General features: G+C 38.1%; 2 protein-coding genes and 1 long non-coding RNA gene across 6 annotated transcripts in view; 2 read left to right on the forward strand and 1 right to left on the reverse strand.

The window, feature by feature from the left end:
• The first annotated feature begins 2,422 nt into the window (after positions 1-2,422).
• On the forward strand, positions 2,423-43,106 carry TOPAZ1 (testis and ovary specific PAZ domain containing 1). Its single transcript, XM_030010549.1, has 20 exons — positions 2,423-3,912; positions 4,278-6,741; positions 11,991-12,058; positions 14,446-14,576; positions 16,560-16,621; positions 18,979-19,091; positions 21,961-22,046; positions 22,734-22,871; positions 27,257-27,320; positions 28,447-28,598; positions 28,817-28,909; positions 29,194-29,309; positions 30,759-30,825; positions 31,882-32,056; positions 33,588-33,688; positions 37,728-37,893; positions 38,756-38,920; positions 40,046-40,249; positions 41,345-41,528; positions 42,808-43,106. The coding sequence occupies exons 1-20, from the start codon at positions 2,739-2,741 to the stop codon at positions 43,019-43,021; spliced, it is 5,937 nt and encodes a 1,978-aa protein (XP_029866409.1). The 5' UTR covers positions 2,423-2,738; the 3' UTR covers positions 43,022-43,106.
• A 4,489-nt stretch (positions 43,107-47,595) lies between these two features.
• LOC121233175 lies at positions 47,596-48,518 on the reverse strand. The gene is made up of 2 exons (XR_005932050.1): positions 48,381-48,518; positions 47,596-48,080 (listed from the first exon to the last, which is right to left on the reverse strand). It is a non-coding gene; the product is annotated as an uncharacterized LOC121233175 (long non-coding RNA).
• A 146-nt stretch (positions 48,519-48,664) lies between these two features.
• TCAIM (T cell activation inhibitor, mitochondrial) overlaps positions 48,665-71,491 on the forward strand; it is a 25,031-nt gene continuing 2,204 nt past the window's right edge. Inside the window, exons 1-11 of one of the 4 annotated variants that reach the window (XM_030008299.2) lie at positions 48,665-48,780; positions 51,112-51,187; positions 54,503-54,638; positions 55,210-55,363; positions 56,556-56,802; positions 58,386-58,508; positions 61,180-61,277; positions 63,870-63,961; positions 66,117-66,349; positions 67,017-67,148; positions 70,520-71,491. The exon at positions 70,520-71,491 is cut by the window's right edge and continues 2,204 nt beyond it. In XM_030008299.2, coding sequence (XP_029864159.1) covers positions 51,159-51,187; positions 54,503-54,638; positions 55,210-55,363; positions 56,556-56,802; positions 58,386-58,508; positions 61,180-61,277; positions 63,870-63,961; positions 66,117-66,349; positions 67,017-67,148; positions 70,520-70,745 — 1,470 coding nt within the window. In that variant the 5' untranslated portion in view covers positions 48,665-48,780; positions 51,112-51,158 and the 3' untranslated portion in view covers positions 70,746-71,491. Of the gene's footprint in view, positions 48,781-49,238; positions 49,258-49,296; positions 49,321-49,660; positions 49,680-51,111; positions 51,188-54,502; positions 54,639-55,209; positions 55,364-56,555; positions 56,803-58,385; positions 58,509-61,179; positions 61,278-63,869; positions 63,962-66,116; positions 66,350-67,016; positions 67,149-70,519 lie in introns of those variants that run through there. The other 3 variants (XM_030008301.2, XM_030008300.2, XM_030008302.2) reach the window with 3 other exon arrangements.

Here is a 71,491-nt window from a genome sequence, read left to right on the forward strand (position 1 = left end):
TTTAAAATAAAGTTTAAACATTTCCTTGTAGCATTACTAATTCAAATGTTGTTGGAATGTGAAAATAACTCATTTTTCCCCCTTAAGCTGTTTATATGATTTTTTAGAGTTATTTCCACTTTAATAACCTACAGTTTTAATAAACACTTGACACAGAATTTCTTTAAATAATATGTCTGTGTATTAAAATTCTCTCTTCTTTCAAGTATTTTTAAAAGACGATTAAATTGATCCACTTTACAAGACAATGTTTATACTACCTCTTTTTAGCAGTATTGTAAACTGAATGCAATCTCTTTTTTAACATAATCCACAGCTGCTTTAAAATGTCCTTTCTGAGGCTCTAGCCCATTTTTCAAAGGACTTTCATAAAGAATGTCTTTAATTAGTATTCATTTCAAGTACATTTTTTATTTATTTCATACAAATCTGGTCTGAGCAGAGTTCTCATCATTGTAAATAACTGACTAAATACTCAAATCTTGAAAATGATACCGGAGACCAGTAAGATAATTCATATGCTGTTCTTCTAGATTTCCTTTACTACTGCTTTTTGGCATATCTTTTTCTTTCTTGTCTTGCTGTCAAACTTGAAAGACTACGTTACACACTGGAGAAGGTTATATTTGAACTGGAGAAGGTTAAATTTTGCTAGAGCTGAATGTTTTATGTAATACTAGCCTTGCAGAACACTGACGATGATAAATGCTGTGCAGTTAACTCCCTTTTATTGGGTCCTTTCTGTCCCAAGGACCTGAAGTACAATACTGAGCCAGGGGAGAAACTGCCTAAGAAATCTGTATTTTCTGCTTTGATTAGCTTTAGTTAGCTGCTCACTGACTTTTTTGTTGTACTTAAGCACGTACATGCAACCTAAGAAGATGACAAGCAAAAGAAAGTTAACGGCTTCCCAGCCTGCCTGTTCTTTCCTCATCTGTGGAGAGCTTTAGCCGAAAATCCAGTGTTCTCTGTCTTTATTTGGGCAGCAATGTATTATCTCTACCTATAGATAGAGAAACAGAGAGAAAGTGAGTAACATGAGCTAAGGTCACATAATGAGCCAACGTCAGATGGTAAAATATGCCTTTACTCTTCAACTACTCTTTTGCATCCACAGTACTGCACTTCCAGAAAATAGTGGCACAAAAAGCTTTATTTCTGTGCACGGGTCTCAAACTAGGACGCATGAAACGCGAACACCGCCAAGTACTAAGTCAGGGTGAAATGAATTTGAATAAGGCACTTCATCCCTCAGAGACCACCTGTGAACAGAAGGAGTCTGCTTGTAAGGACACAGTCATTTACCAACCACGTGTGGCTTTGCTGATCGCACTGTTGGCATTAAAGTATCACCTTATTAAGTTTAATCATTTATGATTTTCATAGCACTCGCCATTTAGATTCAATCTTTGTACAACATTGTTTTTGTAAGCTAACTTCTATCTGTTCACATTATCATGCAGTGAATGGTCCTCAAGCTTTGGTGTCCTCCATTTGGGTTGAAACTATCACCACATTTGAAGCCCAAACACCAATTTTTGCTGTTTTCTGACTATACAGTCTAACTATTTGAGCTATTTTTTCCTAACTCAGTCCTGAGAAACTGCGTTATTTGAAATACAAAGTTTACATAAGCTACAGTTATGGAACCAAGCATTATCACCCCTCAATTTTAGAGAGCTTCTGAAGTGCTGTGGCAAACGACGTAATGCTGCTTCATTCAGGTGGGTAAAACACCTGAAGAAACCGGCGAGCCGGGCACTCTGGGTTTTGTCTACCCGACTCTCAGCTCTGGGCAAGCTGAACGTTTGCCGCCATTTGGCACTTTGCAGCGTCTGGTTGTTCCACACGGGACCCCAGTACCTTGGGCCACCCCCGAGCCCGTGGCTGCGGCCGTGGCACGGCCTGGCGGCCTCTCACCCCGTGGCCGCTGCGACACGGGGCTTTAGGCGACAAGGGAGTGGCACGAAGGCTCCCCAGCCGAAACCAAGAAGCCACTGCCGGGCCGAGCTCCGCCGCCCAGAGGGGCAGCGTTTGCCACCCCCGTGCTCGGCTACGCCTCAGGAAAGGGGTTTCCGCCATGAAGGCGGCACCGTTGACCTGGCAAGGGGACGAGCAGGGCGAGGCTCCGGCGCCTCCTCTCCTCCAGCCCGTGAGTGTCGGCCGCGCACGGGCCCGCCTCGGAGCCTCCCTCACGACGCCGCCCTCGGCGCCTCCCGCCCTGCTCCTCCACTGGCCGCGCCGCCATTACCCCCCGCGGCGGGCGCCCGCCTCTCTCTGCGAGCGGCTCGTTGCGGGCAGGCGGCGCTGGCGGGGCTTAGACGAAGCGTCGAGGGACGGATCGGTGAACGACAGACGGGGCGAGGGGAGAGGGAGGGTTGCGCGGGAGGGAGGCGGCGGGCTGCGTCGCATGGGCGGCCGCGGCGCGGTCCTTGAGGCGGGGGAGGTGCGGAGCTGCTTCCTCCTGCCCCCTCCGCGGTGAGGGGCTGCTCTGGGCCGGGGGAGGGCTGTGGTGGGGGCTCGCTGGTGGCCGTGGGCTTTCCCCAGGCGGCCTGGGCTTGCTTTCTGTCATGCTGGGCTCCCCCGGGGTGACCCCTGCGGCGCTGGCCTGAGGGAGGTTGCGCTCCCCGCCTGGCCGGGCCTCTGCCTGCCTGGGGTGCCGGGCTAGCTGGGGTGCTGCTAAAGGTGCGCTGGTGAGTGGATTTTGTGGATTTTGTTGCTGTCTCTAGGCTCCTGTGATGCCGCAGTTAAGGTCAGGGAAAGTGGTAACTGCCAGCGAGGTGAAGTCAGCTGATGGGATGGTCACCAGCCCAAGCTCTCTGGGTGCAGGGGTGGGACGTGAGCCAGGGAAAAAGTTGTTAGTCAAGCAGAGTCCTCACCTGGCACCAAAGAGAAAACCTGAGCAGCCCTTATCCTCCTGTCTGCAACCTGCCATGCTCCCCAGCAATTCCTGTGAGCAGTTTGCTCCTTTTGTGCCCATGCAGAAGGAGCAAGGTGAGAGTAGCCAGAGACTCCCAGGTAAAAAAACCAAGGGGATACAGTGCAGGAGGGCTGTCAGAAGCAACAAGGCTGTAGCTCTGCCAATTTCAGACACTGCTGTATGTGAAGGTTGGCAGACAGTGACCATGGCTGCAGCAACCTGCCGAGAAGAGACTGTAAGGAGAGGGACAGGACAAGGTCAACAGCTATTTTTCTCAGGAACTACTTTGCAAAATAAACTCTCAGCAGGGATTGAAAGGAAAGAACATAGCTCAGAAGGACTGAACCTCTCAGGTTTCCAGGAGAGTTCAGGGAGCTCAGGAAAAAAAGGCAGATATTCCTTTATGGAAATAAAATTACAAATCCCATCCTCAGAAGAGGAAATTGAGAGCACAGAGAGACATGGCATTTCCTGTTTGCCAGAACCAGGGGAGCTGCAACCCAGAAAGGGCACATGTGATGAAATAAAAAGCATTGACTCCATAATGATGCTGAAGATGCAAGTCCCAGGTCTTAAGAAGAATTTGGGGATTCAGGAATCCTTGTCTGAACCAAAACCTCAGGAAGAGCTAGATACACCAGAGAAGTTGGACGGGTGTTCTTTAATTGGATCAAGAAAGCCAGGGACAGAGGAGAAAGGAAAGAGATGCTTGAGCAAGAAAGGCGGTACATCTTTGATGAAAGCAAAACTACAAGGTCCCAAAGAGAGGGGTAGATCTGCCTTGCTAGAACTGCATACACAGTATCGAGAGTCCAAGAAAGGAGCTGTGATTCTAAGGAAGAGGGACAGAAACGCACTGATGTCACAGCAGCTACAGGGCATAAGTCTCCAAGAACAACCAACAACCAGAGGAAAAATGCACAAGCGTTGCATGAAAGAAGAGCAGCAGAGCTCAAACCCTCAGAAAGGAGCAGACAGCCTGGGGGAAAGTGGTAAGCACTTGTGCCCCATTGTAGAAGTACAGGTGCAGAATTTGGGCTTCCAGGACAAGGGACTGGTGCTGTGGTAAGACCTCATTAAAAAGTGGAAAAACAAGATAATTTTTCTTCTGCAGATGTGTCTGTGTGGGACAGAGTCATGGGGGCAGGAAAGAGTGGCCTGTATCCTATCTCAAAGTGACTCTTAGTGTGGCTGGCTGCTAAGTTAACTTAAGAAGTCTAGAGATAAGAGCTAGGGTCTGCTAGCTTTACAGAAATGTTTTAGCCTTATACAGTGCCACGTTCTTCTGTAGCCTTGAATGTTTTTTGCTCTCTTTATAAAATATTGCAATAATTACTCTTCTTTGTTTTTCAATCAGCAAAGGAAAAATGGAAAGCAATTGAGTGGGACCCTGGTACACAGGCTGTGAAGAAGCTTAAGACAAATCGAAACAGATCAGAAGATTCCAAGGAAAAGGAACCTCACTACTCTAAATCTCTCATGGTTGCTACTTCAGGTGGGACTCAAAGCAAGAGCTTTGTATGCCATCCTGTAACAAAAAAGTCTGGTGTGCAGTATAAAAAAAGTAAACCCAGAGTTGATCAAATCAAGTGCTTGCAAAGTTTTAGTGTGACTACAGCTGAAGAAATGAGAAATGTGTCTGCAAAATGTGATGCTGAACGTTGCAGAAATTCCCTGAACCATTGTAATGGCTTGCTCTGTGCAACAGAAAAGAATCCATTTGTGAGATTAGAGGCCTGTAGTTACATCAATACATTTGTGAAGTTTTCAGCTAGTGGAACTACCAGCAGTTATAAATTAAGTGGATTCTTCCATGTAGCCCAGAATAAAAGAAAGCATGTTTTTCCTCATGGTACTGTAGAACAGAGTGACAGGAATTGCAGCAGTAATGGAATGCAAAATGAGAGATCGCCCATAAGACATGGTTTATTGTTCAATAAAGAAAAAATTCAAAATGGAGAAGGGTGTTTTTCATGCTGTCAGAGTGAAAACAATAAGTGTTTAAGGGGAAAAAAGTGGAATATTGGTAGAAAGCCTAGAAAAAAGATGAAAATCACGGAGAAATCTGCAGTAGAGAATATTTTCGCAGACATGGCTAATGAATGCAGCAAGTCTGAGTTACAAACAGAAGCGGCAGTTGCCATGTCAAGTTCCTTTGCAGAATTAGGACTAAATCATAAAGAAATTACTCTGTCAGCTTCATGTGATCATACATCAAATCTTCATACAGGAAGATATAGTCATGAAGCACAAACTATATCAGTCTGGAGAAAGAATAGTACCGAATTACTTGCATTTGAAGATGGCTTTAAGAAGACATCTGAGCTCTCTGTAATAGCAAAAGGAGAAAATTCAGACAGCGTGGCACATCATTCTGCTGCCTCAGGTAGCCTGAGAGTGCTAGCTGAGGTCCATGATGTTTCTAATTGTCACAGAAGCAAGACAGATGAAAAATTGAAGAAAGTTCATAAAAAAATGCAGCAGTTTACCTGTCAAAGAGCAGTACCCATGACTGGTAAAAATGTTTGGCCTTTCAAATCTTGTGCCAGGACTTCTGAAAGGGTTCGTAAAAATCATGGGTCCATATCAGAAGAAAAAAGACTTTTAAGGGCTGCCTTTGAGGAATCCTCTGATAAAAGCAGTGTTAAAGCTGTAGCAGACAGTGCCGTGACTGGGAATTTGAGACAGTTGGATTTGCATACATCATCGGTAGAAGTTAACAAAGAATCTACACATAAAATAATAGATCCAAATGCTGAATGTCTGACTTCACTTGAAACACCAGAATCCTCTTCTGTGGATATTTATGAGACACCAAGAAAGAGCAATGAAAATGCGGAATTACCACTTAATATGGATAGAAGTGCCGTGGCGCTTAACCATGATGATGTGCAAGAAGTTAAAGCAACCTTGAATTTTACAACAAAACAAAAAGATAAAGGAGCTGTAATGAAAAGAAACCTGTCTGTGACAGTCCAGAATGGTACATCTACAAGTAACAGAAACAGAATAAACTTCAGCCGTGAAGCATCAGTAGTGAACCAGACATTTTCTGATTTAAAGCTAATGAAAGTATTAAACACTGGAAACCTGACAAAATTCAAAATTCCTTTATGCAGAAACAAACCTGAATCCAGGAAATTGGAATCTGTCCGTTCATTTGAAAGAAAATCCTGTAGTCCACTAGAGCTTCTTGACAGCACTAGTGTTTCAAGGAGGCAGAAAACAGGTGAAGAGACTTTTTTGGTAAATTCCGAGCAGCAGCCTCTTCCTGTTGCAAGTGATGCTATGTCTACAGCTTCCATGAGGAAAAAAGCAGATGAGATCAACAGTAAGGACTTTCAGCATGATAGCTCTGAAAACATTTCAAATGAGATGTCTGCGCTCCCTGAACATTTTTCTTTATATCCACATCCTTTTCTTGATGGACAACTAGAGTCATCTGTGCCTGATTTCCGTGGTACTGAATGTGTACTAAAATCTCATTTTCCTGATGATTCTTGGAATGCAGTTGACCACCCTGTTGCATTAGAAATAAATGATGATAGCAAATCAAGAGGGAATCTTTCACAACACAAAAGTCAAAATTTTCCAGATATTCTTGAAGCTTACAAAGAAGATGTTCTTGTCATTGATGTGATTCAGGATGACCCTGACCTTTTTGGAACCAATAACAAAGAGGAGCTCGCACCTGCAGACTGTGAAAATTGTCCTGTGAAGGCATCCGGTACTAGCACCTGCATTAAAGATGAAAAGCAGGATCTTAAGCCTGAGTATCCTGTTACCTTAGAAAATGGAGATTCAGTAGAGGATAATTTTAGGTATGCATATCATTCTTTTTATTACAAATCCTAAGTACTTTGTTCTCATAAAAGTATACGTTGGTTGTAGTGGTCAGGCTTCCTTACCAAATTTCACTAATTTCTGGGTTGATGTTAATTGTCAGAATTTGACTGAGGTATGACAGTATGCTGAATGCAAATAAATTAATTTGTTCTTCATAAGAACTAGGATAAACTCTGAATCAAAGGAAAACATAGTCCTGAAGAACTGGTTTAGACCAAGTGAAGTAAAATACAAAAGTATCAACACGGCTAATTAAGAGTAATAGTCTTAATAAATAACTTAATATTTTTAAGTATCTGACTTGATTTGAGATAGCAGATATCTCTCTAAGGGTAGTTTTTAGTTGTAAAGTGAGCAACCTGGTCTAGTGGAAGGGGTCCCTGCCCATGGCAAGGGGGTTGGAACTAGATGATCTTTAAGGTCCCTTCCAGCCCAAACCATTCTATGATTCTGTGATAATACTTAGAAATACTTTTTGCTTTCTAGGTGTAGCTTATTCTTTTGCTGGATCTGTATGAGTAAATGGTTATCTCTACAGTAGTATTCCATTCTGCCATTCTCTTTCCCTGCTTTTCTGCTATCCCCAGACATGTGAATAGTTTTCAAATCTGTAATTTGACTAACACGTTGTAGATGTTTATGATCTTGCATCTTCATTCAGCATGTTCCTGGTGTAAATTATTAGGCATTTATGTTTTTCTGGGTTTTGAGATGATAAAAGTCACTGAAGGGGGAAGAGAAGTTTAAAGTAGAAACAAGCTTTTGTGAAAGAGGTAGTAGGCCTTCGTGGGATAGATGGAACTCATCAACTGTCTAGTCTGTTTACTCTCTAAGATTCGATACTTGTGTTCAATAAATGAGTTTTAAGATTAAACTTTTTAGCTTACGAATAAAACATAAAGCTTAGGTAGAGATAGTACAAGATTTTCCTCTGAAGATTAGGGTTTTTTATTGGGAGGAGTGTTTTAATTTTCTTCCTCTGCTCTTTCTGTGTGGCTTTATGTTATCCTTATTTTAAATAATGTTTTAATTATTTTCAACATTGGACCATCTTATAACTGCATTCTTTTTTTTTTTACTCTTCGCTCTCCTTATCCTTTCTTCTTCATTAACCAGTGTGCAAGAGGAAGGAATCTTTGCTAAGGTGCTGAACAGTTTTTTAGACATGAGAATATAAAACTTTCAGATGTTAATAGAATAAAACTTCTGCCAAAACAAGCCTCTGGAGAACAGGGCAAGTCTTTAGTAGGAGCATCCAACTTCTTAAGAAGCAGCTAGGCTGTATCATAGTAAGTTTATTAGAATGAGTATTCATTTTGTGTACAGTGTGTATTATATCTTATATACACTGTTTAACAGAGTGAGTATTCAGTGTATATTACCCCAGGGTAATAGTGGCTCTTCAGAGACAGTTTCTAGCTGACAGTCCAGACAGCTGTTGCCCAGAGTGGAAGACCAGAACTTCTGAGCCCTTTACACTTATGTGTTGGTTATGGTAGTAAAGTTTGTTATTTACATAAATACTAACTGAAAATTTTATTGGATCCTGTAAGTACTCTGTAGGGAGGACAAATATTCCCTTTAATTAGTAATGACATTGAGTTAGAGTAACATTTATCACAACCATTAGATAGATGAAAACTGAACTTGTTTGAAGTCATATTTCAACTTTCTTCCTGGTATCTACTGAATTTGCTTGCCATCAGCCAAGGAAAACAAAAATGCATGGTTCTTATTTCTTAGAATTTCCCCTTAATTTACTAAAGAAGCAAGCAAAATTGTCTGGGTTTGCTTTTTACCTTCCATAGTTTGATGCAAAAATCATTAGACGGTGACTAATCATACATGGTAACAGTCAGGAGCATACTTATGAACTGAATATGAGAATATTAAAATAAGGCAATAGACCTTACCACAGTTTTATCAGGTAGCTTATGATATCACCAGATAATACCAGATAATGGCTAGTTCATACTGTTGGTTTTTATTTTGTTAGTATTTACCAGATACAGCTGGGACTTCAACTTTGTTTGGCCAACCCAAAAAGGTGATTATGCTGGTAGAGTTACGCTCACATCATACTACGTATTTTAAAATCAAATATTGTTTCTGTTAATGTCTTTTTTTTTTCTTTAGAGATATTCTAGAGTATTGTCAATGTTCTCTTGTTTGGCTTCTTATTTTATGTATACTCAGTTTTGCTTCATTGCAGTATTAGTTTGTAATGCCACTTTAGTCTGTCCACGTAGAACAGCGAGTCAGAACTGTGCTACTGTAAACTATCTCTAACTTGTATAAATATTAATTTATATGCATGTTTTGTTTAATATTTGGTTAATGTTAGCCATTACACTCTAGATGAATGTAATCTAGGTGATTTTAGGTAGAAGAGTAATTCAAGCACTTAATGCCTGCACATGGTGGTTGTTGCTGAATGTTTTAACTGTATCAGTGTATAGCTTTTGTTATGATTTCCCTTCAGATTAGTAAGAGCAGGCAGATGATGATAGAATCTGGATCTTTGCTAAAACTATTTTAGTGCATGTATGCATGGGGATGGACTTCAGTACGTTACTTCTTGTGTACTGATATTTTAGTCTGGCATTGGAATGGAGCAGTAAGAACTGTATTTCTGCTAGCAGCAAGTTATTCTGAAAGTATAGCTGGGTTGTTAAAAAGCTTTTTAAAATGTGTTGAGTGTTACTTAAGAGTTTAATAGCATTTAAATTGTAATTGTAAAGGAAACGATTGGTGCCTTAATTTGTGGTGTTCTTCCAGCTACAAAAGTCTGAGATCTAGCAGCTTGTCAAAATGACAGTTGCTATAATGAAGTAATACTTTTTATTCAAGTTTCATTGTGAAACCAAAGCACTGAAACTGTGTGAAGGATGTACCAGGTTGACTGAGTAACTGACAAGTGTTCAGTAGCAACTCTTAGCCACTGTGGATGTGTAACTGTTAGCCACTGTGGATCCATTTTGTTTGAGCTTTGAATTTAAACACAAGATGTGTTTAGCCAATGACACTTTTCATCTTTGTTTGTGACCTTAAAAGCTGGAGGGGTATTTTTAGTTATGAAAATTCAAGGATAATAATTTTTGGCTTCCAAATTTCAGATAATGAGAGCACGTGTCCTTCAAAAGCAGAACATACAGGTCACAACAGTGATTGAGGTCCAAAATTCAAATAAGGCTTTTTTCTTTGGTTGGTTGGTTGGGTTTTTTTAAGCAAACTAACAAAGCACCCAACAACCAAAGAGGCACCTAACATTGCTACACATCTCTAACTTAAAGTTTCCTAACTACTGTAATTGTGCTTGTGCATGTGCCCAGAACTGATGTCTCTGAACAAGTAGATTTAAGTAGGACAAGCAGGTACTGTCTCTTAATCCCCAGGAAGATTCAGAAAAGGCTCTGCATGTGTATGTCCTGAATGGTTTGATTCAGTTAGCATGCTCTGACCTTTAGGATAAGTAGGACTGGTTACTCCTCTGGTGGTTGCGTTTTAAGAAGAGTGCTGGTCACTTCCAGGCATTAACTGCCAGTCATCAGGAAAGGATTCTGGCCCTGCAGCCTGAGTGGGGCAGTGAAACTCAGTTTTCACATTCACTTCTGTTTGCCATTTTCTATTGCCTACCCTTATGTGACTCCCAACAGTGCAGGTTTTTTAATCAGTCATCATTCTTTCCTCTCATGTAGGGTATCTAGACATTTATTCTTAAGTGGCATCCAGTATGTCTTTTCATCCCAACAGAATTAGTAGGTTCAGTGGATACCTTTGAAAGCGCATCAGCAGCCATTCTTGCTCTTAGGAGACTTCTGTATTTTACTGTTTTCCTTTTGAATAGAAAACCTAAACTTGAATCCATTTTTCATATCCAAAATAGCAAACTGAACACTGTGGTTTCTGTAACTTGTGCTGTAAAGAGAGATTTGTTTAAACTTAGCAGCAGCATGCAAGAGCATCCTGTGTTCTGAGATGGTCTAGTCTGTCTCCATTTCTACATCTCTAAAATGGGCTGACTTCTGGTTCGTGTCACTGCTCCTAGACTTGTCAGCTGGTGAGCAAATGCCAAGTACTGTAATAAATGTAGTTTTCTGTATGTGTTTTAGGCACCTTCTTTACAAGAACTTATAAAGTGTTTCTGTAACTATTTCACACTACACAATTAGCAGAATCTGGTAAAGATTTGGAAGTGGCTTTTGACCTGAACATGAAGATTTCAGTCTCTTCATGCTGTTAAATATTTTCAGTTTTAAGCAATGTTTATGAAGATGACAGCTTTCTGGAACTGTCTGCACTGCAGTTTTACAAAAAAAGAAGGTCAATTGTTGTTGTAGGCAAAATCACTCAAACTTTGCATTTCACATAAAATGTTGGGGAGAGCGGAAATGAGCCTACAGAGAGCCTGCCTCTAATAAAAATCCCTCTCATCTCTGCAAACTTGCTATAACTTATTAAACTCTGCTTCTTAATGTATCTCGCGTATATACATAGATACCTGTGCCTGAACGTTTGTATAATTCCAAGTTACACATGCTGGGGAACTTTAATTTCCACTAGGTTGTTGCAAATTTTCATCGTTCCATTTTACTAGGCAGCTTGCTGTCATTATATGTGGTGTCATTCACCAGGTGTGAGCTTCCAAAATCTTTGGTGATGACATTGTTGATTTATATATTCTATATATAATATTTTAATATGTATTTTTACCTTCTGAGCTTTTATAAGGAGAAATATTTATTTTTTTCCCAACTTATCTTTAAAAGAGGTGAAGTATCTTTCTATGAACAAATGTTTTTGTTACTCTCTTTTGAGATTCATTTTTATGCAAATCGTCTTGAATATAAAATTACTATAAATCACATTTTGTAGAAACTGATGAATTGGCTCATTAGCACAGTATTTCCATAATTTGCTGTACAGAGATTTTCCCTTCTCAGTATTTTAGGCAAAGGTGAATTGAGATAATGAGCATTTACTGATGAATTTTGGGATTTGAAATATCTTGGGTTTACTTATTTTGTTTAGGTCTGTATCTGTAGGGATGGACATAAGAAAGCCAAAAGAAGAATTAAGAACAGTCTTAGAACAGTGTGTTGTATGTAAGGATTCTGTCCATAGCTAAAAGTATTACTGAGAACTTTAATATTATGTAACTGGTTAGATTAATCCTGCTTTTGTGCAAGATGGAAATCTTAAATACACTTTTTATTCAAAACAGACACATTACCATACAAGAATCTGGAATGTCAAATGATACTGAAAATTCCTGTGATTGGGTGCTGAAAGGTAAGAGTCTTTGGAGATTTTTGAATGTGTGATCAAGAGAAGAAAGTAACCACAAAGATGTTCAGTGGGAAAACCTAGGCTTTCTACTTTCTACATAAAATGAGAAGTTGTCAGTTCAGTAATACTTTTTATTGTAACAGCGATTTGTTTCCTAATGCATATAAAATGGATGTCTTTTGAAATGGTACAAACTTGAGCCTTATAGGGAACATCTACTTCTCTGTTGTACTTGTCTGTTGGTAGTACTGGGGGTTTTTTTTGTTTTGGTTTTGGGTTTTTTGACATCTCTCTGATACAAGGCAAGGAATTCTGTTAGTTGATGAGGTGATAGTAAGACACCGAGTACTGTGATACTGCTTTGGAGTCTGACTCATAATGTCACTTGGTTGTTCTCTTGTGTTCATCAGCAGACAGAATTTTACAATAGTTTTTTTTCCAGGTTGTACTTCTGCTTTTTGCAGATGCTATGCCCATTGCTTTGACAAACTGTTTTGGTTTTTAAGAATGCTTATTTTTTTTTAGAGAAGGATACTTCCGACTTAATGTTTTTTTCTTCCTATTTTAAGCAGAACAGTCCCAACTAGGCAGCATCTGAATGTGATTTGTTCAGTTTTCTACAGCTTGCATACAGACCTACTATGCATGGTACGTCTGATGTGGAAGTTTCTCTTAGGTTGGAGAAACAGGATTTTGACTTTAAACAGAAGTCCATTACTGACACACTGGAGAAGGCACAGAGTGCTGAGGCTGGTTTTGAAGGTTCTTGGTGTTTCCCTTTCTGCTGTCAGTTTGTCAGCTTGCTGTTAATCTGACACTCTGCCATTATGTATTGATTTTGTTGCAGGCTTGAAAAGTGTCTGTGACAGTAGCTCTTGTGCTGTTTTTTCATATTAATATGTTGTGTTCGTGTAGAGTGAGTGGTTTGGACAGATGTAGCCTCCTGGAGAAAAAGGATTGAATAGTGACTATTTGCGGGAGAGAGTTTCAGGCTTCAGTGATTAGAAGGCAGAATAAAAGGTAATGAGGGTTTAAGAGCTCAGACACCAAGAAATAGACATAAGTTCCCTGAGGAGGAATAGGGAGTAAGTACACAGTTAGGGCTCTGGTGATGTAAAGAGCCAGAGGGGCCTGTGCCATGGCATCTGCCGTACTGAGGTGACTGCAGCCAAACCTGGGAACAAGTCCTGTACTATTTAGTAACTTCTGCATTTTCTTAGACTGTTTCTTGTTATACTTCATGTTCTAATGAAGTTTGAGGCTAAAAGTCTTTGGGTCTTTTTGTGGTGCTTAAAATAAAGAAAAAGGTTTAAGTACGTCCTTCTTCCCAGATCTGAGAAGCTTAGGATCACATCACGCTCTTAGATTAATATGCACATGGTAACTTACGTTTGATTGTATGACTTTTTAAAAAGATCTGTACAGATCAAGAAAGGTGCCTGGTTTTGGTAATTACTGACAATTTATGTATTTATTTAGAAATACGTATTACTGCTTTGGTGTCTTGTGTTATGTAGTGAGGTCATGTCTGGTCATCTCAGTGGCTTCACAGTCTAAGAAGGGCGACAAATACTACAGTTAAGGTGTTCTGGATGACATCAATCCTCTTCACCTTTCAAGTGGAAATCTTGTGTACATTGTCTTCAAGGAGATGTGTCTTGTACTGATGATGTTACGGACACCAGTGACTATAAGATAAAAGCCTTTCCAATCATAATCTGATTCTTTCTTCCTGTATCTAGACAACACAGTGCAGTTGAAAATTCATTCATGTGATCCAATGAAATAGTGAGTTTCTTTTCTATGCAGAGCTGTTCTCTTGTACATAAACAGCTGCTTCAGAAAGCTCCAGTCAGGTGTTCTGTTCATTTCCTGTGGCATCTGCAAAAGGTGTTGAAATTTCCTGACACTGCATTCTCATTGAGTTTACTGTATTATAGGAATTTGGAGTTTCTCAGAGCTATCTGTATTTAGTTCAGGGTTGCATCATGTCATTACAATCAACTTACCTCCTTCTCCAGAAAAGACTAAGTCTTTATTTGCATAGCAAATTACCATACATATCTTTGGCTCTGTTTTAATAACAAAGTTTAACTGAATTTATTTCTAGAATATTGAATTACATAAATAAACCTGTTGTACTGTTCTACGGGGACTATTACGGAACATACAGTTTGGATAGAATTTTAATTGCAGATTCAGTTTAATATTTATTTGAAATGGTTCATGCTTTAAAGGTGAAATAATTTTACATATAAATTTCACATTTAGTAAGTCCTATGAGTTCTTAAATGTCATTAGTATTAAGGCTTTGTAATATTTTGGAAATAAAAACTTTGTTGTCTTGTAGCATGGGAAACACATAAAGTAATGTGTTTATACATTTTCAGCTAAAGATATTAAAACCCACAACTCCTCCAGAGGAAGCAGTCCTTTGGGAGGTGTTACTGAAGACTTTCTTGAAGATGGGCAACTGAGAGAACTAGATGAACTTTTAAAGAGTTTTGACGTGAATGAAAAGGTACTGAGAAATCATGCTTTCTGTCACTAAATAGTTTAAGAAATTAGTCTATATAGTTGGATAATTTTAATTACTAATGCTGTTTTGTCAACAAAATTTTCAGTTTCCTGTAATAAAAAGAATATTAGCGTTTCATAGATTACTGCACTATTGACAGCCTAAGTTTTGCTTGACAGAACTTGGTTTTTTTCCCTTGCCGCTAATGTTTCATTTCATATTTGAACATGAATTAAAATATTTTTATATCAGTTCTTACAGTAACTCTGTATTTCCAACTGTATGAAAATTACTGTTCCAGTGAATACCTAAGTGTACTACTGTGCGTATGTGACATTTTTACATAACACATCTAGTTTTAAAAGTCGGTATTAAGTGCTTGTAACCACACAGTCTCAGAAGGATGGGGTGGTGTTGGAAAGTTGGGGAGCTGCACAGCCATCATGCATCCCAGGAGGATCATTCTGTGGCTCATTACTTGGGCAGAAGGGCCATTACATTAACTTACTGACTTCCTGGCAGTTCAGAGGGAACGTTAAGCCATTTTCATGCTCACTGACTTTATCTGACCTTTCTACTCTCTCTGTCCTCCTTCCTCTAGATAGTAAGTCTAGGTCTTCTAAGACTTGAAGTTTTATACTATTTACTTCTTTGATAATGGATTGAAATTTACACCTCACTGCCACTCAGACATAGCTGCTGATAGCATTTACTATTTTCCACTACTTCAAGAGTGGATAATGGTTTTAACTGGATAAGTTAAACTGTAAAATTCACATGGCTAAAAACTGGTAGGTAATTGATAAGTTAATCAAACAGTAGGGAATCAGTTTCCTTGGCAAAATCATTATTTAAAAGCAGAATAGAAACATTTCCTTTAGCAATGGAATTGGGGCTGCTAACATCTGATTTGTAAAGTGAACAGTGCCATTTTGTTCCCTGACTACTTAGAGAAGATAAAAGGGTCTCTCAAATCATATAGGTTGCTGGAGGTGTGATACTTGTTGCAATATTGCCAGGTCAATCTGAGTTGGACTACTTTGTAGTGTTGTAGCTTTATAAAATCAGTGTCCTAATGTTTGCTTTTCTTTGCTGTGTTGGACAACAGTAAATATGTATAACTAATCTCACCCAAACTTCAAACTTAACCAAACTTATACCATAAAATACATGCTACAGCCCTAAACCTATTCCTGTATGTGGATGGAAAACTAGCTGTGCAGACCTGGGGAGGGAGTGGAATGGCAGAACACATGTTGCAAGTATCTACCATTTGGGATGATTTTGGGCGTTTGGTTTTTTTGATGGCTTTTCCAACTAATAATGATGTGAGAGACCATGGAGAAATATTTGGGGAACTGGTAAAATGAAGTTTGGAAGTCTGATGAGAGCATATCCATCTCTAATTCTTTGGCTATCATAAATCTGTGATATAATGTGAAGTTCAAATTACTCACAAAGCCAGGATTCCATGACTTTGTTCTATATCAGTCCTTTAAATTCTCATCCCCAAATATGTTAGGTGCTGTCTTTTTTCTCCATATCTTTGGGGACTTTTTACGTACACACCATGGTGCACAGCTGAGCAGAAGCCTTAGATTTCTCCTCAATACAGCTTTAAATTTTCATTGAACTTGATGGAATGTCTTTTGTGGGTTTCTACGCATCTGTCAGGCGCAGTTAAAATTGGACAGTGGGTCTAAAAATTGCTGGGATTATCAGTGGGAGCAAAGAGAAGTGAAGACAATCATGTTACCTTTTTTTCCAATTAAAAATCACCGTTTTAAAGATCACAATATAATGGCAGTGTGTCCATTTAAAAAGATGGTATAAGAGTAACCCTGCCATCCAAATTACAGTTTTTACAGTCAAGACTATTATCACACCTTCCAACAACCACTAACAGTTTTAAGTCTGTAGTGTAAAGTGTAACAGGCTTAGTAGTGCTTTGCTGTATCTGAAAGTACATTTTAAATATCTTCACAGTCCAGGTTTGCAGATGGAGTGCCTGATGTTAAACAAGAAAAAAAGGGTGAAGCTGAAAAAAGGTATATATACTGTGTCCTTCATGCAACCTGTGATGTTCCCCAGTTACTGTACTAATGAAATGTGATGTCTTTACTGAAACACCATCAGCATTTTAATTCAATTTTTCTATGTTATTGTGACTATGTGATTAAGAAAATAAGTATGTGAAATAATATAATTTCACTGTGCAAGTACAAGACAAGTATAGTCATAGCCTGACAGGACAATAGAGGTTATTTTGTCCTCTGGCTGATGATGAAATATATCCACTTTATGCCTGTGTCTCACCTTGGCATCTCAATGTGAGTATAGCATAAGATACATTTCCAGCTGCAATAGCAGTTACCAGAACTTTAAAAAAAAAAAAAAAAATATCAATGAAACTTTCAGCTTTCTTTTCTGCCTCTTGGGACTTTCTAAACTGATAAAAGAAGTGAAAGATCTCATTCAAATTCAGGCTGACAAATACTTGAACAGCAGTAGAAAAAGGCACTTAAAAACGTGGCATGTGGAGCTAAGCATGTGCTTTACTGTTCTGCTAGCTTTAAGCTATGCTTACAGTGTTTATAGTACATATGACTTCAAGTGTCAGACTAAGAAACTTCCATTCAACATCAGCCCACACATGAAGCAGAATAAGACTTTGTAGAAAAAGTATACTTAACTGATGGAATACTTAAGTAATTAGAAGAGAAATAACAGATATTTCAGAGTCATTTTCGCAATAATCAGGAAACCTTAGCTGGCATAGAAGAAGGGGTTGCTTTTTTCTAGCACCAGTCACAGTTCTGTGACAGACTTCAAGTGCACCAGAAGTCCGTTAAATGGAGAATATTACATCTTTTCATTAATCAACTAGAAAGCTCCAAGCTCCTCCTTCTGGTAAAATACCCATTTAAATTTACCTTAGTAGCATAAATAGTTCTTTATGCTCTAGAATAAGTAGATTATGCTGGATAAAATATGTGCAAGTAATACTGCATTACTTCACTTCCTTAGTTGAAATGCAGCACACTCTGCAGTTAGAGAAGAGGCATTTATTCCTTCATTTGGACTCAGACTGTTTTCTCTAATTTACTCAAAAATGTTACAATTGCAAAGTTTCATATAGAAGAAAACATAGTTACTGTTCTTATTTAGCAAACTCTCCTTCTAGTGGTGCTGTTACTTAAAAAAAGAAATTTGTTGTAGAGCTATATAGTTTACAGTTTCTGGCAAAATTGTGTGTAGTTTCATGTCTAGATTAAAAAGAGAGCTGAGATTTGTTATCCTGAAGATAAGCTGCTATGAAAATCCTGTTGTGTCAGATCTGAGGCTGGCATCACAAAGCATAAAAAAATTCTACATGGTAATTTGAAAATTCTGAGTAACTAGATCTGCAGACTTTTTTTCTCTGGAGACCAATACAATACATTGACTAGAATAAAACCGAAGATTGATATTGAGGAATTTGGGTTTATTAGCTAGAAGTTATTCTTATTTGCTGTAGCATTTTTATTTCAAACTGTATTAAAAACAGCCTGCAATTTAGGAAGGATTTGAATTATCCTGGCTATGAGAAGTACTAAATAGCTAGAATGTGCCCCTCATAGGGGATAGCAAGTCTATTTCTGTCTCCAAACAGCAAGCAGGCTGAAATGTCCTTTGTACTGAACTTAGATTCTTAATTGAAGGGGGGAGGGGAGAAAGATCTCATAAAAGGGGATTATTTTTTTCTGTGGCTTTATTTACAAATAAGAAAGAGATCACTAAGTATTTTGCTAGCAATATTTGTAGCTTATTTTGTGTGATGTGTGAAAACATCACATTTTAGTAGCTTAAGTATCTGGAATGTACATATTTGGGAATAGTTAAAGGCAGAACAGTCTTTAATTGGAGTTCCCTTTGAAATCACCTGACTCTTTTGCCAAGTAGAGTCAGTTATTATGCAAGAAAACAGTTGGCTCTACAAATGTAATTTCAAAAGCTTTGAGGATTACTTCTCTGGCAGATACTACATAACAGACTACTGAAAAGTAGATGCTTTTTCAGAGGTGACAGAAATCGTCTCAGTCTACCTGTCAGCATAGTGGAAAAAAAATAGAAGTGGTTCACAGGTGGCTTTTCTACTTATTTATTGAATTTCATATAGTTACACTTTAGGACAGAATAATCTCAACTAAAATCATAATCAGATTGGACCAGGCAATGAGAGTAATGAAAGTAAAGTTGTTGGGACTGCTAGCTCTTTAAATTTACAGCAAGTTTTCAAATGTTGTGTAAATTGTTGAAACTCTCATCTTTTATACACTTTATCTCCCTTTTTAGGTGTTTAGTATATGGGAGAAGTACCTGTTTAATTTAGTTAAACAAATTTTTGTTTTTTAATACTCAACAGTGACTGTATATACAAAGATCTTGTGAACTGTGAATTGCTATCAGGATTGCCATTGCATGCCCCGAAAGTAAATGCCCTCAGTGAAGCTACAGTGATGAAACCCCGGACAAATGGTATTGTATGCTGTATTGGTGAACCCTCCAGAATTTATTTTTACGTTTGTTTTATTTACCTATAAAATCTTAAGGAATTTCTTCAATTCCTGAAGGCATTGGCTGGAATTTGTTTTAGTTTGCATACACAGAAGCAAAAATGCAAGCTCTCATGTGATAGGTTAGTGAGGGTTTTGGGGTTGGGTGGGGTTTTTTAGCAGAATCCTATTTGGTAGGGTCAAATAGCAATCATTCTATCTTGGTATTTATGGTTCTCGGATACTTCAATGGTACAACAATGCCTGCATTCTTAGTATTTTGACACATTGTGTTTAAGCCATGTTATTGGCAAGTAACTTGTTTTTCTTTATTTGTGGTCAGAGAATGTGACTGCAGATTTTCTTGGTTGGTTGTTACCTGTCGGCAAAACTTGGCTAAGGGACTTCCTACCTTGCCGAAAGTCAGAACTTTTTTGTTTATGCCAAGTCAAATGTTTGTGAGGCATTCACTAGACTGGATCAAGGAAATTATCTGGATTTAAAAAGCAGCACTTTGTTTTGACCTGGTATATGTCACACCTGGGACAGGTACCTCATAAGTGTCTCTACCACCAGCAAAATCATAATGTAATGGAACTGTAGTCAAAGTTTCCTTCTCTTTTTCTTTGCACGTAACAACTCTGACATTTAGCCTTATATAAATGCATAGGTTTTTTTGGCGTACAAGATACAGCAAAAACAGGAATTGATTACTTATGGATAGATACTGCATTCTGTTTCTTTGCAACAGCTGTTTCAGGAATTAATATTTTTACAGTTATTGGTTAATATGGATGTTTATAAGCATGGATTTCCTGAATTGAGATCAGTGGCACAGGTTCTTGCTTAGTTTCAAATTGTACTGCCAGTCTGAGCTTGCAGAATGATTTTACCACCAAGTCATTTAACAATATTTTCAGGAAGTGCAAGAAACATAGCTGCTATAAAAAGCAACTGCGAAATACGTCTCTAGACTACAGTAGTTTGAAGTTGCTCACCTCTTTGGCCTTAAAAGTGTATACACCTTCTGAAGAGTTCTTCTAAATCTATCTTCTTAAAATCATTTGAAACGGCTGCCAAAGCAAGAGTTTCTGTGCTAGGAGAGGGCAAACCAGCCTTATTTTCCTCAGAACTGTGCAGGCGGGATTGGCTATTTCATTTTAGTGCCTGCTCCCCTACAAATTTGACATACAGTCAACAGGGAGAGTACAAACTCTTGAAAAGAGCTGGTCAGAAATTCTGTGCTGTGGGGATGGCAAGAATCTGGAGGAAAGACTTCTGAGCTCAAGTTCCTAGTGGCATTTTTCTGCAGCTAGTGGTTGACCATTTTCTCAGTCTTTTTCCTGTCACAAAATTTATCCAATCCTGAATTTACCAAATTGTCCACCATCACTGCACAAAATTATGCAGCTGTGATAGTACGTAACATTTAGGTATTTAATTGTTCTACATTACATTTCTCCTTCCTATCCTGTGATAGTCCTATCTGTTTAGAAAGACATGCAGATTAAGAACCATGTACCTAGTGCAAGTCTCTAGTAGAACATTGTCGTGGTTTAACCCCAGCCAGCAGCAAAGCACCACGCAGCTGCTCACTCACTCCCCCCACTACCCAGTGGGATGGGGGAGAAAATCGGGAAAAGAAGCAAAACCCGTGGGCTGAGATAAGAACGGTTTAATAGAACAGAAAAGAAGAAACTAATAATGATAATGATAACACTAATAAAATAACAACAACAATAGAAGGATTGGAATGTACAAATGATGCGCAGTGCAATTGCTCACCACCCGCCGACCGACACCCAGCTAGTCCCCGAGCGGCGATTCCCCGCCCCCACTCCCCAGTTCCTAAACTAGATGGGACACCACATGGTATGGAATACCCCTTTGGCCAGTTTGGGTCAGGTGCCCTGGCTGTGTCCTGTGCCAGCTTCTTGTGCCCGTCCAGCTTTCTCGCTGGCTGGGCATGAGAAGCTGAAAAATCCTTGACTTTAGACTAAACACTACTTAGCAACAACTGAAAACATCGGTGTTATCAACGTTCTTTGCATACTGAACTCAAAACATAGCACTGTACCAGCTACTAGGAAGACAGTTAACTCTGTCCCAGCTGAAACTGGGACAAACCTGTGTCATTATTGGATGCTCTTCAGTAACTATAGTTTGTCAGAAACGGCTAAGCACCCTGCCTTTTGAATACCCAGTTCTTTCAAGGGGCCAGATGGAAACCCTAGAAAGCAAGGCATTCCAAAGCTCATATTTCTCTTTAGATATGGAGTTGAAAATTTTAACTTTTATCTTCCATTAACATTACTCATTTTTCAGAGAAGGAAATCTGTTATCAGTAGTAATTGAAGTTCTAAACCTAAGTTTCATGGTTAAGAAACCAGTAACTTACATTGGGCTTAAGCTTGATATTGCACTGCTTAAAACACAGAGCATCAAAGGTTTTATTTCAGTTCTGGAAAAATAGTGTAAATTCATAGCTAGTGATGTGGGAATGCAGATTACTGATAAAGTGTGTGGGGGGGGTCCGCTTGAAATTAAAACTTCTGGATATTTTTATTCCATTTCTTTTCTTATCTCTGTAAATTAGATTAGAAACCTTGGATAAAGTAGTGAAGCTTTTAATTTAAATGTGCTTACTCTTGAAGTTTGTGTGAAGTCTCAGTTTTAGGATAATTTAGAAAACTTAAATTACTGGCTTTAGATTGTATTAATCAAATTTTCATTAATCATTGCTATGACTTGAACGAACTATAAATATAAAGGGAAATAAGATAAATGAGAGTGGTTTCAGTATGATTCGTTTTATTACATGATCCATTTATTGCCCTCATTCTAATTTTTAGATTACAGATTTTCAGGAAAAAGTCCTTTACTTCCATTGCAGAATTCTGGAGGTTTTGAGCCATGGAAGATGGAAAAAAATGCAATTGTGAGTTGTTAAATCTTTAATGATTTCTGATCCTTTGGCACTAATTTTGTTAGTCAGAAATTATGAATCTATGCATATTCATGTTTCTGCTCCTCTAAAGATGTTATCACTGAGTAAATACAATTTCTGAGAACAAAATCAATGGTGAGGAGACAGCTATTACAGTGGAACTTTGTTGATTTCTATTTACAGCTTAAGCAAAATCAAATAATGCTTTTTGCTTTATTGTTTTTGTAGAACTGAAAAGCAGACATGGTTTCACATGTTTAAGACAGCATTATCCATTGTGCTGGGCACTAAAAAAGCGTAAAGGAAATTGATGCCCCAGAATTCTCAGACTGTTACCCAGAGCCGTGCAGGAGTTTGTCACCTTTCTTCCTCCTCTCTACTCATTGTCCGTCTCATTTAGCAGTTCTTGCATTCTCTCTGTGGTCTTCAAGACAGATTTTTGTTGTGTTAGACACTAATATGACATGGCAAGGGACTGATCTTGGTCTGCTTTGAAATGCTGCAAATACAGTATAGAGATGAGGGTTGTTTCAAAGGTTTAGTTGTAGATCACATATTTTTTGCTTTTGTTTATAATATGTAGATATTTTTAAATTCTCAGAAAAATGAGCCTGTTTGCTTTCAAAAAACATTACCTGTTGGTTTTTTTCTGCTTCTTTTAATTTCATTTTATTTTAGGCTTCTTATTCAGTCCAGCGGATCCTGGAGATGATTGAGTTGCCCCGTAAATATTGCAGATTTTATTTCATGACTTTGCGTGGGTGTGAAAGAGCAAAATGTTGGTTTTGGCATGTTCCTGAACAAGGGGATGAAAAGGTAAAGAGATTTATTGAACAAAGGAACAGATTGTAAGTGTGAACACTTCTTAAATGCAAAATGACATCTCTTTTATTCATATATATATGGAAAGGCAGTAAATTTCAGAGATTGATGGATCAAAAAAAAATGTTCAGAAATTCTTCCTCTAAAGGTCTTTTAAAGTTCTTTTTTAAAAAATGGTAGAATTTTGAACTAGTAGACTTTTTAAGAGAACAGACATCAGCAAAAAGAGCAATTATTAGGCTGTATGAATATAGAGTAATAGAATGGGGAGATTCTGAGACATTTTTATCCCAAGCATCAGAGACCTGTAAGCAAACCCAGACTTCATATGTATTCTTAAATTGCAATGCCATCTGTGGTATATTACTTCCTGCAAGTTTTGTGCAACAGGGGCATGTTTATTTAAAGATGCTGTAATGTCCTTAAATGGAGCAACAATTCTCATAATATTTGCAAGCAAAAATACTTTTCCAGTGGTGGGCAAAGTAGATGAGTTTTCAAACCATTTAACAAAGAAATTATGAGTCTGTAATACTTCTAAGAACTGTACAAGGCAAGCTACTTGTGCTGTCATGTAATAAGATTTTGGAATTGGCTGTATGAAAGCAAGACTTACGTGGTTCTGTAAGTCACTTGGAAGCAAACAAAAACATTAAAACAACTAAACAAAGACAAATGCCTAAACTTGTCCTCGTCGGGTCTTAAAAGATTTATTTCTTATCTACCATCTCATTGGTATGAGTACAGTTTTATTGTTGGTGTCAGTAAGTAAGAAATTACAGAATCAAAATGTAAAAAAATAACTTTTGATGAACCTGTGAGACATAAATAAAATAAAAAAAGGTAGTATCTAAAGGAGCTTATCCATCTCCTTGATATCTTAAATATACTGTGTCAGAATTTTTAAAATACATCAGTGTAATTTGATTTTATTTTTCTTAATGTTTTCTCCTTTCCTTTTTATGTCTCAAAAAAGAACAGGGTTTTTTTTCTAATGCTTTGTAACCCCTTTGAAAATTTATATGACAGCTTAAAAATACTAAGATCATTTGAGAGTAATTTTGTATGGGACATTTTCCCTTTTCCTCAGTTGTGAAATATCTTTGGCATACTGTAGTGAATATCAGTAATTTTCAGCTCATTTGCATGAATTATTATGGTTTTTAGTGCTTCATTGTATACAGACATATTAAAGAATTAAATTATTTGCCTAAAACTATTAAAAAAAATTCCATTTGATTTTACTTGAGGCGCAGCACTCCAGCACACTTACTGTTCTGTCTGCCAAACCTAGTCTAACTTTCTTGGTAGTCTGGAAGTATACTTTGGGGCTTGTTTGTTTGTGTATTTATTATTTTTTTTTTAGAACTGTCCCTTTTAAAAATGATAATAGGCCGAGCACCTCATGGTGGCACCAAAGTACATAAATGGAAGACAGGTAAAGCAGCAACAAAGTAATCTAGTCAAATACAGAGGAAGTAAATCTCTTTAGGAACTGTTATGCAGACTGGTAGTCCACTTGCTTGTACTAAGTTTTCAGTGTTGATCGTTACCAGATTTTTTGAAGAGAAATACCTTTCCCCATAATGGATATTCCTTCCTTTTCATTCATGGACATGCTTTAAGGCATAACTGACTAGGATTTAACACTCTTCACAGTTGTCATTGATCACACAACACAGCAGTAATTTAATTCATAAAAACATCATATGTTTTGAAAATCAGCATACTCTTGAGCTTAGCAAGTTCTACAAGTTACCAGTTTTTCTTTTTTTTAAAAGATGCCTTTAATTTCAAACAGTGAAATCTCTTTTGTATTAGGCAAAGTAAACAAAACTATTAAGACTGTGTTTTAAATACTCCCCAAAGTATATAAAGGGGTGGGGGGATCTTAACAATGTGTATCAGTATCTGATTGGGGGGGGCAGGGTAAGAAGATGAAGCCGGACTCTTCTTAGTGGTGCCCAGTGAAAGGACAAGAGACAGTGGGCATAAATTGAAATTACAGAAAATTCAGTTTGGCTTGAATGACACTTCAGACTGTAGCATAGATAATAACTGCACAGTTAAATAAGTGGTTTGAAAACATGTCTTTATGCAAACTGTATTTCTCTGATTTTATTTTAGCTTTCTGCACCTTACTTATTAACTTTTTTGGACTCATATCCACTAAAGAAATATTTACTTCTTGTGACTTTTTACTGTCTTTTTCCTTGGTCCTATGAACCTCTAACTGGAAACAAACAGGGTATAAAATAGGAAGGTTTCTGTCTTCATTAACGTTGTCTTGCAACTTCAGGGTCTTGGGTGTATGCTTCTGTTGTGTTTTGTTGGGTTTTTTTAAATCTGGCTTCCTAAAGAAATGAGACTTAAAGTTGCACTGTCCTTTTATTACTGTCTCTAACCACCTTTAAATAATTTTTTAACCCATTGGTCAGTTTTAGCCACATTTAATATGGAGTGTGTGTCTCAAACATGCCACAGGTTTCATAAACGGAACCTCCTGTAAAAAGGATCCTCATTTTGATCTTACTGAGCAAAGAGGTGCAGTATGGGGTTTTCCCCCTTGTTAAACATCAGAGTGCACACTGACTGGGAGATGCTGAAAGATTTCATAAATTCTGGTGCTTGTTCTTCTGATTTAAGCACCTCTGTGTAACTGTAGTACAACTGTGTTTTACTGGACAGTCGGTTGCTTGTGTAAGATACACAGCCCTTTGCTATGATTTTTATTAAACTGTCATGTTAAATGAGTTGTGGAATCCACTATTAGGTGACAGAAAAATGGGAATTGTCTCTTTCATGTACCTTCATTTGAAATCTATTACGGTTAACTCAAAATTTAGAGATTCTCACATTTTTACGTGGTCTGTACAACTAAATCAGCTGAAGCCTCCCAGAAGCTGTAAATGCGTAACACATTTAGTTTCTTTTACGAATGTAATGTAACATGTCCCATGATTAAATACTACTACAACTGGATTTTCCAAGCAATTTCACTAATAGTTGGAACAGTCAGAGCTCCAGATGCAGTCTTGGCTTTTTTTGGGAGTCAGTCCAAAGAAGGAGGAAAACAGATTCTAAAAGAAAGCAAACTGATTTACATACTGTAAGCATGTGCTAAAGTTTGTTTTGGAAATGCCCTCAGCCACCTGGGATTGTAGATTTGGATTAAATGAGTTAACCCAATGCCAAGTGACACTGCATATATATTAACGATCAAAGATTCTACATGATTTTCTGAAAGGTATATCTTAGACTATAGTTCAACAACATTATGACACTGTTTCAAAATAAAAACAATAAGCTTTATTTATGTTCAACATACATGTACAATTTTTGGTTTCTTTGACTGATGATCTGAACAGGTTAATGGTTTAAAAAAAAGAAAGATATCTTGGCCACAAGCCAGTATCTTCTGCTTTCATGATAATTCATTTGCTGTGTAACAAACTCCATGAGTGGATCTTGTCTAATTTTGAAGTTGCATGTGAAAATAAATCCAACTCAATTCTGTAATAACGTGACTGCTAATTTAGGGCATTTTCTGTTTCTTGGTTTTTTTCATTATTTCACAAAATAGTATTAAATATGACCCATTTACATTGTTGTGCAGAAAGACTGTAAATGTTCCAGAAGTGACAAAGGGTATCTGAAAGGGTGGGTGTTTTTTTTTCCTAACTTGGCATTCTAAGATTTAATCTCAGTAGTCTTTATTTCTTCATCTGCAGAGATGGAGCAAAATGTGTAAGTATCACAAAGCTGACAGCTTAAGATGTTAAGACAAGAATGTTCCAATACCAAATAACATATTACAATAACTAGGGTGTGGATTTTTTTTTTTAACCAAGTGGGTCTGGGGTGAAATGGTTCATTAAATCAAATTAGTTCTGAGTTTTTTCTTCTGTGTCCTTATGAGTGATTCCCTGTGATAATCACGGTTACCAACTTCATTTCTAGGTGTTTTTTTTTACTTCCTAGTTGGTACATGCATGTAATTTTTGTTTATCATGTTTTCACTTTCACCTTTCTGCTTCCCATTCTCTGTTTACAGTCTCCCACATTTATACTAATTCCAAAGTAACTGTATTTTCAAATTCTTTGTTTGCTATGAGTATATACACACACATGCATGCAGCAGCTCCTTTCCCAAACATTTAATCTACATTATTTTTCTACTTGATTTGCTGTCCTTTTGACAGAGCCTTTGCCTACAGACCCAATTACCTTCTTATACCATTTGTCGGTGTGTATGGGTTAAATAGAAGCAATGTAAAGCTCATTTCCTTCTAGAACTCACGTTTGTAGGTAGTTCTTTTGTTTGGCATAAACAGAGGTAACATTTTACTATGGATTTCTTTTTTTTCCTCTTTTTCTAGATTTGCATGGCAATACTTAGGGCATACATTAGTATCAAAGAATCAGGCCTTCTAAAACGTGCAGGTACGATATAGTAGTAGCTTTTGATGTATCTTTGATACTTAGCTTATTTAAAGCAAATTAAATGGGCTGTCAGGAGAGAAATGGGTGCCACTTCAACAGTGAATAAAAAGTTCTGATTTCAGAGGAATACATTCAGTCCATGTGTTTTCATGTTCTAGTTTCCCATTGAGGCTAGGTATTTACATGTGCAGTTATCTCAGGAGGTTGTTACAAATCGTACTTCCATGGAAAATGAACTTAGCCCGAATGTAACTAGACTTGAGAGTAGAAACGAGTAACTGGGGCAGGGGGGAGGTTTAACAGAACCAAAATTTTCTTAAGGCACTTTTGAACATGCTGGCCAAACATCACAAATCCAAAAATTTTAGAATTAAGCTCTTGAAATGAAGTGCTGTTACAGCACCCAAACAGCTTTAGTTTAGTCCTTTCACATTACCATATATGCAAACAATTATGATTAACACATTATAGGGACTGTAGTTGATTCAGATACAGCTGAGCTTTTGAGTTCAGTCAGAAAGGGCTAAATTTTACTCTGGGGAGTCATTCCTTTTGTACCTGTCCTGTGCACTCTTAAGTTTTTGAAAGCTTATTAGAGTGTAGCACAATGTGAACGTGGGATCCAGTTGCACCCTGTGTAGTAATGTTCCTGTGCTGAAATACTGAGCATTGTAATGCAGGTAAGACTGGGTACCAGCAGGCTACAGTATGTGTCTATCAAGGCTAGCACTAGAACAGGTTGTAAGACCACCTACCATGATAACACTGCGCTTGACTTCCTAGAGCTTTATGTCAGGCCTTACTACCTTGATGCGCTTACCAAATCTAACGTGGTTTTGTGCATTTTTCTTGTGCTGCACCAAATGAGCTAAGCTTTCTTGAAACCTACAGGGCTTATAGTGTTCAGCTCCATGACATGAGACATTTCAGAATAGTCAGTCTGGGTCTAGTAAGGTTAACACTGTCTTCAAACTGGATCCTTTCACCCATTTTTCTCGATATCCCTGTCCCATAATGTCCTGGATAATCAAGGGTTGTTACACTGCATTTAAAATTTAAGGAAATAATTTGTTTAAATAGTTAGCATCAGTTACCCCAAGTGAAATAAATTTAATTTTTTTTTCAGTCCAAATATTTGTGAAATATTACAGAGAAGTTACTCCTGGTGTGGATTTTGTTTCTCAAGTGCTGAATGATCTTCTCATTTCTTTGCTCAAGAACTGTTTATTGCAGGAAGTATTTCAGATATTGAATGTAACTGCACGAATCAATACACTGGTAGGTGACCTTGTAGTATTTTTAAAATCTTTGATCCGTAGTTTCTTAGTTTTTTGAGTACTATGCCATTTGTAGTAATATGTTCATTTTTACTCTGGTACACAAATCTTGGGGCAGGGAGGAGGGGGGAGAGCAATTCAAAAGTTCCTATATAAAAACTCTAAGCTTTCTAATTGAACAGAGTTGCAAAACTGATTGTGCTTTTTTGTCTAAATTAGCCAGCTGTAGATGTTCTTCTGAAAGTTTTTGAGCATGTGGCTGCTTTGAATATAAGAGATGCTGTGCCTACATTAATCAGTACCTTTTGTAAGGTATGAGTTTGATTGTACTACTGCTACTTGTTGGAATTTCTGAAATACCTTGCCTGTTTTAAAACTCAAACGTATCACTTTAATATTATTTCAGTACTATTTTTTAAAAGTTACATTGTAACTAGCTGAATTTGTGGTACAGGTTTCCATTTATCCCTTATTTTTTGACTGAGATTCACTCTGACATGTTTTTCCCACTGTTGATTGCCACTTGCCTCTGGAAACATGTAAGTGATCACAATTTTTTGTATGCTTACTTTTCTTCCCCCTGTTTGATATTACAGCTCATTGATGCAGGTATGTTCCTTGAGTTTGAACATTTTGACTATATTATTAAGTTCCTTCACCAATTGCAAGTTTCCAGTCAGGAAATAAATACTGTTTTGAACATAAAATCCAGGTATGTCTTTAAGGAGCTATTTTATAATTATATCTGTCTAGTTCCTTCCTCAGGTTCTATTTTTATAAATTTATTTTAAAACTTTAAAAGGCAATTAGAAAATGCGAATTTAGTGTTTTGGATGAAAATATTATCATATTGTGCCTAATGGTATTTTAAAGTGCTGTCAATCTGTTGTGCTTTAAAAATCAAGGATTGTTAAGTCAAAATTTAGATTCTGGCCACAGTTGTGATTAATTTTTTCCATATTGATCATCATTGTATAATCTGTTCCCAGCTGTGCTACAAGTTTATATAACTGTAGTGAAATTAGAAACATCATAGTTTAATAGATCTTTTAGGCCTGCATAAGCAAACAGTACTTCTGCAATGAACAACTCTTCTAGGCAATAAGAAGATTAGTTATAATCTGAAGTAGTTTTCTATTTTCATTTCTTGTGCAACTGTATAAACACTTGTGCCAACAGAACTAGGCAGGAGGGTCATTTTTTAAGTACTGCTGCATTATGCTGGACAAAATGTGAAATCACAGCCCAAATCTGTTCCAAAACTGTTGATGTCTCCTTCTCCTCATCTGCATCATACTCACACATGCAAGTTGAGAAACTAAACTTGCGATTCATAAAGCAACCTTTGATTCTTATAGGAAACCAAATATGCAGCATCTACGGTGTGAAAACAAGCCATCACTGTTTCAAGTGAAAGCACTGTAGAAATTATTTGCTGCTTTTCATACTTTTCCCATAGAGCACCTTTCAGCCATGGATCTCAGTGTTTTACCGGTGCAACTTACCACACATGTTGGAGGTAATTTTTATCACTTTCCAGATCAGGAATCTGATTCACAAAGGAATGACCCCTTCCAGGTTGCCTCAGTATGTGTGTGTTTTCAGCACAAACTGAGAAACAGTCTGTATCTATGAAGACTGAGCAGCTGTGCTACTTCAGCTACATGTGTTAGCACATTCATGTGTAGGTTATGTATCCCTACATGATAGCATCGCACTGGGTGGATGTATCCATTGTTTCAGTGGGAGCATCAGAATAAAGTATTATGCTCCTAGCTATTTGAAGATGCATAGCACTTTCTTTTATGTAATTAACTTTTTTTTTTACCTTTATGTCAGAAATACATACAATACAGTTCTGCATTTACTTAATGGATTGCAAGTCTTATTCCTACCTTTTCAGTTACATTTCTACTGAGACAAAGGAATATTTTCTGTGAAAATAGCTCTGCTCAGTTATTTGCTTAATACATGTACTGACTTCCCTTGGCATGATTGTAAATGTCTGTTTTCAGTGTCCAGTTTGCATAGTGTGTAGTAAATAGATCAAAAATCACATAATTTTTTAATTCATATATGATAATTTGTTGATCGCCTTCTGCTAGTGCATAGGTTAGTTCAATAGGATGTGTTAAGGATTAATATTTCTTTCTTACGGAAGATTTCAGGAAAGACATTTTGAAAAGAACTGGCTTTTTGACTTTAACTTGGCAGTGGCTGAAATTCAGGTACAGTACGTGCATTCTTCAAGCATGTTGGAATACTGAAACCGTGACTTCTTTTAAACCTAGAAGAAATAGCAATTTCTACATAACTTAAAATTAGTGGTTATTATTATTAACCATATCGAGATTATGATAAAATATTTTTATGCAAAGCCATGTTTGGGAAAGATTAACACGCAGGGGAAAACTATCTTTGGCTTTTCTGTAATGTCAGTATTTTAATTTACATACTTGTAGTTTTTATCTTAGTTTTGCATCTAATTCAAAGATTTTATAGGTTTAAGCAATTATTTCCTTTGCCTTACATTTGTTGTGCTTGTAATTGGTAGTGGTACATCATTCCTTGCTGAAAAATTAATTAATTATTATTTATTATATAATTATTTAAAATTATATTGTTTAGCAGATAGAATTCATATCTAGTATACAAAGGCGCAATTGTAAAATGCTGTAATTGGCAACACTAAACAGGTATTTAAAGCATAAGAAAATAGTATAAAAAATTCTTTAATTGGACACTTGCATCTTTCATATTCAAGGACAGATTACTTATTATGCACAATTATAATATAGTTTACATATTATCACACTTACTGCACAGTTCCTGAGACCAAAATTTAAGAAGGGAAGAACCAGGACTGATTTTTTACTCCTTTAACACCAAAGTCATCAAGTGATCTGGCAAGCAAAAGATTAATTCATATAGAAAATAACCATCCATTTGGCATGCATCATGCAAAAAAAAAAGATAGTAAAATAGTAGATGAATGCCAGTTCTTAAATAGGATGAATAAGTTATGAGCCTCCCCAATTGGGGTCGTGATGTAAATGGAAAAAGGATTTCAATTTCCTGAGGGACAAAAGTGATTAGCAGTCCACGCAAGTTAGGCAACATGTAACTGTGACATATTGAACATGGAGTTCTGGGCAGTAGTGTTTCATCTGCATCTTTTTTCTGCTTTAAGTCTATCCTAGGTGTATCTCTCGAATTTCAATATATTTTCTGTTTGGTGTTCTGGAAGCAGGTTCATTAATATTTATCCCTTGCCTTCTTCGCAGCATTGCAAGGAAAAAAGTGATTGGACCAAACTGGGATCTTTGTATGTTAATGCGAGAACTGGATGTGAACATTTTGATGATCTTCAGAAATTGTCTTTATGTATTGTTGAAATACTAAGCAGAGATTCAGAGACAGACAGACCAGGAGTTCCTTTTTGTGATTTTGCTGATGCAGGTAAAATTAAGATTTTTGTTCATCCCTATTCTTTGTAAAGTTTTTAAAAGAAGTAAAAAACCAAATTCGTATACTGTTTTCTGAATATTAGTTAATTTTACATGTTACAATATTCATGATTTCTTGAGGTGAAAATACAGTCAGCTAAAACACTCAATAGAAACCATTTTCTAGTAGAAGTAAAATCCATCGTGCTTGTACTTAAAGAAAGTTCTGAAGGAAGAACATTTGAGCTTTGTGAAATCAAGAAGAGAAACCAAAATTGGTGGTCTTTTAATAAGAATGTCCTATTCTCAGGACAAAGGCAAACGTATTTAAGTATTGTCATGTGAAGTGTCACACTCTTAATAGCATAAATAAACTTCAGAGCTGTAAATACAGCTATATATATACTCGTACATTTCAAAACACATTGAACAGGGTTGCATCATATATATCATTTGTACTTTTTTTTTTTTAGTAATTTGGATTTTCAGAATTATTTTATTTTCTAAAGAACCAAGAATTTCTGCAAGGACTGGGTCCACAAAACACCTTCTAGTTTTTTAATAGTTCTGGCAGGTTTTCTTACCCCTTTCCTCCCTATGCCCCTTCATTTACATATCTGTATCATTCTTCCTAGTAAGTTTGCAGAAAACTGAGGCTCAGTGAAGTGTCAGTGGGTTATTAAAGCATTTTATAATGGATGACTCAGATCTTTTTCAACCTGTATTAACTGCTAAAACATGATGAATATGTATTCCAGATATGTGACATGACCTTTCTGACCACAGACTTTCATGTTATAAAACAAGTATCACAGTTTCCAGTTGTGACAGACAGAAGACTTTGGCGGGGCTTGGAACTTTGTCTTCCGTAGAGCAGTGGTCTCCAAACTGATAGACACCTCTATCAGTAAAAAATTTCTAAGCACTTGCCCCCTATTTATTTATTTATTTATTTATTTAATACATATGCTACTGCACTAATATATTAAGTACGTTATAAAACATACACAAAAACAGAAATTAAAAAGATGAGATAAAGATTAAATAAACACTACTTTTTATAATGTTTCAATTTTTTTTTTTTTAATGGTACAAAAAATACTTTCTTCCCACACCTGAATGGATTGTTGTGCTCACACCCCACTTTGGAGACCACAGCTCTAGAATACCAACAGTGCTTCCAAAGTGGTTGCATAATATGGTTGGAAAAACTTGTAATTACTCAGTTCTGTAATTGCCAACATTTCTTCATGGTGCCAGAAAATGCAAAGCTTACTTTACAAATAACGTTGTTACTAAATTATGCCATTACATGTCCAGGCATCTTATGGATGAATTAGACTACTATGAAATAGTGTCTGAATAAACTATAGTTATTTACCCTACTTCTGGTGTTAAAACCTAGAAAGTTACTACATTTAATGGCAAATATTTCAGAAAGTATATTTAATTTTTTCACAATGACTGTGTTTTTCAAGTGTGTAATTTCTTTAAAACTGCATTTACATGTAAAATTTAAAAAAAAAATTTTTTTTTCTTTCCAGTAATAAAAAATTCACAACATAATGAAGCAGACAGAATTTTCGTTGGAAGGAGTGGGATAAGCGTAATGTATTCTTATCACAAAGCACTGCAGTGGATAAAGGTATACTGGACTATAGGAACCTGACTGGAAGAAAATGAATGAGTCATTTCTTTTCTAGATGTTAAACTGTGTTTCTCTAGTTGAATGGCTGGATGTGCCACCTGCCTCCCCACCATCTTAGTACTCCTTAATTGTCCGGCTGGATCAAAGCATTTTATTGTGCTTTTCTGAGCAGTAGTCTTCTGTGGAACCCATTGTAACTTTGTCTTGCAACCTAGAAACTTGATTGTTCAAGTTCAGCTTTTGATTTTTCTGACCTAAGGATGAATCTGGATTAGGAGACAGGTCTTCCTGAGATTCTGGGGCGAGGTGCTGATGGGATTGTTTCCCAGAAATGTCACTTTCTTCCATCTGGCAATACTGCTGTATTCTGAGACCTCCCAACTCAAGCAAACATTTACAGAAGTTCGAGTGGGCCCTTTCCTGCACTGATCCTTCTGAACCTGATGTCAAATAGAATGGATAAGGCCAGGAAGATAGAAGAGAAGCATAGCAAGGCTGCTATTGCACTTGGTGAACTGCTCATTCCCTAGAACGTCACTAGAAGTGGTTTTCTTTCATTGAGTCTAGGGTTCTAAGTTCTGTGAATCTTGCAAAGACTTGGACCTCACAAAGAAACACCCTTTACAATCCTTTCTTTGCTGTCAGATATTAAAAAGGGCCAGGGTTACGAGACTAGACGTTTCACTGGATGTTTTATGTTCTTTAGGCACGAGTGCAAGGCCTGATCATGCAGTTTTGATCATAAGTTCACTGCAGCAAGATCCATTTCAATGTTAAATTTGTCTTTTCTTCCTGGAAGGATGTAGTGTATACCAAGCTGGATCTCATATACAATGCAACATGACCAGTGACAACATAAGATAAATCACCGATGACTTTGGAGTGTATTTTTGTCAGTGATCACATTCTGAACTTACCTTTGTGTCAATGGGCCTGATCTTACAACTAAGTATGCTGTAGTGGGATGTTCCTCATCCCATGCAAGATGATTTCCAGCATGTATTTTTATGACAAAAGCAAACACTCTCCTTGTCCCCTTTTGTCTCTTGGGGTTTTTTTGAGAATTATTGTCGAGGAACCCTTTCTAGTTTGCATCAAAGGATTAAAATGTCTTTTGTACTATTGTCTCTAGGGGATAACCTTCAGGAATTCTGTTATTCAAAACCTGTGCACTGCTCAGTCTGTTTCCAAGGTCAACCCAAGACCCAGGAGATATTTGATAGAGGTGCTTAGTCTAGAGGCAATACACCCGTTTTGATGAATCATTAATTTTGCAACATCACCTTGTTGAGTTGAATGGTTTTTAGCATGTCCCTATCAAGCTGCAGCACAGTGTGGTACTGTTTAGGAATAAAGGGAAGGAGAAGAGGGTCTTTGCATTAGCACTTTTGTAGTACTGCACTAGAACTTTTCTAAGGATTTTTGATCCACAAAACTCAGCAGTTAGAACAGTTAAGATATTCCTGGCCATAGAAGAGGTAGTCTAAATTTTTGGCATTGAGGAGCAGTCAGTGCTCACATGCTCACATCAAAGAGCTTAGTTTGACTTGGGTTTTGGCTGTCTTCTTCAGCAGAGACAGCATATATTCAGTGTTTGTAGGGAAATGCCTTCATACATTTTAGCTATTTTCCAGATTCATCTTAAGGGAGATCCTGATATTTCGGTTGCAGGACCTCTGATGTTCCAAGGAGGTTCATCTTCATGTCCTAATTTCAGAGGTGCAAGGTGTCAAAAGCATGTGTAACATTTCCCTTGTATAACAAGAGTTACTAAAAGTACACAGTTCTTATGATACTATGATTTTTTTTCATGTCTAGAGCAAAAGATCATTGCTTCTTTGAGAATGTTGTGTTAGGTATCAGACCCACCTCTCAAGAGACTGCTCACCAAGATCCTCAAATAGCCTTGTAGACAACCTATGTTGACCATATGGGAGTGTGAATGAGGCTGTGCTCTGAATGATTTTTATCAGAACTGGCGGATCCCAAATTGATCTCTGCTTCAGGTATGAACTAGAATGGTCATTCCTACTTCTCTGTGACCAGCATCACTCCATTATATGTATTGGGTAAGTCCCTAATCCTGTGATTATGGGCTAATTATCTGCTTGATCCCATGTCTTATTCCTTCCAAAAAGTAGTCCAGAAAATAAAATAGTGATGGATTTGTTCTTCCTGCTGTGCCCGAAGTAATTTTGGCTTTAGGACATGCCCTGTGCCATTTTACGAATGTGTTGGACTGCCTAAAGCTCTAGATGTGCTTTTCAGATCACTTTCCCTGTGTGAACATTAAACTTCTTTAGCACATAGCTTTGATGCTTGGTGGCTCTCAGGGGTAAAATACATATGCTTCTTGGTCCTGAAGAGAATATTCTTTGTAAGAGCTAAGGAAAGTTCATAAAACAGATGTACTTTGAATAAACATGCAAATTTGAAACATGTGAATAGGTCTTCCATGAAGACAGCTCTTCAAGCAACACTAGTCTACTTTCTGGATATTTACTTGTAGAGAATCCTGCAACATTAATGCTCCTTTGGCAACTATTTAATCCACTTCCTATTTCTAATATTGCCTATCTTGAGGAACTTTGCTATGGTTTATTTTTACCCAACCTTATTTTCAGAGGATTGGTCAGAGGTTCTTGTCCAATTAAGGATCTCATTCCACAACTGCATTTTAATTGGATGCCCTTCCTTTACAGATCATGTGTGTTTATAGCTGCATGCTTTCCATCTTTCTATAAAGACCCACTTAGTAGCCCTTCCTTTTGCTAGAAGGATGGAATAGATGCAGATCCTCCTTAATTTTGTCTCTGGTTTGCACTTAGACTTAAGTATCTGTTTTGCTGTCAAAGTTTCACCTGAGTCTTTCTGGTGTGTATTTTTTCCCTTCAACCACATACATCTACAGTTGAATGGGTTCTTTACACCTTAAATGTTAACTGCAATGATGTAGTTAGTATTCTTTTATGGGTTATGCTGAGATAAACCATTGCAGATACCTGTAGGCCTTCAAGTCTCCAGTTTTGAGCATATGTCAGTCCACAGTATGTATGTGCGTATGCATAAAGCATATTCAAAAAACGAGCTTCCTAATAAGTAAGTTTCATTTTCTGTCAACTTCTCTGTTCTCCTAAACCTCCCTTTCCCCTCTACCTCCACAACCCTTGTTCCGCCACCACAATGTGTGCACACACATGACCGCAATTTTTAATAAGCCACCTCCTCATTGATGCACCCACTAAGCAAGAACTGAAACATGTCTAGTTTGGAGTTTTGTTCGTGTTGCTTCACCAGCAACATGCAGCCAGACAGGACAAGGGCTGAATCCTGCCTGTCCTTGCCTTACTGGGGGCATTAATTTGATATCTCACCTTGATGCAATCATCATCTTTTCTAGATTGGTCAGATCTTAATTATCTTTGAGACTGCTACCTTTCTTCCATCTTTGACTGAAAAGGCCAACCAAAAAGTTGTTAAGAAGAAGCTTCTGTAGGAAACCAGTCTAAATATCAACCTGGAATATGATAAAGTTGTTGGTTGTTATCCTGTTGGCCAGATAGGCCCAACTTTTTTCATCTTACTGTCCTGCTGGGTACAACTATCAGTGGGTTTTTTGGCTTATGTTGGAGTAATTATTTCAGTTTAATGATTATGCCTCTGCTGCAAAATGAAAACTCTCTCTATGATTAGAATTTTATAGGTTGTGTAGTCCTGAATGGAATCAAAAGAGTAAAAATATACTAAAGTAAGCAAATACAAATTAATTACAAAGTATCTTAAAAATACTGTATAGGAACATTATATAGTAGAAATAATGTTATGGGGAATAGTGTGCTGGGAACTTTTTGGCAATGGCTTGGTGGGGTTTTTTTGCCTACACATTTTTTTTCTCAACTTAGTTTGGATAACTAAACTGATGCCTATAAATCTGTATCACCGAATTAAATCTGCTTATTTTGTGTAAATATACTCTGTTCACTGATGTCATTGTTTTCTCTGACCTTCCCCCTTTCCCTTATCCCGCTTACGCTAGGGAAGGAAGGTTTTGGATAAATTGCATGAGTTACAGATACATTTTACAGTCTTGAAAGGACTTACAGGTGCAGAGAGGTTAGCATCAAGATGTCAAATTGTTAATAAAGCTGCAGAAATTTTTCTTAAAACTGGAAGTTTGAGTGGAGCGACATGGGTATTAAGAGGTAAGCTTGTCTTATAAAAAACTAATTTTTGACTTAAATTTGAACAGTCCCCACCTATGACAGATTTCAGATAAAAGTCACAAGCTGGTCTATGTTATTAAATGAAGTTAATGACACTGGGACAACAAAAATAAAATGTGATCCATCTTACTGGTTAGTATTATTCTTTATATGTGTAAGAAAAATTATGACTAATACTAAATTTTTTTTCAGGAAAGTTTTCACAATAGTCTGCCATCAACACCATTCTACTCAAAAGCCTACCATAAAAAGGCAGGGGTGCAGCATGGAAAGTGACCCTGCCCCATGTAGATTTCCTTTGAGCCAGGTGACATTCAGTGTCAAAAAAATTTCAGGCTTGGGTCAATGCAGTGTTTCTTTACCCCTCACAGTATCCACATTTAGTAAAATAGCTTTAGAATAGTACCATATTTCTGCAATTAAATAACACATAATTACTGGCTTTTTGGAATTCTGATCTGCTGAAACGAGAAGAAACTCGGAAGTATAAACAACAATAGAAGGCGTTCTACAAAGTAATACCGAGGATCTAAAATTTGCTATTCAAGTTCATATATGTACATAGATATATACATATTTATACATACATATGCCACTGATACTCCATTTTACTACCATGATAGTTAAATAAAAGGGGTTATTTACAATGTAAAGGTTCAGAGAATCCATCACAGAAGTATTGGTGATAAGGAATGAATTATTAATAACTAGAACTGCATTTTCTGTGAAATTCTGAAATTTGTTTTCTGCTACAGTTTGCAGTATATTCTCAATGGCCAAAAGTCTCAGCATCCAGCAGTTTCAGTTCATAGAAATAACACTGCACTGTTGTTTGCCACAGAGTCAGAGTGGACCACAAATGCACCATCGTGGCCCTGTGATAAAATGGACATCCTCAGTCGACATAATCTGTTATCCATACTAGTGCACAACTACTTGAGGAAGAGTTTATACAGGCAGGCATTTGAAGTTCTGCAGAACTTGCCAGGTTTTCAAAATCATTCTGGTAAGTAAAGAAAAAGGTACTGTGTTAAGAGCTAAAAATTTAACAGATGATTCTGTACTGTTCTTTTTGTTTGTTTTCTGGCTAAAATTTGTTGAAGAAGTAAGATGGTTTTAGACAAGCCCATTTTTTTTTTCCAGAACGTGGTGTCAGATAAAATATGTATTGTACTCTGCAGCTCTTGCCGCACACACATGCACGTACATGCATACACACAGAGCTTATACACCTATCCTCTTCTTCCAGTTGGCTCAGTTAGACAGGGCAACAGGAAAGACCCGCTAAATTTTTAAGAATCATACATACTCTATACAATAAGATAAAATGGGGATATCATTGGGGCAATTCATTTTGTCTTAACTTCAGATGAATGTGTTGTTTTCTATAACTGAGCTAGCTAACCGAGGCTTCTTTTACATACCACGTTAAGAACTGAGTGCTCTTTTCGGTTCAATTTACCTGACAAATTTTGGATGTGTATTTCCAAGATGCGATGCATAGTTACTTATGCTCCACTGAGGAGACGTCAGCTGGTTCCTGTATGTAGGTCTCAGTCCTATTACCAGTGTGTGCTTTTAGGTATGTTAGGAGAGCTTAGTTGGAAGACCATCTACTTAGAGAATTCTAAAAGGATTTAGTCCTTTGGGTCCTGAAGTAGATACAATACTGCTCAGTCCTGCCAAGCAGGGGATGGTTGAGAGGAAGTGGACAGTTCAAAGTAAGGGTAGAAGCAGAACTTGAAACACCAAGTTGATTTTGATTGGTGCAAATTTTAAGTCTGAGAGATCAGGTGAAGATTGTATTTATAGGCTTGAGCAAGTGAATATGTTTTTATCTGATCTTGTTGGTTTTGGCAGCAAATTACTACTTGGACCTTAACACTTCACTTTCACAACTAAAAGTGAAACATTAGTTTCTAGAACTAGAGTTTCACTAGAACATTAGTGAATGAACTAACTGTATGAAAAGACTTTTGATGAATAAAGCATTATCATAAGTTATCTCAACCTTGTTCCATTTTGCTAATAGAAGCAAGAGTCCTGATTTAGGTATTGATTGAGAAGTGATTCTTCAATTAGATTTGCATTTGACTTAATTTAGGAGTTAATATTCTTCATTTCATTTCAGATACTGTAGATGTTTCTCAATACAGCTGCCTTTTTAACAAGCTGATAAATGCCTGTTTTGAGAGCAAGAACCTTGGGGTCTCATCTTGTGCAGTAGACTTCATGCTTTCAAAAAACATAGCTATTGATTTTTTTTTACTCAGAGGATTAATCACAGCTTTGGGAAGAAGTTCTTTGTGGTCTAAAGCTAGGACCTATTACAAAAGTAAGTTCCTTCTTAAACAATATCCTTCCCTTGTGTTCTTTGAATAACATATGCTCATAAGAGCTCGGTATGTTGGGGAGAAATGGATAAGAGTGTACTTCGTAAAAAGAAAACAGTACTTTCTGTGCCAGTAGCGGGAATTTATTTGTAACCAAAAAGTTTATTGGGAAATAGTGACAGTTGAAAATATGAATCAGTGCATACTACCTGGCATGAAATAAATTCTGATAAAATTAATTTTTTACATTCAATTTCAGAATTTCAAAAATGTGAACCCTGAAATGGTTAAAAAGTACATCATCTTCACTTTTTCATCTAGGCAAATTAGATTTCTTTATACTTCTGTTTAGAGCCGTGGTGGTAAAATTACTAAAATTTAAGATTTCAGAGGTCTGGCTAAGAAGTTTATCCTAACTAAAAGAAAATTCCTTTCAACTAAAAGCTAACAGTCTGTGATTGTTTACAACTGCACACTTCTGAGCTAAGATAATACCAGGTGTGCCACTCTGATAGGCTCCACCAAGAGCCATTTCTCCATATTGTCACAGTATTTACTGTTTGATTCCATCTTAGAATTGTGGCGGTTAGCAAGCTACTTAAGGAGTCCACCCCTCCCGGGATGGATACTTGGCTCTGTTAACATTGAAATGATTGTTTTTCCTCACCTCTTTTTTTTTTTCTGAAATGCTATATAGGTTGAGTTTCTGGGATCACTTGGCAGAAGATGGGGGGAGCAAAGGGGGAGATGGTGTTCAAATGTCCTCTCACTGTGATCATAGTTAACAAAGTTTTTTTCTGACATGTCTTAAATTGTACTTGGCGTTATTACACATTTGGAGTCCCCAGATTTCTGACAGAGCTTTTTAATCATCATTGATAATACTCATTGATAAAAATAACATTTTACAGCAGTGCATATTATGAGTGAATACTATTTGCTGTGTTCTCAAATCAGGCCATTTCACAGGTGAAATAGTAAAATCCATTAAGAGTTTGGGGTTTTTTTTCCCACATTCTTAGCCACATACTGAAGAAAACAGATCTATGTTCAGTATTGGTAAGCCTAACTCCTTACGTTTCTGCATTTACTCTCAGGTGCTTTATCATTGGGTTGCTACCCACCACTGCAAGGAAATTTATATCACAAACTTTTGACAATTCCGTCTTACTTGTCTGAGGTTGAGATGCTGTTGGCCATTGAAATGTTCCTTGTTTCAAATGCCAGTGATATTCAAAGTCCAATGGCTACTAGTCAGACTCTTCAAATAATACTGAAAAGGTTTGTTGTCAGATATGTACCATTTTTATTGTATTATCCATGTGATCATGTAATTAATGAGAGAGATTATTTTCCATTGGCTGGGAAAGAGAATGCTTGGTTTTAAACTTGTTTTTAATCCTTGTTTCTAAACTGGTTATAGCACAGTACATGTTTGGGGGTTTTTTATTATTATTATTTTTACATGTGTGTAGCAGAAATGTAATTGTTCCAGAGTGATATTGGCCTGTGTTTCCTAACTGAACGTGTCTACCACACTAAGAGTGTACTGTGTTTTCAAAAACAGGATAGCTTGATATCTTGGTGTTTAGATTCTTGTGTTGTGGTTAGGCAGTGGAGTAGAAGGGCACAGTCAAAATGTTACTCCTTTCAAAAAGCAACTCTAACATTTCTTGGCTGTTTTTGGGGAAGTGCATGATTCTCTTTATAGGGGATATCTCAATATTAAATTTGTTTTCCCCTCTCTGTGAGACTTAACACCTTCAGATAAAAATGTGTTTTGTTGCTTTTTCCTTTTGTCCATAAACCACCAACCACTGTCACTAGATTATACCTAAAATTTATTTTTCAAGACCCCATTTTCTCTGAGATTGAGTGGCTCAGCATCAAAATATGAAACTGCATAGAAAAGCTACATTTGTTAAGAAGGATGAACAGGGGCATCTCAAACTTGAGTACTCTGTCTTCCTTCCCCTCTACCCTTCCCAAGGAATACATCTCTTAATTTTGTTCTTCCGATAAATGAGAAGTTTTTTATCTCTTGTTTTCATGTGTATGGTGTTGTACCTCTGCTTGTTTGCTCAGAGAATAAGTTCTGCTCTTGCAAAAACATAGACATGTCACTTAGTCACATCCTTATTCCAAAAGTGATTACATGCCAAAAATGAGTAATCCTTTTGGATTCAAGCATGTACAAGAATTCTTGCTATATCCAGTTCATAAAATGGTTTACATTCCTTTACTGAATTTTCCAGCCCAGAGTCGAACATTTCTTCATGAAGCGTGATGTGAATATTGCAGACCTACTTTGCACTGGCATTAAATCCTATTACTTTTCATTACCATAAAGTATGTTAAAAATACACTTTTTCTAACTTTTTAATTCTTCAGAATAATCAGCTAAAATTTGTCTAGAAATTAACATAATCTATTATAAGTGAAGTGAACACAAGGCACTATTTTAATGTTTTTGTAATCTTGTTGCCAGTATAAAGTGTCAGGCAAGCGACACAGGGCCTGTATGGTACCTAATTTTGTATTTGTGAAAATTCACTTACAGATGTGAAGATCAGACAGTTCAGAATAACAGTGTCTATCAAGCAGCAGTGGAGAGACTGATCCTGGCTGCTCGTTTATCTGATCCAAAGCTTTTTCTTAAGCATATGACAATGAATGTCAATATGGAAGAAGTTTACAGCCTGGAGCTTACATCTGCTCTAAAATGGCTTCAGGAGAATATGAAATGGGCTGGGAAGGTCTGGCTGTTTCAGTAGTCAATTGTAAAGACTTTTGGTTTTTAATGGTTAAAGCAATTATTGTTGAAAATAATACAAATTAATAAAGGCAGTTCCCACTGTGTTCAGACTGTGCCTTACTGATAACTTGAGACTTCAAACTCAAGGGTTTTTTTTCAATACTTATATTGATGATAATGCAGATAGTAGCACAGAAGGAGTAATTTTTTTCCCTAACTGTGTAGATTGTCACACTGACTTACATAGATGTTTTGTAATGGCATCATTAGATAATGAGGAAGCTGCAGCCTCAGAACCTACATTCTCCTTTTTTACAGAGTCTAGCACTGTTACTCTTCTCCCAGCAGGTGATATAAGTGCATTGACTGAGTATACCTACTGTTCTTGAGTGAGACATTTTCTACATTGCTTCATAGTCTGTAGAATTAATATGTTTCCTTTTGTCTTCCTCACAATATCTTGTGAGGGTATTGTCCCATCTGTGTGCCCCTTAAATCTTAATTTCCTTACTCCAAAAACCCAGTAAAAAGCACGGAGAATAGAATAACTTCAAAATCACTTGAGACGTGCCTGACTTAGGATACCTTCCTTTACAGAACTGAGAGGGTCTACACAAGTTGCTCACAGCTGAAGGTTTAGTTGTGTCTTGATAATAACTTGTATATGACTTCATATTTGTATATATGCATACTCCCACTGAAAAGGAGAACTTGCTTTTGCCCTTGATTGTGCTCTTGGAGGGAAGTGGTTTTGCCCCATTTTTTAGTTTCTGCCAACTGCATGATGAGCTGGAGGCTTCTAGCAAGCTGGTTCTAGCATTCCTGGTTCTTCAGGAATTCTTTTTCCCACCTGCAAATCCTGACTCAGATTTGGAGTATGAATTGCTTAAGTCACACTTCATCTACTGATCTGCAGCCTGAGTAAGAACAACCAAACATTTCATATCAGAAAACTCTCATGGCAAATCAGTGAGACCTCTTGTCAAAGCTGATACTTGCCTGAGCTCCCCACTTCTGTAGTGTTAGTTTAGATCTCCAGTACCATCACAAACATGCCAGTAATACAGCTCTTTTGCCCTGTTCTGCATCTGCTTCAGAGCTTTTTGTGCTAAAAATTCCTGCTCTCTTGGGTATAGAAGTTTATGGGTTTTTTAAGGCTGTTCCATCATAAGTGAGATCAAGATGGTGGCATTAGCCCTCAATGTTTGAAAAATCTTTCTCTCCTTTCGGGCAGCATGAGTCTCTTCCCAGTTCCAGCAGCATTATTGCAGGTGTCCTTTGTGCCTCTGAATCATGAAAGCCATCATGATCTTAGCGCTGGATGGTTGTGAAGGGTTTTGGAGGGGTGTCGGTGGTTTTTTTGTTTGGGGGGTTCCCACTCCAGTCTTGAGGTTCATGCCATTAATCTGATGTCATTAATCTGATCGACAGTTGTTACATTCCTGACCCTCTTCAGGGTCAGATTCTGACCCTTTTCAATACCACTGTTCATCCAGTCTGTCTGGGAGTTGCTACTGGAAGAGAGAGGATTGAATCTGATGACCACCACGATCACTGCCTTCCTCCTGTGCCACCTGTGCAGGAAAATGCAAGGATAGAGGCTCTTGTGTTTTCACAGGGTGTCATTCTTCTGTAGGGATCTGATCTGCTTTCCTTCTAAAAAATGGTAGATTCAGTACTAACAATCAGATGGCATTTCTTTAAAAGCCCTTTACCTCAAAATTTCTCTTAAAGAACAGTTGGGACTAGTTCAAACAGACTTCAGGTTCCACCACTGGTATTCACCAAGATAGCTCTGCCATTTGTATGGCTATCCACCTGGTCAAACCCAGTAGCTGAAAGCCTGGATAAGAAGTGATCAGGTTTCAAATGAGGGATCTAAACTGATATTCTTCCAGCCACTCCAGCATTAGTGGCAAGAGCAATTTTGGAAGGTTTCAACAAACTAAAACTGGCAGTGAGAAACTAAGTCATTTTTTCTAATTACTTCTTGTAAGATCCTTTGTAGCTTAATCTCCCTTGGAATTAGACAGAGGCTATCTGAACCTCAGCTAAATCCCACATTTCTGTAAGCGGTACCAGATGTGGCTAATACTGTGTTTGAGAGACACAGAAGGACAAAATTCTCTTAGAAATCTGTATGGCTTCAAAGCTTGCGATGTTCTAGAGACAGCATCATTTTTTCCATTATAAGCAACCTTGAATTTTCACTTAGATCATCCCCAGAAAAAAATCCAAAATGTTGCTTTATTTTGCAGACAGAGGTTAATCATTAACCTTCTAGCTTAACTTGGAACTGTGTAAAATTTGTGCAATGTTTTGGCTCCATCTCCTGAGTATCATCTTCAGCTGATAGGATGCAGTCTCACTCATGGTTTATATTAACGAGCAAAGCAAACTCCCCACATCATTGCTCAGAAGTTTTGTTACAACTGGTGCATCTGGTGTTTCCGTCAATACAGTGTTTCTCCCTATCACCATGATAAACCAGTAGGCAATTTAAACAACTTGACTGTTAAGTCCTATATTTCACATTTTTGTACTGTCTGGGTCCACTTGAAATACCACACAAATCTGGTCATTTTGATGTGTATCAAAATGCCAAAAAGGTTTCTCGAGCAACATTCTGAGTACCGTTTTGGTGACAGAAATTCCATGTGCTAAACAGGACAAAACTCCAATGTGAAATGGAAATGAGTCTGGAAAAATGAAAAAATGTTCCAAAGGATAAAGTACAACAGAGACAATGCAGTTTTGCAGAGCCAGCCACTCAGTAGACAATATCCATATTTTTGCTTTTCCCCAGGTGTAAGTTACTGTTTCTTAGTAGCTGAAAGAACTTCTGTGTTTGAGATTAAGCAACTCATTTGATATATTTAATTTTTCATATAGGAAATAAAATGTATGTTTACCTGTTTGCAGAGAGAGGCAGAAAAATGTGCAAAAAAAACTTTCCTGTGCTGCGCTGAGTAGCTAGGTCTAGACAATGCTGTGTTCCTTCAGTATGTTGTTAGATGCATGAGAAATTCCCTTTGTGAAAATCTTTCTGCAGTTTTCACTGATTACAAGGTATGCTCTTGGGAAATTACTTTTGTTAGGTATCGACAGTCTCTTGTAACTAAACCAGAATAGTGTTGTTTGGAAGACGTAGCACAATTCTACTTCAAAGCATTGAAAGTTTTGGGAGTTCCTTAACCCACATCGGGAACAGAAGTGAGAAGCTGGAAGTAGAAGCTTGATGGTTTTACAATGTTTTATAAAGAGCAATTGGGGGGATCATTTTGGAGGAGTTGTTAAGATGTTAATAAATGTTTTTTATTCTTTATATGAAGTATCCAAAGTATCTGTGAGTCATTATTGTCATTAAATGATTTAATTCTGTTCAGATCCCTGTAATTAATATTCTTAGGTATGCAGGAGGATAGGCAAATGGCAAAGTAGACACGGAGAGTTTAGTATCTCATAACTGCTACAAGAATCTAGAGCATGGTGTGCTGCATGAGGAGGTTAAGAATGTGTGGAATCAGTCAGACTATGCAGTTTTTCACCACGCCATAGCACATAATGTAGCAAATGCTTACGAATAAATTGGACTGACACTCCCAGCTGTGGACGTGGCCAGCTTCCAGTTTTAACTACAGACTCGAGTGGAGGCTACAGCTAGGCCTATGGGCTGTGCTCAATTCACTGAAGAATTGTAGTGGATGTTAGTGAGAGTTTCACATGAGGAGAAATAGTAAAATTAAATGTCCCTGGCATAGTAATCAAACTTTTAATTACCAAAATCTTAATGCCATGCTCCTCAGCTTAGTAAAATATGGCCACATTAAGAGCAATTACTAGTTCACATTTTTGTCCTTTCATTCTCCAGATGCATCTTGCATCTTTGCGGAGGTTTTTTTTTTTTGGCAAATCCCAGGTCTACATTTTTCAGTCTTAACCCCTTCTGCATAACCCTTTTCTAAAATGACTAGGATGATGAGTAGTATCAAAAATTAATGCTGACATCATTGGCCTCAGAGCTCCTCTGCCATCGAGTGTGCTGGGACTGGAGGAACTGACGCCACTTTTTGACCATCTGCAGACCAAGGACCAGAACCGAAACAAGGGAGCAAGGAGAAAATGGCTCAGTTGCCGCTTGTAGCAACTTTATTGTGATGCTTGAAATTCTCCTTCTGTTAGGGGACAAGAGGTAGTCAAAATACAAACTTTTTCAGATGTTAATTTTATCTGGTATAAAACAAGCTTTCCATTCAGAAACGTCTGTGCCGCTCTTGCTCAGCCAGTGGGATGTATTCTGGGAACTGATAGGGAATAATGAGACCAGATAAAGCCACAACACTACTCCCATGGAATATTGCGGCGATATTCATGAACAGCAAGTTTTGAGACCTTTAGCTAAAAAGCAGGAATTCGTTCCTGTGCTTGGGGGGGGGGGGGGGGGGTGGTGGTGCTCTGGCTCTGTTTCAAAATACATACCTGACGCAGTGGAGCTGGTATCTGGCAGTGTCACCTGCTGATTACCTCTCCCAATTTATTTTATTCCTCACAGAGTTAAAAGAAATCCCAGGTGAAATGAACAGCACGCTTTTCTGTTGAATCAATTAAACTTATTTTTCCATCTGCATAATTATGCAACCAATTTGCTTACATAACTGATGGTTTCTATTGGGAAGTGAAAAACATGCTGCACATTATGGAAATTATGCAAATCCCCCAAGGGCTGTGAGAGCGTTAACTTGATTTAAAGCTTCACTGAGCTACAGATAGTTCCTAAACCACGTCAGTCCTCTTTTTAACTTTCTCTGCCTGGAAATGCAATAGACTGTATGCAAATAACTCCAATCCCTAACAGTTAATCTCCCTTTGTTCTGAAACTCGATCAGCAATAGACGTTTTTGCTCTGAGGTTGCACGTCTCTGCATCAGCTGCTCCTTGACACCGACCACCTTGGAAGAAAAACAGGCGTATAAATGTACGCGTCCATCGAGCGTTTGCAACTGCAGGAAAACAGCGTTTGCTTTTCCCCTTGGGACTGCAGAGCTCACGGTTGGTTCTTGGCCCGTCTCTTTTCTTTTCTGCGGAACAAAGGAAACGTGAAGCCCGTGCGAGCGTTTGGAGAAACCCCTTCCACCCTCTTTGTCAAAAAGCAGGGATTTCTCGTGCGAGGCGTTTCCCTTCCGTGTCCCCGAGTAGCGACTGCGGACATACTCTCGCTGGAGGGAGAAGGGGCCGCTTCTCCCCATCGTGTGTTACAGGCCTCGGAGAAACGGCCGCGGTGCCACCCCGCAGCTTCGCAAGATGGGGTGCGCTTCGCAGCCACGGGCAGCAGCAACAGCTCAAGCATGAAATCTATAGCTATTACGGGTCTGTTTCACCTAGTCCGCCGGTCCCCGGCGCGTAACACCTATGAAGCCGCTCGCACGGCCGCGGGCCCCCACCGCCGCCCCCTCCCCGCCCCGGAGAGCCCACCCGGGGAGGGGGCGGCCCTCCGCGGCCCCGAGGAACGGCCTGCGGGCGGCGGCCGACTGCGCCTGCGCGGGGGAGGGCGCGCGGCCGCCACGTGAGCGCCGAGGGCGGGGCGCGGGGAGGCGGCGGCGGAGCGGCGGCTCACGGAGGAACCGGCGGGGCCGGGAGCGCAGGCGCGCGCTGTCCCCGCCGGCCCCGGCCCCGCCCCCGGCGGGAATCCCCCCTCCCGCCGTCTCTGGGGCCGTCGGTGGGGGTGGCTGTGCCAGGCGATGGGGACCGAGCCCCGGCGGGCGCCGTCCGGCCGTGGCGGTAAGCGGGGCCGGGCCGGGCCGGGCCGGGGGTGTCGGGCTCCTCCGCGAGTGGGGGACACGGGGGGGAGGAGGCGGCGGCGACGACCCCGCCGCTCCTCTCCTGCGCGGGGGGGCCGGCTCGGTCCTCGCCAGCGTCGGAGGCCGGTGCGAGGCCGAGTCCGGGCGTAGAGAGGCGGGGGAGCGGGTGTTCTGCGCTGAAACCGGGCCGGGCTCTGTCGCTCCCGCCGCCGGCGGGGTGGGGGCCGGGGGCCGGGCGAGGGGCAGCTGCCCGCCGCCGCTCTGGCGGAGCCTGCCCGCGACGGAGCGCGCGCGGCGGCGGCGGCTCCGTGCGCGCGGGCACGGGCGGGGCGGCCGTCCGCGGCGGCGGCGGCGGAGCGGGCCCGGCAGGTGTCCGGCGGGGCCGCCCTGGGGAGGCGGCGTGGCAGGCGCCAGCTCGTACGAGCGCCTGTCGCCGCCGGGGCGCCGTCGTTCTCCGGTAGCCGAGTCCCGAGGCGCCCGGCGGGGCGCAGCGCACGGTCAGCATCGACGTGCCCGAGAGGTGCCGCCGGCGGGCGGGATTGCCCGTTATTCCGCGCCTTTTTAATGGCGGGGGGGGTGAGGGGGGCCGTGACACACATCACGAGCGGCTGTGCCGCTGAGGAGCTACGGGAAAGACCTTACCTGTAGTGACTTTTGAAGTGAATTCTCTCAGGGGTCTGCTCTAAATCGTTAAAACTGTCAGTGGTTGGGTCACTAGAGCTCATTTTCTTTCAAGCAGTGAGTGAACCGGTTTCACCCAGGTTTATTTTCTGGGCAGTGTCGTCTTGTTTATTTTCATTCTGCTTTCTGCATACTACCTTAGAGATCGAGTGTAGGTAAACACCTGAAATAGATAATAATTTCGGCTCAAGTGGTGAGGTAGCAGCATGCAATGTCATGTTTCCAAAGGCTTTTGCAAAATGACTGCAGTGTAATTAATATTTTGTTTTGTGTTAGCAAGTTTGTGTCTTTGAGGTGGGGTGCGGGTGAAACTTACTCAAAATCAGAAGATTTTATTTTTTTAACTAAGCAATGTAACAATTTCTAAGAGGTTAGTAGACCTTTTAAAACAAGAAACAATGATGCTTTTGTCTGGTTATATAAAGTGTCACCACAGATTAGTGAGACTGTTGGTTTTTTCCATCCTCAGTCCAAATCCCTGAAGCTAAAATTACAGAGAGAGAAAACTGTTTTATTACCAGAGAGCTTGTTAATGTATTTAAGATAGTTTATGATTAGGATTGTTGTTAGGGACACTAGAAACAAAATTACTACTGTCTTGCTCACCTAGTTGAAAATCAGAAGACAAGAATTATAAAGTATTTTGGGGATATTTTAGCTCAGCATATCTTTTTCTCACGCTGTTCGCCTCTAGTGAAATATTTGGTAAACAAGTTAGGTTGTTAGTTAAGTGTATTTGTATTAGTAAGATGCACTTCTAAAACTTCCACTGTTTTGCAAAATAGTCATAGGAACTATCGTGCTGTATTGGAACAGGGATGGTATTTCTCTGGTAAGTGCTCATCGCAGGCGCTTTAAAATGGCGTACTTAGTGGGAACATGTTATTTTGAAAAGTGCAAAGAAAAATATATTTTAAAAAAAAGTGCATCAAAACGTATGAGGAATAGGGACCTTCCCTCATAATCCCCAATAATTAGGTATACGTTTGCACTCTGATGTGCTAAGTGGTTTATCTCCTGTTGGAAAACTCTCAATTACAGTTGCATAGTGCAGAAGTTACTGATTAAAAATTGCTAATTTTTATGAATGCCCGCAAACTTTTGATAAAAGATTTCCAGGCATTGTTGTATGACAGTGTCTTTCCCTTTGGTTTTATATCGTGCCCGCATAAAATAGTTGGCACATAAATTTTAAAGGATTATCATTTGTTTGAAAGTTTTCGACTTAGCAGAGTAAAAATTTACATGGAATTCCACGAGCTGGTATGTGTTAATGCTTAAAGAAAGCTTCTATTTTTTTGTTTCTATACTTCAAGACAAAAACTGAACATGGGGAAGAGCGGGAAACATTTTCAATAAATAATTTTTTAGGGTTTTTTTTCCTAATATCTTTATTCATCTTCAAATCAATATATGACAACAACCATTAATGTTTGTAAGACTCGCTGTTAGTAGAGGAAACTGAAAACATTCTTGTGCAAAGCTTTAGGTTTTATGTGTGATTTCTCAATTTTATATTACAGTTGTGACTTCAAAAGTTATCACCTAGGATTTAAAGAATGCACTGATAAGTAACAGGGGAAAATACTTGTGTCCCTTACTAAACAGGATATTTTTTTCTTTTTTTAAGTGAGTTAGTGGATGGCTGAAAGTTGGCTTGACCATTGAGTTGCTGAAATGTTTTGCTGCTTGAGAGCCGTGCGAAGGTATGGCATGTTGCTGACCTCATTTACCTTTAGCGTGTGTTTAAGTGTTTGCTTATGACTCGCATTTATGTAAAACTGGTTCAGTATTTTTGTTTAATGCTTATTTCTTTGGCTTTCTCATCTTTACAGCTTGAAGCTTTCAACAAAGCATCCACAGTTGAAAATCCCCAAAAGCCATATGCCTGTCCTCGAGTGAGACACTAAAAAAAGCTCTCAACAAAACAAGGGTTTTAAAATAGCTTAATTATGAGAAAGTGGTAGTCTAAATCTGAATATGATGTCCAATATATTACTGCATTATTGAGTTATTAAAGCTCAGTGTTTCAAAATGAGTGAATATATCTGTAATAATGAGCTTAATTTAACAAAGCTTTTCAGTGTCAAAGCTATAAGCCAAAAAGTTAAACTTCAGAGATATCTGAAGAAAAAGTAAAAAGAAAGCTGAAGGGAATTATTTAATCGATAAATTAAATCAGTCCTAGAGTACTGTTGCTTAATGTGTTCTAGTGGAGATTGTGTTTCCTATCTTTCATGAAGTGGAGACGGCTGCCCTCAAAGTGGTTATGACCTTGATTTTAACACGAAGCCTTTCTCTGCTCTTCAGATCTGAATGAAGCTCTTGGAACAATCATTGCTCCTTGTGAGTGAAGCCATAAGCATCTTTCTTGCATTTTCTCTTTCTAAATTCATTTTAATTCATTTATTTTGTCACTTGAAGGATGCCTCAGAGTTCTGTCTTTCACCTTCAGTGAATGAATTCTTCCTTCTGTCACGCAGACTAATTTTGGCCTTTGAGCGTTTCTCTTTTAAGCAAGTTCAAAATAGACTTTTGGCTGGAATCCTCAGCCTTCCTACTAGCATGACAGTGTTGTTTAGATACAAAACAAGGGAACTAAAGTTAACCATACTTGGCCGTTTTTCTTGTAGAATACCAGATGGAAGTTTATGATTAATAAACTTGGAAGTATGCTTAATAGTTTCCAGGTATGTTGGAACTTTTTTCCCTAACTACTGGAAACGGCATGCAATAATGTAGCTCAAGAGTGTATGTGGGAAATGGTGTACGAATAAGGGGAAGAGAGAACTGCGCTCCTTACTTCCTCCTAGCAGCTGGGTCTAGAAGGATGTGTGTTTCTTGCACGGCTGTTTGTCAAAACTGCTATCAGATAGGTAGCTGATTAATTTACTTTTTTTTTTTTTCCTTTGTTGGAAAGAATTTTTTTTCCTTTTCACTACTTTGTGTCCACTTGCTAAAAAAAAAAAGGGGGGGGGGGAAGAAAATTTCTGCTATTTTTTTTTCTCAGCAAGACAATTATTTTGGTGTTTCTAGATCCAAAATGGTAAACCATATGACCAAGTGGACTTTTATCCAGTGTGCTTTCCTTCCTTTCTTACCAGGTCAGGTAGAGGGTTTTTTCACGTGTCACTGAGCAACTCTGGCATGTTCTTGTCATTGAGAGCTTTTGCTCTCCATAAAAACATGATATTGCTGTGGTACTTCACCGTTTCCTGCTATTTGAGGAGGATCACGGGCTATAGTGAGTAGTCTTCAGAGTCTTTCTGAGGTGCAGCCAGCAAGGAGGTAGAAGTGTTTGCCAGTAATACATTTTATGTTTGTTTTTTTTTTTTAATCCTCCATTTAATTAATGCACATGAAAATTGTTTTTAGTCATAACAGTTTGAAATTTCATCAGTCATCTTCCATTACAAGTCTTCCATCCCACTTTTCTATGAAAACTTATCCTGTTTTCAGCAAGCTGACTTTTAAGACCTACTAATTAAATATTTGCCCACCTCTTAGGCAGAATGCATTAGCTTTAACTGCCTTCATGCTTCTAATTGAAGAGCTGGAAAGGTTGACAGGAAAAAAAGGTAAAGTAAGGGTCATTGCGTCTGCTTGACAACTCAATTGTCATCATTTACTCTACCATTTGCCAAAATGAAAAATACTGCTTATTATCTGAGCAGAAATTTGGGGATTTTTTTTTTTTTTTCCTTTTTAATTAATGAAAACATCCAGGAAATAGTGTCACATGTTTCTGTGTCCAGGACAATTATTTGGTCTAGGATGCTGAACAAACAGCTTTGTAAAACAGTCTTGCTCACTATTATTAATAAAGTTATTAGTGAATTGGAAGCAGCTTTGCCTCAATCTGCCATATATTTTCCTATTTGGGGCTCACAGTTTGAATGATACTGTGAGGAGTGAAACAGCATTGTATTGCTTAACAGAGCAGAATCCCTACCCTTCTGAGTTGCTAACTAAAATGAACATTAATCACAGAGAAAATGGTTGGCCCATTGAATTTTTTAGCCTGTGAAATCAGCTGAAGGAGAAATCTATTATTAAATATTTACCAATTCACATTTTCTTGCTGCTTTTATATATACTGTCTCTTGGTAATCAGTTTGCTAACCTGAATATCAGCTTTGAGCTCTGGCAGGAAATTATGGTGGTCTTTAATTCAGAACTTGTTTTTCCTTCCATTTCAGTCTTCTGTTACACAAGTGTGCTCATTGCAGAACTGTAGTTTAATTTATGCGTAATTGGAGGTATTCAATCTTTTGTACTTTCTGAACTTCCTAGAACTTCTTCAACTTAACTTTTCCTTCTGATCTTAGGTGAAACAATCTTCTTTTCCCACCACTGAAATTTCTTTTAGTCCTTGTTTTCTTCTATTTCAGTGAAGATCAAAGGGCAAAAACGTGCTTTTTACTTGATGCCTTCTATAAAAGAGTATGTTTGGGAAAGTAGGTTGTTGGTTTGTTTTTTTTTAAATGGACACAAGTATGTGGACCTCAAAAACTAATGCAGAGCTTCGTTTGATTGAACGGTGATTATTATTCCTGGGTAGAATTTACTATTCTTTTGGCACTGCTTGACAAATAGTAGGTTTGGCTTTTTAACTTGAAGGTTCAAAAAGTATGTAAGAGTTGGCTTTTAAGAGCAGCTTCAGCAATAGCTACAAAAAATACCACTAAAGCCAGTCTTCATTGTTCGAACTACTTGAGTGGGGAATTTTTATTTGAGCCTGCTTTGAGAAAGTAGAGGGAAAAGTTATTGTACTTATTTACATGTCTTTAATCAGCTGTTAGCGTCCACCATCTCTCGAACCTGTTGGATTTGCTCTGTATAAATACAGCTCTGTGAGGGTCAAGGGGAAAAATCCAGAACTTGGACTTCTAATACCAGTTTTAAATGATTATACTTGCAACTGTGAATGTTTACTCCATTCTGTCACATTCTAAAGTAATTTATATCAGTTTGTCACTTGATTGGTTGCATCGTACATAAACATTTTATTACTTTATTAGGTTATGTCTGGAGAAGATATTGCTACAGTGCATTCTTCAGTCAAGAACTTTGTCAGGAGCTGATGCCATCAATGCTCTCAGACCTTTCTATTTTGCTGTGCATCCAGATTTCTTTGGCCAGCATCCCAAAGAGAGGGTAAAAATCTTTCAGTATGCTTTCTTTGTAAGTGTGTCCTATATCAAGGATGGAAATTTTCTAGTTTTCCTGCTGTCATGTTAAAAAAAGTAGTATTAGAATTGAATATGGTTGTTACCAGAGGACAAAAATACACACTTTCTTTATTTTTAACAAGGATAGGTCTCTTAAACATCCATTATTTATTAGTCATATTTTCTGTTTAATTGTTAAAAAGAAAATACTGAATCCTTCCAGACTAATTTATAATACATATTACTTGCTTTATCACATTGAAATGCTGTGCATTATATTTGAATGAATGGATTTCTTTAAGCTTGAAAGCCTTAAAAGTGGTGTTTTGGAACGTACAGGAATGTACAAGTATGTACATCATAGAATTTATTCATGCAAGATAATTATTCATTTACGCTGAGAATATGAACTATATCACTACTTGTTAAGAGCAGCCAGCAGTTTGTAAAAACTAATTCTGCATGTAAGATTAAAAAGGTTTAGATGAAAAATGGCCAAATTAATAATCTGTAATGTTTGGGGGTTTTTTCTTTTTTTTTTTTTTTTTTTTTAACAGGAAGTAAATGAAAACTCTCTGAAGAGGTTAAATGGCTACTTGGAGAATCTACAGAAACCAGGATTTCGTTCCTTTAAGCCAACTCAGCTTACTTTTTATGTAAGAGAAAGAGAACCAAACTCTTCTAATGTTCAAGAATCCTTCAGTGCTTCAGGTGCTTTTATATTGTGCAGAATGTATCTTCCTGTATTTAAATTCTTTCAGACCATTACTTGGCCTTGTGCAGTCATAATGACTTTTCAACTGAATAAAATCCTCTCAATCCATGAAAATATGTATTAGGTCAGACAGGACCTTCCCAAGTAATTAAACATCTTAAGCTTTAAAAAGTATTGAAAGAATGAGAAATAACAAAGTTGAGGTCAAGTTACAGTATGAGGCAGTAAAAAACATAGGTTGATATAAGTGATAATTTTTCTGCTTTTAATACTGTTGTCATGTTTAACTGGAACAACAGTTGAGTCCTTGTTTTCATTGTAGATAACGTGCAGTACACAATGTCAGGGTGATTGTAGGATTAGTAGGAATTTAGTCTGGAAGCAGAAGTTGTATAATATCTGGAGCTTCAATTTACCACATTGTCTCTTAGCCTTGAGACTACAGAAAATATTGCCAAGTTTGGAATATTTGGTTTGATTTTATTCTACGTATTTGTCTGTGGTGTACCAATATGCCTTATCTAACAGATGAGTTTTATGTTCTATATCCTGCTAGTCAAAACGCTTGAGAAAATTGTGAGGGACCCTAGTGCTAGAAAACAAAATCATACTGTTTTTCAAGAAAATAGTAGTGTTATGTCCAGTCTACTTAAAGTAACAGTTGAACTGGCAGCTGTGTTCTGCTGTTGAGTCTAATACTTGCTTGGTTTCTAATGGGGCAGTTAGGCCCAATAGCTAAGTGATGGGACTTAGTTTTAGGTGGTGTGCAAATGTAATGGTTTGTTCTGTTCATAGCCTGTGAAGAGCTGTTGTAGTACTGCATTTCTACAGTAAATTATATCCAACATGATGATCAGTAATGATGTGAATTCTTTAGAGGCGTTGGACAAAACTGCCACTGCTAAAGCAAAAGCATCCTTTTTTCGGTTACGCTGCATCTGTAGGTAGGTTTCCAGTTTGTCCAATGATTCAGATATTTAAAACAGCTCTGTTTATATTTTTGGACACATAACAGTTTTAAAGGTTAAACTGCACGTGAATTTTGTAGTGAGTGTTGAAATTACAATATCATAATAATTTCCAGCTAGGTACGTCTTGTTTGGGTTCTTGTAAGATGAGAGAAATGTAAATGCATTTTAAATAATTTTGATGAAATAATACTAATTTTGTGGGACTTGTGTTTTATAGGGTTTCGAGCAGTCAGTTTTACATTACGTACTAGGGATCTCCTGAGCACAGTATTAGATATTCTCAACTCCTGCAGTTTGTCTACAGAGCATATTCAGAGTTTGAATGTGAACTCTCAGACCCACAAGGAAGCAAAAAGCGCAGTGAACAGACCTATCAAATGGGATAAGACTTACTATTCATTTACTGGATTCAAGGATCCTGAGGAGGAACTAGAACAAGCCCAGAGAGTGGAAACAACTTTAATGTATGTAAGGCTTTTATTTAACTGGTATTTTGTAACCTAATTTTGTCTTATTCTAATGCTGAGTTTTTGAAAGGCAATCAATAAACATTCTGAACAATACAAAGCTTTATTGTCCGACATGTAATTCTGTCATGCTTTTTATAATTGAAAAGATTTCAAATGAGCTCCTGGGATAACTATAGTGCCAGCTAAGCTGAGGCATTCTTGTCTCTTTGCCCAGCATTCACATTTGGTCAATATACTTCTGGTTGATCTAGTTTTTCTTGCTCCAGATAGCTCCTTACCTCTTACAGGACTTCTGTAACACAAAAATATTAACTTTATTGTTAGTATTTCATTATCACATTCTGTTGGGGGTGGGAGATAATACATGAAAACTAAGGTTAGAATGTTTTAATTTGCCAGATGTCTTAGTGTTGTGCCTCTGATTTGTTGTTCAGCATACTGACCCTAATACTTAAATTGACTCAATTATAAACACTGTACTTGCATTAAATGCAGCATGTTGTGTATAAGAAGTTGGTTGTTTATAAAATCTGTATGTGCTCATTTTGGGGAAGGGTGTAAAATACTGCCTTGAAAAACTTTTTTTTGTAACAATGAGGCTTAGGTGCCATTTGAAATAAACGCAGAACTGTGGTGGTAGTATCTTTGGAGCAAAGAATACCCCTCATCCTGCCTAGCACCTCTCAAATAAAACTACTATACTATATGCTACTGTAAAATGCTTAACTGAGATTTAACATACTAGAGAATATTTTTACTTATTTTTACACATTTACAAGAGGTGCCACGAACAGTTACATATTAACAGTCTGGTTTTAATACCTAGCTGTTTGGCACTGGGCCTCTCTTTTTGCTTCTGACTTTGAATTGTTTTGCTTAGAATACAGTATGAGAATGGAAGTACTTGTTTGTAAAAACAAAGAGTATGAAAATAAGTTTATGCCATGAACAAAGGCTAAATCTCTTAGAGTAGCTTTTTCCTAGAAATAGAGTGATCCTGTTTATTGAAAATTTTAGATGTACTCCATGAGTCATGTTTGCCTGATTATTGACAAAAGAACTGTAAAACTTTGACCTGCTTAATCTATGTTCATTCCAGCTCTGTAAGAGTTACCTAACTTACCCCTTTGGTACCGCCTCCCTTATTTGATAGTCTACTATGATGACTTTGGTGGTTTGGTTTTTGTTGTTTTTTAAAGGCATATGTGTGGGAACTTCTTTTATTAAAGCACTACGTTCTCTGAAGCTGCCCCCCTAAATCACACTGATCTGCTGCTCTATACCTTTCACACCTCTAAGTCTTACAGTTGTAACACTGTCGGTGTCTTTTGGCTCGATTTGATTCCCTAGTCCCCCTCAAAGACATTAAGTGCCAGATTTTCCTTTGTCGATATCTTAAGGTGAAGCATTTAGCAATTTCAGTTTCTGTCTTCTACTTTTAAAAAATGCCTTTACCTGGTAACTTGACATAAAACATTAATGTTAACAGTAAGAATTCAGTTAGCTGTACTGTTTTCGTGAAAGATAATAATACATCATGCCTCTACTGTTGGGTTTTTTTCCTCCTCTTCTTTCAGATCCTGGCTAGATGATAATGAAGCAAGTGCAGTAAAAAAGCTGAAAAAGAGTTTGCCACTTAGAAAAGAACTAGAACGTTTAAAATTTGAACTCTCTCATCAACTCGAGCTCTCAGATATCAGGTAATAAATTAGATCAGTTGGACTTAGCATTAAGACAGTCAAAGCAAGGAAGTGTTGTGTAATACTACACCATGAGCTTTAAAGGCTTATTCCAGCAAAACAGCTATGTTTCATATATGTAAAAGTGTTACTGCACTATTTTTCTACAAGAATTCTATTGGAACAAAAGTTTCCTGTTAAAATTTGCTTTAAAAGACCTAGTATTTGTAACTGATAACATAGGCTCCAGTTGAGGCAAACACATAAGCACTTGAAATGGGACATGTGTGTATGCATTAGTTCGGGTGTTTTGCTGGATAAAATTGTTCTTCTTGAATTCACGTGAATGTCTACAAAGATAACTGGATTGGCAATGAAATGCAACTTTGCGCATGGTACATGATGACATCCTGTGAAGGCTTAATAAAAATGTTGGTTTTTCTACTGTCTTGTTTCCCATACTCCAGAGGAGAAGAATATTTGTTTGCTTGAAAGGACTGAGTACAGTTGGTAATCTTGATTCGTCAGAATATTTTCCAGAAAATAATTTATGATTCTTTTTTAAATTTTGTGCTTTTGAATGAGGACATTCTGAAGTGGGATATTCAGGATGGGAAATGGCAGTGAGAGTATTCAACAATGGAAAAATAAACTTTGGGGATTATTTCAAGGGCTAGTCTGTTAAGTTCTTCTTTTAACCAGGAAAGAGAGAGTTGGAGCTTCTGAAATCATGCTTTTGTTCCTTTCACTCTGTAAAAGACCCTGGCTTCCTTTAAGCTGATACCAGGTTTTTTGAACACGATTTCTAATCCTCTGCAACTGTGCTGTGGTGGGGGGGTTTAAGTTTCTGAAACAGTCTTCAGTATAAAATGCGTAGGTTTGGTTTTATTCATGGCTTTTATTTAATTTTCTTGTAGTTTGTTGTTTTAAAATACATTAAAACTATTGCGTTCCACAAGGAGTTATTGACCTTCCAAGAGTTATATTGTCGTAATTCAGAAAAGAATGTGTCAGAAATCTGACAAGCAAGTATCTTAATCAGAAACTACTGCTTGTGATCCTGCAGCCTAATGCTAAGTGTTCACAGAGGTTTGAAAAAATAACAGGGTCATTGGCTTTATTCCATTGCTAAGTTTAGGACAGTTGAAGAGAAGGTAGGATCTATAAGCCACCTTTCTACATTCCTGTCTGGTGCTACTGAAAGCAAAGCAATACTGCTAGGTAGCAGTAAATAGTTATTAGAATGACTTGCATTAGAATAGATTGAATTGCCTCATAAGTGCTGTGGCATAGTACCTATTCTCTGCATCCCAAAGAGTGGGGTTTTGCCAGTTAGGTTTCCCTAAATGAGATGATGTGGGTTGACCCCAGCTAGCAGCTAAGTACCCACACAGCTGCTCACTCACGCACCCCCAGTGATATGGGAGGAAGAGAATAGGAAGAGCAAAAGCAAGAAAACTCATGGATCAAGTTAGAAGTTCAATAGGTGAAGTGAAGCAAAGCTGTGCGTTCAAGCAAAGCAGAAGGAGGAATTCATCCTCTACTCCCCATCAGCAGGCAGGTGTTTAGCCCCTTCCGGAAAGCAGGACCTCAGTATGTGTAATGCTTGCTTGGGGAGACAAATGCCGTAACTATGAGGGTCCCCCTTTCTTCCTCCTTTCCCTGAGCATTTATTGATGAGCATGACATCATATGGTCTGGAATATTCCTTGGTGAGTTGGAGTCACCTGTTCTGACTGTGTCCCTTCCCAGCTTCTTGCCCACCCCAGCTTACTCGCTGATCGAGGGTGGCAGAGTGGGAAGAAAAAGCAAAAACCTGGACACTGCGCCAGCCCTGCACAATAGCCAAAACAGTGGTGTGTCTTCGACACTGTTTTAGTAAAAAATACAAAACACAGGGGTGCTGTGAGGAAAAATAACGCCATCCCAGAGAGACCCAGTACAATGAGGGAAGGGTAACTTCTCATTTTGAGACCATTTTAGAAGTTGGTAAAAGAATGCAATTTTTCAATATACTGGGACAACTTTACAGTTGAAATACTTTTAGAAATTTAGTTAGGAGTTTGTCTGATCTGTCTGTGATGGAAGAGGTGTCAAAACTATGTATATTAAAGTCACCAGTGTAACTAACACCTGGCTCCTGTATGGTTTAACAAAAATTATTCCACTGTGAAATATGAATATATATAGCAACTTACCACTGGAATCATAGTAATGTTTTGGGCTCGGAACTCAAAGGAGAAAAAGAAAAAAAAGAAGAGGCAATGTCCTTATATGCAGTATTTGCTCCTCTAGACAAACATTACACAGCGTACAGACAGAAACTGCGTGCCACATGACTGAATGAAATACTGGGTTGTCTTGCGATTTACTTACTAACCTCCTCCTTACTGGGGGAGAGATTTGCAAGTTCTGTTCTGTCCACTAGGTTTTACATTTATTTTTCCTATATCTGGTTTTATTCCTTTTTTTTTTTGGCACTCACTTTAAGAAAGACTGACATTTTATTTAGGCTTTTATCTGTTCAAATAGCATATGACACATCTTTTCAGTAGGCTTTTGCTTTTATTACTGTTGGAGTGCTATTTTGAGTTGTTTGTGTTACAAGGCTTTCAGCTGCATCTCAACTTCTGTGATTATTTTTTTTTAATAATGTTGAGAATGAAATGCTTTCAACTATATTTTCATTTAGGTGGCAGAGAAGCTGGGGTATTGCTCACCGCTGCAGCCAACTACACAGTCTAGGTCGCTTAGTCCAACAGAGACCTGAAGTATTAAAGAACGTTAAAGGTATTTCTGTTGTTTGTTTCTTATATCCTAATATAGTATTGATTCAAAGATGAGCACGAGTATTCTGTGAGAAGGGAGCTCTCGCTCTTTCCATGAATGCTTTTGATAATTGCAAAAACAAACCTGCCAGGCTACTGAAAAGCTGGTGAGAACTTACATTTTAAGCTACTGGGTATTTTTTAAAGTGACATTTCCTTATAGTGTATTTGCTACACTTGGTTTCTATTTTACTTCTTAATAGGTGCAAACTGAGTGAGTTGAAGGTGCTAGACTTAGTACTAAGAATGAAAGTAAAAAATCCATACTGAATCTCTGAAAGGGTAGAGGTAGCAATAGAATGTTACCCATGGTAGATTCAAGCCAAAAATGCGAGTAGCTCTCTAAAGAGCCAGTGTAAGGAGGGCTTGCTAGAATACCTTTAAAATCGTATTGTCTTCTCTTATCATGCATGTTCCATAAAATACCTGTATTAAAGTCTGTATTTTCTCAGGAAAAACTAAAATATTCTGTAAACCTGATCTACCATTCTTCTCGTACAGCTGTTTGACCTCTTTGCTCTAATTGTAACTCCACATTTTATGCCTTTCTGCAGATACTCAGTTTTGAGCGGCTTTCATTTGAGGGTTAACCTAATCCTTTGTCAAACAACAGAGGGGATAGGACAATAAATAGTAGTTATAAATTGCATTAAGTTTCAAATTAGTTTCTTTACCTAAGCACACCAAGGACTTAAAGTGCTAGAGAAGTCTGTTTTGTGAACTTGTAGTCTCCATCTTTGAAGATCCTCAATAATATACTGGACAAATACCTGTCAGTAATTATACAGGTACAGTTGGTCTTGCCTTGGGGTACAAGGATGGACTAGATGCCTTAAAGTCAGCGTTGCCCTCTGTCGTGGTTTAAGCTCAGCTGGTAACAAAGCACCAGGAAGCCGCTCACTCACTCCCCCCTCTGGCCCCGGTGGGATGAGGAGAAGAAAATACAAAGAAAAGCTGGTGGGTTGAGACAAGGACAGGGAGGGATCACTCACCAGTTACGGTGATGGGCAAAAAACAGACTCGACTTGGGGAAAAAAAATCACAAAATCAATATAATTTGTTACCAATCAAATCAAAACAGGACAATGAGAAGTAAAACCAAACCTTAAAACACCTTCCCCCCAACACCTCCCTCCTTCCCGGCTCAACTCATCTCCGAGTTTCTCTCTTTCCTCCCCACAGTGGTGCAGGGGGACAGGGAATGGGGGTTGGGGTCAGTTCATCACACGTTGTCTCTGCTGCTCCTTCTTCCTCAGGGGGAGGACTTCTCACTCTTCCCCTGCTCCAGCGTGGGGTCCCTCCCATGGGAGACAGTCCTCCATGAACTTTTCCTGCATGGGTCCTTCCCACAGGCTGCAGTTCTTCACAAACTGCTCCAGTGTGGGTCCTTCCTGCGGGCTGCAGTTCTTCAGGCACAGACTGCTCCAGCACAGACTTTCCCATGGATCGTGGCCACCTTCAGGGCCCTCCCTGGGCTGCGGGTGGGCATCTGCTCCCCCGCTCCCCTCCATGGACTGGGGGGGACAGCCTGCCATCTCACCACGGGCTGCACGGCACAACTCCCCCTCCTTCTTCACTGACCTTGCTGTCTGCACAGGGGTTTCTCTCACATCCCACTCCCCTCTCTGCTGCAGGTTTCCCTTCTTAAATATTTTATCCCAGAGGCACTACCACTGTTGCTGATGGGCTCAGCCTTGGCTGGAGGCGGGTCTGACTTGGAGCTGGGGAAGTTTCTAGCAGCTTCTTACAGGACCCACCCCTGCAGCCCCTCCCCCACTACCAAAACCCCACCACACAAACCCAATACACTGTTTCTTAAGGATTTTGGAAAACATTTCTGAGAGCGAGAGCTTCTGTTTAAGCCTTGTCTTGTAGTTTAATACACCACACTGAAGACTTTTGTGGAAGCTTATTTTGATAAATAGTTGCCTGTGCTTTTACCCCAAAGAATTCTGGAGGATCTTTGTACTTCACTTAAAAAACCCATACTTGGACTCAAAACTGATTTGTCCCCCCAAAAGAAAACCTAGTATTATCCTTTTATGTTGTCTCTATTTCTTTAAAAAAAGAGCAAAAACCTAATGTGAAAGTGTTTATCACAGCTTGCGTGTTGCAGAGTTCTGTGGAAGTAGTGTTGAATGGCTGTGCTAATAGTTCTTTGACCAACCTTTACCTTACTGATACATACTTTAAGTATATAGCATATATTTCCTATTGTATACGTGATTTGTACAGGTTCTTTGAATATGCTGTCTGCTGAGATTTTCTCCTATTTTAAAAGTAGTCTTTGTATGAAAAAAGTCCAGTTAACTAAAAATCTATCAAGTTTAAACAAGGAGAAGGCAAATGCTAGGTAAGGTTTGTATGAAAAAAAATTCTTGGTGTTTTCAAGAATTACTCTTCCAAATTTTGAGAATAATGAAAGCACCTACTCGTGTGTGTTTGTGCTGCAGAAGCGTGTTGGTTGTGACGTTAGTAGCATAGTTCAGCCTAAAATAATTGTGGGAATAATTGCAGTAACCCAGATTAGTAAAGAGCTTTGTTCGACCTTTAGGACGCACGGTGGTATTTACAGACCGTTCAGGTATGAGTGCAGCAGGCCACATAATGCTGGGGACCATGGATGTTCACCATCACTGGACCAAAGTAAGAAGATTTCAAAGTAAATGATAATGCCTCTTGTTCATTACATCCTTTTTCAAACTATAACCAAAATATTAATTGATGCAGATGACTGATGAGTAGTTTAAAGCAAACACATAGCTGCTATATTTAGCATAACTGTGCATTCTAAATTTAATCCTGTGATACACTGTTCCTAACAACTATCTTTGTCAGATCTTTACTGCTGCTTTCACTAACAAATCAGTCCTACCCCTGATTAGATACAAAGAAAACTAATTTGTTATGCAGTGTTCCAGTCTATGCAATGAGCACTGGCAGAATATTTCATTATCCATAAAGAGCTCATTCCCATGAAGAATTTAGGAATTTTATTCAGCTTTTTTGTAAAAATGGGACATAAAGGGAGTTGTGAAGTGGTCATTTCAGTCAATGGCTGCTAACCAACCCTGTCACTCCACTTTGTTCTTTTAGGCAGATAACGTGGATGTTGCAGAAATTTATATTTAGTGACTATGCAAATTCTGCTGCTGTTTGTGTAAAGTTTGGAGTTGACAAGCTTTCTGGCATCCTGAATGATAAAGTATTATATGCAAAGAACCACACAGTATATAGCAATATCAGCATGTCACTTAAGGAAGTTTTATTGAATCTTGGTTACTGAAATGTTATTGATAGTTCTATCAAAAAATACTTCTTTATAAAGGAAATATCAGTGGAATTTCATAGTTGGGAATATAGCTGGAATATCATAATATTCTATATTCCGATCAGTTAATAATACAAAAATTTAGCACTCAATCCAAATCTTTCTCCTATATATGTTTCACTGAGGCAGAATACAAAACGTGATTTGTTAATGTGAATGATTTACAAAGAACTTAAACTGAGAAACTAGAATTTAACGCAAAACTTTCTACTCTCAGATTTGCAAGCATTGATAGTCATTGGAGTAAAACTGTACTTCTGCTTAATACTAAAAAACCCACTTAGTTCCTTGAAAAGAGAAATGCTGCCTCTTTCTAGCTTTTGCCAAGGGGTTTTCTGAAGGGATACTTTGTGCAAATGGAACAATGTGTAGAGTTGGTTGTGGTGATGGTATTTGCTTTGGAAGACAGAGGAGAGGTATTTAAACCTGAAGTCAGGGGCTTTTTATTTTAAAATGCACCAAAGATTGTTAAGTGACATACAGAAAAAGTCTGAAAATATTAATGAGATTGGTTAGCCACTTGTTTTTTTAGAGAGCAGAATTCTAACCCATTTTAGAAAGCAGTCCTAAGTGCTAGTACTTCTGTTACTCATAGAAAAAGGAAGCAGTAGAGTAGTGTCCAAGTCAGGCTGTAGAATGCTTGGTCAGAGGCACAGTATTTGGAGGATTTTTGCCATTTTTCTCTATAATAAATGGAAATGCTGAACCAATGGATTTTATTGTGCCAAAAGCTGCTCTGATTCTACTACTGTCTTGGATTTCTGAAGAGATTATTCTGATTTCACTTGACTTGTTCCAGCAGCAGTACTTTTTTCTATGGGAAACCGTGTTCTGGTAATAACTGGGTAGATGGTAAGTAGTGACTATTACTGCAGACTTTCCTCTTTCACTTGTTGCCCTGTTCCAGCCATCTCCCTGTCATACCTTCTGTGTCTCAACTCACAAGTCTGACTGGTTTTTAACCTTTTCTGGTATAGGTTTTGTAAATTAGAGATCTGGTACCTTCCTCCTTTCTTCTCTCCCTTCAGACTCGGGACGAGCTAGGTTATCATCCAAACCCTTGGAAGGAACTAGTTCCAGGAACAGAGACTTCTCTTTTTTGAGAATTGGTGTAAATTAGGCTGGCAAACTGTGGTGATAAACATTTTATGTAGATGTCAGATTTTTTAACTTTTTTTTTTAATCTAGGACTATTAATTTCTGGATATACAGGGAAAAGAGGTCATCCATCAATCTTGTTACAGCCTTTTGGTGCCTTTATAGTATAAATACTGAAAATACTTACTATTATATCTTGCCCCAAAATATATATACTTGGTATTTCTGATTTTTGGTATTCAATTTTTTTTTTTCCCTTGGGTTCCATGTTTGCATTGTTAAGTGTCTCTTCTTTTATAGCTTCTTGTTATTTTTTTCATTTCTTTAAGTTTTATGTTTTGTAACATAGGAAATGTTTGTGTGTATGCACAGATTTTTGAGAGATTGCCAAATTATTATAAACTTCAAAAAAGGCTGCTGTTCTTGGAAGATCGGATAAGCCAACTTCTGGGAGGCATACAAGTAATATATATTGAAGAACTGCAACCCCTGTTGACTCTGGAAGAGTACTACGAGACTCTGGACTCTTTCTATAATAAATTGCGTGACAGTAGACTACCTTTTCATCCTCGCAGTCTGCGAGGCTTGCAAATGATTCTGGAAAGGTAGGTATTTGCAGGAAAGGTTTCTTCCTTTTAAAGCTTTTACTCTTTTTTTTTTTTTTTTTTTTTTTTTTTTTTTGTTCTGGTTTGGTTTGGGGGTTTTTAGTGTTTTGGTTGGGCGGGTTTGTTTTGGTTTTGGTTTTTGTTTTGTTGTTTTTTTGTTTGTTTTTTTTTAGTTTTTGGGGGTTTTCGTTACACTGATTATTGCTCTCACTAAGAAGAAAACTAATATTTTCTTGGATTTTCATTATGTCAAAGTCTTTTTGTTTCTAAAGGTTTTAAGTGCCTTTTTATGGGTTAAGAAGGAATCAGATTGAAGAAAATCCTGCTTATTTCATTCAAGTTAGACTCAGTTCTGTCTTTATCTTACAGTGTTGTGCTGGGTTAAATCAAAGGTTTCGTGCTGTCAGGTCAGCGGTGTATGATGGTGCTTCTGTTTATATTTTTTTAGTATTGTTGACAGTTGCTTTTGAAATGTAATTCTAAAAAAGCTTTATGTATGATGCTTCTGTATTCTCATGATCTCAACTTGATTAATTTTTTACCAATTATTCTGATTGTGATTAATTGATGTTCTTTTATCTTCAGAATTCATTCTGAAAGTAATTCATCTAAATGCTAGCATTAAAAAAAAGATACCTAGTTTTTTACTTCCATCATGTTTCATTAGTGACAGATATGCACCAAGTTTACATGAATTTGGACACTTTACAATCCCAACGGTCTGTGATCCAGCAACCCTTCAATGGTTTATTTTTGCTAAAGCACAGGAGGCAAGAGAGAATCTGAAAAGAAAGGAGGAGTAAGTATTCCTGTGACTCGATGCATTTAGCTCATGAAAATCTTTGCATGTCATATGTTTTATTTGGAGGAGGAGGAGAACTCTGAAGAACGTATTCATGTTCTTTTGATGGAAAAAACTTCTGTTTCTAAAATAGAACTTTACTCATTGGCTTTACTAAGTTAAAAATTTCGGTGTTCGGTGAACACAGTTGTTAGAAAATACCCCTCCTCCACCTTGTAGGAACAGTTGTACTTTATTCAGAAATAAAAGATCTTTGCTTACAGGACAAAATTACATAATCTTTTTACAATTACTTCCCCAAAGGAGAGATGGGTGTTTTTTTAAGGAAGAGACCATTTTATTGAATAAGAAGAGCAACAAACTTCTATTAATGTTACTTACATTGTGACAAAAAACCAGTAAAATCTAAACTAAAAATAACTGACACCAACTAGAGAATTATTATTTCTAGTTGTTTGTCAGGTGAGGAAAAGGTTAGTTAGCACTTAAAAAAAAAATAGGGGTAGAATGATGAGAGAAATACCTCCTTGGTACTCTTTCACAGATGCGAGTGAGATGAGAGAGATGACAGTGGTAAGTCACAGTACCATACTTAAGTCCATGACTTGTACAGTTCTGATGGATATTACATTTTCTTCTTGACATTCTATGCTATATATGTCTTTGAGGATTAAGAGCATAAGGTAGAGATACTGGTTTTATTTTGAATAAAATACTGTGATAGGTAACTGGGTGTTACTGTCCTTTTAGAGGTTGTTACTGCAAGTTTATTTTTCTGCTTGGGAAATCTTTTAATGAATTGTTGAAATATCACACTGTCATGAGTGTATACATGATGTATACATCCAGATATTTTTTTGTGAAGGTTATTTTAGGCATGAGTCTTACTGAAGGCTTTATGGTTTTAGCTCTGTTAAGACCTGGTTACTTGGGAGAATATATTTTGGAGGTAGACTTTGGTAAAACATGGAGATTTGTTGGAATTTTTTTATAACCTTAGTCCAGCTTTGAAGTTAGATTTGGTTTTTTTTTTTGCCATATGAGTTATAACTGCTGAACAGCTCTCTATGTAGCTGTCCATATGTGACAGGTGGGAAAGTATTGTCTGTAGGGGTCAGAGGGATGTTGTAGCAAATGTATCAATTTGCATCTGTGTAACTCACTCTCCAAAAAACCTCACACTACCCCACATTATAAAGGCACTTATCCAGGAAAAATGCAGGGCCCCCGTCAGTATAAGCAGCTGTGTTGTAAGCATGTAAGACCCAAACTAAATATCTCAGCTCTTCTGTTCTGTGTTGGACAATGTGCTGGTTTGTATAAAATAGTAAAGAACAACTGTACTGGGTCATATCAAAGGTCTGTCCCCATCATCTATTAGCTTACAGAAAGGCTGTATGAATGGGGCAAAAAATGTGGTGGGTTTTTTTACTCTGTGCTCCTTCCCAGTTTGTGACTGACTGCACTCAAAAATATTTGAAGCTGGAAACATTAGCTCATGTTAAGAGTGTTCAATAGATCTCCTTTTTTTCCCCTCTTAATTGTCTAATTATTCTTTGGGATGATTTACACTTTGTGGCTCCAAAATATCCTGTGGCAGCAAATTGCACAGTTGAATTACATGTAGCGTGTGTACATGAAGGAGGGAAGAGGTGTCCTTTGTTTTGTAGACCCATGGCCTGATGACTTCATCTGTTATTCTCTTGTGCTGTAGAAAATACAAAACAGTCATTCTGTATTTATCATCTCAAGTTTTTGGGTTTTTTGTGGTTATGTCATATTTCCCCTTAGTTGTCTTTTTATTAAAGCTGAAAAATCCTTTTCCACGTAATGCTGCTTTGAACAGAACCCATTCTGTACTTCTGATTTTTCTTAGCCTCCTGTGGTTGTTAAGGGGCCCTGAGATAAAGGAAAATATTTTGAGATGTACTGGATTTACTTTGCACATGCAGATGAATGTTTTATATGCAGTAAATAGCATAGCATAGCTGGAATTCTGTATGACCTGGTGCACTGGGGAGTTCAAATGCTGCTGCTCTAGAAAATTGTCTTATCTGTGTGGATAATGTCAGTCTTCTGGTAATGCAGGATTTAGTATGAATCTACTTCTCCTTCCCTTGCGTTTGTAAAGTATCAGTTTTGTATTGTGATAGGGGTATAAGCCTCCTTGTGGAAGTGACTAAAAATAAACCTGCAGTTCTCACTATGTGCAGCTAACTTTATATTGTTCAAGGGAGCCTGGGGTTTCACAGAACAGGAAAGCTTGGCACTCAGGTAATAATGTGCTCAGGAGTGTGGCGTGGATACAACCAGTAGAGAGGACAGGCTTGCTCCAGGTTAACTCCCTGACTGCCAGAGCTGGGCTGGGCTCTTGTAGAGCAATCTGAGTGCCCCAGCACAGTGTAGTGCCATTCAAGAACATGGAGATCCCATACTGAGCTCTGGAAAGAGTGGTGTTGAGCCCCTCAGTACTGTTTTTACCTGAGTCAAATAATCTCAGTAGGTGTGTCCGTGCTTAGCTTGGGCAGATTCACATCCCAGTGGCTCTGCAAATGTGCTGCTGCTTTGTAGCTCCTCCCCTGTTTAGCACAGGGTCTGTGTTGTAGGGCAGCGATGCTGCTGTTTCTATAACCAAGCTGGCTCTGGAAGAAGTATAGCTATGTTAATGTGACACAGTGCCTGAGGTAGTAAGGCTTGCTGAACCTGAACTGTGTCTGCATCAGATGATCCACAGTTCCAGTAACTCTTAATTAATTCTATACATTATTTCAGAGTAGCTTGAGTTTGTCAGGTGGTGTCTTAACCACTCTTTTTCTGGGGTGAATGGAAAAAATCATCTGCGAGCTATGAATTCGATATTCCATATACTTCCTGCAATTAGTAAGTTATTAACACATTTAATATGCATCAGGTGACTGTACCTGTCATCTGTTGGTTTTGATGACATGCAGAGTACTGGTCTTAGTTAAGAAGACAGAGTAGTTACTAACATGGTTTTATTCTTAAAGCTTACACTTCCAAGGTTATTTAAGTACTTCCATCCCTTACATTAAAAATGCAGCCTCGTGGGATTATTTTAGTATTTTTGCCCATTAACTTGTGGGCAAAAAAATGTCATGGTGCAGGCTATCAAATGTGACCCTGCGTAGGCATGCTGTTGCCCATAGTCATGGAAGCATGTTCATTCAGTCTAGCCTCTGAGGTGGACATGGGTATCAACCTGCACAAAAAATTTCAGCTGTACCATAGCTGTACATGAAGTGGCCCCTCTGTTTACATGCATATAACCTACAAGTATACTTATTTCAAGGATTTTTTTAAGAAAGTAAGTTCTAATTTTGTCACTGTATGTTGTCTTCATTTGCTAGGATGATGATTACAGAAAAAGAGCTAATCGATACTTCCACTGAAAAATTTTCTTTGGATCGGCTGTATAAAGAACCCAGTGTTTCCAGTGCACAGATGATAGATTGTTGTAAGCGACTGCTAGAAGAATCGTTGCCATACCTACAAGGCATGCACCTTTGCATTTCGCATTTCTACTCTGTGCTGCAGGATGGAGACCTGTGTATACCTTGGAACTGGAAAAACTGAGGACATATCTGATAATCAGATAAATTGTTTATTTTCTGTAAGAGGCTATAAATATGAATGTTTTTAAGAGTAAATTATTTAAATCTGTATTTTGATATCAGTATTCAACCCACAAATTTTCTTTTAACTGCTGCTCAAAAAGGATCGGAGTCCTAGACAATTTGCACAATGCGCAGTGTTGCCAGTTCTGGGAAAGATATCTGTACATTCTCCATACTACTGTAGGAGTCCCAGTGTATGGTAGCAGTTGTGAAACCGCATTTTTGTAGTGAATTACAAAAATATATTAAATTGCAAGTCTGCAAAAATGTGCATGTGTATTTTTAATATACATGGATATTGCCAGATAGATCTTCTTAAATAGAGTGTACGACTCAAACCAGACATTACATGTCATCTTAAGGGATTCACTGAATGCAGAAGTTGAGTACATGAGTTACCTGGTGGCAATATTGGCATTTCATATTGCTACCTCTTACTGAATTAAAAAAAAAAAAAAAAAAAAAAAAGACAAAGGAAAAAAACATCAGAGTATTTCTACTTTGCAGAAGAAAGTGGTTCATTAACTTGGTCTCTACAGTAGAGTTTCATATGCTGGTCCAATATTGTTGCCTTAGAATTTCAAAATACGCCAGTTGTACTGTCTGCAGTTACTTTAAAGGAGATGTTCTCTTTTTGTTTTCTGGCATTTGCTCCATAAATACAGACAATCCTCTTTACCTGCACTATAACAGGTTGCAAATTGC

This window comes from Aquila chrysaetos, chromosome 3 (genome assembly GCF_900496995.4).
Source record: "Aquila chrysaetos chrysaetos chromosome 3, bAquChr1.4, whole genome shotgun sequence".
NCBI lineage: Eukaryota > Metazoa > Chordata > Aves > Accipitriformes > Accipitridae > Aquila > Aquila chrysaetos.

Excerpts from the sequence above, each read along its gene's own strand:
- TOPAZ1 (XM_030010549.1), top strand. The coding sequence starts at position 2,739 with ATGCCGCAGTTAAGGTCAGGGAAAGTGGTAACTGCCAGCGAGGTGAAG. Across the intron at positions 19,092-21,960 it reads GATGAAACCCCGGACAAATG|ATTACAGATTTTCAGGAAAA; the intron begins GTATTGTATGCT and ends TCTAATTTTTAG. Across the intron at positions 27,321-28,446 it reads AGGCCTTCTAAAACGTGCAG|TCCAAATATTTGTGAAATAT; the intron begins GTACGATATAGT and ends TTTTTTTTTCAG.